The 72,089-nt window shown below is 41.8% G+C and overlaps 2 protein-coding genes across 6 annotated transcripts in view; both read right to left on the bottom strand.

Moving 5' to 3' along the window:
- hck (HCK proto-oncogene, Src family tyrosine kinase) overlaps positions 1 to 17,937 on the bottom strand; it is a 20,942-nt gene extending 3,005 nt beyond the window's left edge. The window contains exons 1-12 of the mRNA XM_004573430.3: positions 17,747 to 17,937; positions 7,757 to 7,896; positions 5,656 to 5,689; positions 5,034 to 5,127; positions 4,780 to 4,875; positions 4,405 to 4,508; positions 3,763 to 3,912; positions 3,236 to 3,388; positions 2,939 to 3,121; positions 2,553 to 2,629; positions 542 to 695; positions 117 to 248 (exon numbers count right to left, since the gene is read on the bottom strand). Coding sequence (XP_004573487.1) covers positions 117 to 248; positions 542 to 695; positions 2,553 to 2,629; positions 2,939 to 3,121; positions 3,236 to 3,388; positions 3,763 to 3,912; positions 4,405 to 4,508; positions 4,780 to 4,875; positions 5,034 to 5,127; positions 5,656 to 5,689; positions 7,757 to 7,888 — 1,309 coding nt within the window. The 5' untranslated portion in view covers positions 7,889 to 7,896; positions 17,747 to 17,937. The remainder of the gene's footprint in view (positions 1 to 116; positions 249 to 541; positions 696 to 2,552; positions 2,630 to 2,938; positions 3,122 to 3,235; positions 3,389 to 3,762; positions 3,913 to 4,404; positions 4,509 to 4,779; positions 4,876 to 5,033; positions 5,128 to 5,655; positions 5,690 to 7,756; positions 7,897 to 17,746) is intronic.
- A 10,788-nt stretch (positions 17,938 to 28,725) lies between these two features.
- rbbp8l (retinoblastoma binding protein 8-like) lies at positions 28,726 to 51,710 on the bottom strand. Of its 5 annotated transcripts, none has more exons than XM_012925364.2 (15): positions 51,556 to 51,710; positions 46,259 to 46,334; positions 46,106 to 46,148; positions 39,379 to 39,474; positions 38,730 to 38,842; positions 38,462 to 38,537; positions 38,096 to 38,280; positions 37,972 to 38,015; positions 35,805 to 35,881; positions 34,112 to 34,838; positions 33,917 to 34,013; positions 33,734 to 33,801; positions 33,417 to 33,564; positions 30,949 to 31,029; positions 28,726 to 29,054 (listed from the first exon to the last, which is right to left on the bottom strand). In XM_012925364.2, the coding sequence occupies exons 2-14, from the start codon at positions 46,317 to 46,319 to the stop codon at positions 30,974 to 30,976; spliced, it is 1,791 nt and encodes a 596-aa protein (XP_012780818.1). In that variant the 5' UTR covers positions 46,320 to 46,334; positions 51,556 to 51,710; the 3' UTR covers positions 28,726 to 29,054; positions 30,949 to 30,973. The 5 variants fall into 5 exon arrangements, with proteins under 5 accessions (XP_012780818.1, XP_012780817.1, XP_012780816.1 ...); XM_012925363.2 differs by having other exon boundaries at positions 28,726 to 29,549; positions 51,556 to 51,709; XM_012925362.2 differs by having other exon boundaries at positions 28,726 to 31,029.
- Positions 51,711 to 72,089: the final 20,379 nt, after the last annotated feature.

Genomic DNA, 72,089 nt, shown 5'->3' with positions numbered 1-72,089 from the left:
TTTATTGTCTTAGTAGGCCACTTTTAACCAAGTAAGCTTCTCCTGTTTACCAACTATTTGTGCAAATGTCCTGCTTTTCATGGGATTTGTGTCAAACTCTTGTGTTTTCCACTTACCAGGGTATGGTGTACGCCCATAGCTGATAATCTCAGTCAGCAAGATGCCAAAGGACCAGACATCAGATTTGATTGTGAAAGAACCGTAGTTTATGGCCTCAGGGGCTGTCCATTTAATGGGGAACTTAGCACCTGGTTGGAAATAATTGAAAACCCAGTTAGAATAGGAACTAATGTTGACAGTGAGACATCACTTGTCACCTAATGATACGGATCTCCTGGTGACATGTTTACAATGTGCAAACCATGAGGTAAGTCGCTCTTATCGTCATTCTCTGCTTGTTTTGTCATTTGGGTCGTAATCTGATATTTCACTGACACAAAGTCATTTCCCTTTGATTGATGAAACTGTGACTGCTGCTATTCCATCTGTTCTGGGACGATACTTGCCCGGATCTTTTGTAATAGGAAACATTGCGCTGTACCTTCCCTGGCTGTGTACTCGTTGTCTTCAATGATACGAGCCAGGCCAAAGTCGGCAATCTTGCACACCAAAGCCTTATTGACCAGGATGTTGGCAGCTCTCAAGTCTCTGTGGATGTAGTTCCTCTGCTCAATGTAGGCCATCCCCTCGGCAATCTAGAAACAAAAATGACAGAGGACAAAAAGTTGTTGCCAAAAATTAATATCACTGGCAAGGAAACACTGTTCCCTTTTTTCTTTCAGTTCATTTTACTGCTGGTAATAATAGCAACAGATATTTTGCTATAATATGCATGAGGATTCACATGGGTACTCTTTCCCTTTAGCACCTTTGTGTTACTGCTTGATAAGATCAGCCTCTCTTGCTATCTGATCAATAAACTTGAAAAAATCAGTCATGGTATGATTTAATCAAAGTAGGTGACCTTTTTCCCTTCCCCTTCTCTCTCTGTTCTTTGTATTTAATAGGAACCACCTCAACAGCAACAGCAACAAATATGCATGCACCCCCACGGATTAACTGCAAAAACCTGGATGTCTCACTCTCTTTGAAGGTGGTATAGTTGTTAGATGGGCTATTTCAGAAACTGCTGATCTCCTGGGGGTTTCCCACGTTACCCTCTCTAGTGCAGAAGAGAAAATATCAGTTCCCTGAGCAAAAATCGCTTGCCTATGTCAAGTTAGAAGTCAGAGAAGGATGGCCAGACTGCTCTGAACTGATATGAAGTTTAACAACTTTAACCACTGTTTACAAAATGGTAAGCAGAAGAACATCTCTGAACACACAGATATTGAACCAGATGGGCTACTGTAGCAAAAACCACTTCATACTATATGCCACAGCTGTCAGCTAAAAACAGGAAACAGGCTGCAGGTCATGCAGGAGTTTTTTAGTACTAACTAAGCACTGTTTAACCACCACTGCTTATCTAATTAAAATGTTGTTGCTAAGCATGGTAAATGGCCTGTATTTGTATAACGCTTTACTAGTCCCTAAGGACCCCAAAGCGCTTTACACATCCAGTCATCCACCCATTCACACACACATTCATACACTCATGACCATGCCTTTATGACTATAGTGTGTGTATCTTCTCATATCTGCTTGCAGATAATCTCAAACTGCTTTTTACAATATCAGTTCACTCTAGGCTACTCAAAAGGCCTCAAAGTGATCAGAACTTAATCAAATAGAGCACTTCTGGCATGTGGTGAAACTGGAGATTTTGATCATAGATCCACTGCTTAACTGGATGAAGCTGTCATGTCAATATAGATCTAAATCTGTGAGGAATGTGTCCAGTACCTTGTTGAATCTATGCCACAAATAATTAAGGCAGCATTCGGAGCTGCCTTAATTACTCAATCAAGTACTAGCAAGGCGTAACTAAAGAAGCTGCTGGTGAGTGTGTTTGTTTTGTGTTTACTGCGAAAGACTGTTAGCACAAACTGGTGATATGTAGGTAAAACTAAATAGGATTTAAGTGGAATGGTAATTACAGTAAACTAGCCAGTTAGGGTAAAATAAGCACATATTCTCAAGGCACACTAGCTTCAAAGAAATGGTAGCTGCTTGAAAATTTGAATTTAGCCTGTTGATGTGTAACAGAAAATGTCTGTTTTTGAAGATTTACATTCATTCTTAAAATATTCAGCACAATAGCACAATGTAACCTGTAGTTCTTCTTTCATTGTTCCTCTTTGTAGTTAATATTTCCTTTTTTTCATTGACTAAACATGGTTGGAACATTTTGTTCGGTGTTACTGATAGGCCAGCACCATTACATTATCCTTCAGGGAGTTTTAATCATTTTACTTTGCTCAGTTTTACAGTTAGAATTTCTCACAGAGAACATCAACACAAGAGCTGAACTTTGAAAATGATTTTAATATTGGGACGTGTGCTTTGCACTGCATACAAACACAAGTTTCATTTACAGCCAGAAAACCAGGGAAACAGGTGGGACAAGCTTGCAAAAGCACCAGTACTGAATGTGACCAATATATTCTCACCTGAGCAGAGAAGTCAATGAGCTTTGGAAGCTGGACTCGGTTGCCCTCATCACTCTTTAAGAAGTCCAATAAACTACCTGTAGGCACACAAATGCAAAAGTATTAACAAACAGATGGCATTAGTTATTAAACTGATAATTATTATTATCACCCATTTTAACTATAGCCACTGCTTGTATTAGCTATGATCAGTTCATCTTTTTCAAATGTTCTTTTACCTCACAGCAAAGAGCATCTCCCTTCATTTTTAGTGTAACGTAGTGTAAACATTTTGAACGTAAATGTCATGGGAAAACACTTTTCAAAGATGTTGCAGCAATCGCTGACATCAATAGCCCATGTGGACATGTACAAATACACACTCAGGCACACACACACACACACACCTTTCTCCATGAACTCAGTGATAATATAGATTGGCTCCTCTTTGCTGACGACAGCATGAAGTCGAACCAGTTTGTCATGTTGTAGAGTCTTCATGAGGTTGGCCTCCATCATGAATGCTTCCACTGACATGCTGCCAGGCTTCATGGTCTTCACTGCTACCTTTGTGTGTTTGTTGTATGTGGCTTAAAACAAACAAACAAACAAACAAACAAACAAAAAATTACGTTTAGGAAATGGATTTCTATCTAACATCACAATAAACAAATGGATTCTACAATGATGAAGATCTATCTCACCCATCCACACTTCTCCAAACTGGCCAGCACCGAGCCTCTTATCCAGTTTGAGTGAAGATCTTGGGATTTCCCATGCATCCTTCTCCCACGGCTTTTCAGGTTTTGGACTCAGGCATGGGTTAGTCAGGGACTGGCAGAGACCATCTCCTTGCTCTGTATGTAGCAGAATGAATATTTAGCAATTTGATTTTGTACCTCTGTGGTAGAAAAGTATAAAATAAGAAATAATGCTATTGAGAAATCATGATAGTAGTACTCGTCACAGAGCAATGCAATGTTCCACAAAGGCTGCCATATTAAAGTTGGCCAGCAGAGTGTGCTCTGCACTACTATAAGAATAATGTTCAGTGGAATGCAAACTAAGCTGGAGCTGCTTGGCCGCCCCCAAGAAGTCCCAACGTCAGCAATTCAATGCAAACAGAAGATAACCTAACTGTGCTATTAAAACACTGTGAGCACAGCTGTGAAAAGTTTGAATGAGTCAGCACTGGACTAGAGCGTGAGATTGGTTGATAGCTAGAACTCACTCTTGTAATGGCTGACCAGTTCCTGCAGGGTGCTGAAAGTGATGCGGGGAGAGATATAAAATCCTCCATTATCCAGTGTACGAATCTTATAATGCTTCACTGTGTCACCGGACTGAGGATCACTGTCCCTGACAGACAGAGAGTAGCTGCCTGTGGAAAAGGAGAAACAGCATCTTATCCACAGGGACTGTTCAAAGCAAATTAAAGCAACACACAAGAGGTCTAGCTTGAACTGGAGTGTCTTTTCTCTTGTTTTTGCTTCATTTAGGGAAACAGAAAAAGCTGTGAGCATCACATGGACATTCCATCACAATTTTAATTTCATTCACGCTAGTGTTAACAGGAAGTCATATGTCTAGTTTTCAGACACTTTGGAAACATAGCATTCATTTTCAAATGAAATATAAGTCTGCTAAAGTATCCTTTTATCACTTCTATAGTTATGACTCTAAATGCTAATATTAAAACTAACTAAAACTAACTATTAACATTAACAAGTAATTAGCCCATGTATATACTGTCCTTTGTTACAAAGAAATATTAATATTATTATTTTAATGTACGATTTGGTCCATGTTTCAACTTTCTTCTCTTAGCCAACAAAAGAACAAAGAGTGTCTTTCTCAAATATACATCACTTACCTTTGGTAGTCTCACTGTCTCGGATCATGAAGGATCCAATTTTGTTCCCAGGGGCCAGCAACTGCCTCTCAGCATCTTTCCTGCTTACGCCCTTAAAGAACCACCTTAACAGTAGGAAACAGATAAGTCAGTACTGAAACCTTGTAGCGGCTATTTTGTATATGCCCTCATTTTACCTTCATATTGTTTTCTGTGTTACCAAGTTCATTTTCAGTTTAAAAATGTGACATCTAAATATGTTTAAATATGTTTAGCTTACATAATGCTCATTTCCCTATTATCAGTAATAACACTATGTCATGTTATTCGTTTTACTAGTATGGTACACAAGTGTGTGTGCATGTGTGTTTTTGTGTTCAGAGTGAGTCTGCTTACTCCTCTGCCTCCAGAGTATCTTTGGCTACATAGTTACTGGGGATGTAGCCTTCCTGACTTGTACTGATTAACATAGCTCTCCACCACTCGCCTGATCTGCAGAGAGAGTAAAAGACAGCATCTGTGAAGACTTAACAGAAACATGGCAAGTCAGAAGTGTCACAAGTCCCCAAACTAAATTTGGAACACGGAACAACCTGATAACTCTTCAAACCGCAAATAATATAAACCATCTTTTTTGTGGTTGAACTTACTCCTCTAAGATTTTCAGCTTATCTCCCTTCTTGAAGCCAAGGTCTCCCTCATGAATGGCCTCATAGTCGTACAGTGCCATGGCAATACTCTCCCCTAAAGCAGAAAAAAGAAAGCAGAGGAAGGCCTCATGCACTGTTGCTGTCATGTGCAGACTAAAACTTTTTTTCATTTCATTTTTTCATTGTCACCTTAAATTATGTGCATGAGGTTTTTGGCCAGTACTCCTAATATGTGAGAGCGACTGATTGTTCTGTTTGTTTCAGCACTAGGTTCACCGTTTTCTGGCTACAAGACTGACTTCTTTGTATGCTTGATAATAATAGCAATAGGGTTAGTTTTGAAGGCCTGCGTGGTGAGGCAGTGTGAGGGGTTATCGCTCTGCACACACACGCTGAGTCTTCTTCCTCTTTCTGGCATAAAAGACATAGCTTTCTGCATCTAACCAACACTGACCTACATCTTGGTTTTTTAAATGTGACATATCTATTCTCATATATCTGTGACATGTATTTGTGATGGCAAGGAAAACACCTGTAACTGGCTAAACGTGCTACTGTAATAAAAGATGTGGAATGAAGTCCCGACATGTTAGTGTTGCTGTACGTATAGAGTGAGACTCACCATCTGCAATGTTTGCATTGGAAGGCATTTTGGCCTGTGGAAAGACAGATAGAAAAAAAAGTAAGTTCTTTCAAATAATCATTTCAAAATCTACAAGAAAATTGTTTAAAGCTGTAGTAATTATTACAAATCCTGCACAAAACACTAGTGCAGGATTGGACAACAAGTCCAATTTTTAGTTAAAAATTGGACTTGTTGTCCACCCACTTCCTGGTGGTATTATGATGTCACATCATGGTAGTTATTCTCTTCAAATTCAATAACAATAAACTACTGTACAATTTGAATGAAATCAAAGTTATCTGAAATCCATAAAATTGGGTTATGAATTGAATGTGTGTGATGACATAGCTTAAGTGCTGTCACATGCCTCATGGCCATTAGGTTCGAGCACATTAATGTGCTTCAATAAAATAACTGGTTCTTATTCTACATGGGTTTTTTTAAACTCCATGCTGGAGGCATGTTACTGAAAACACACATTTCGAAGGAAGGAAGGACTTTATCATATCAAATCTAGAAATCTAAATGTGGTACAGAGTAAATTTTGTTTGAGGTTTCTGACATGTAAGTCGGCTCTTCGTGTCACACAGTTTTTGACACAAAGTGTTTATTTTTTTTACAATGATAAAAATAAACAGAGTTATGTAGAAACCAGGCGTGTAGATGTAACATCTGTATATTTAGACATCTGTAAAAGAATACTATGTGCAAGTCGAGAGCTGTCTTATCCCTTTTCATTCTACATCTCCTAGCTGACTGCTGTGCTCTGCTTCTTCTTCTGTTACTTCCTCTTTCTTGACTAAGGGTGAAAGAGATGTTATAGTCAGTACACAGGAAACAGTAGCCGGAAGAACCGCACTTACCGACCGCAGCACTGCTGCTTACCCGTGCCACAGATCAAAGTCTGGCCGGTATGCAAACTCACAACAAGTCACAGGCTAGTTAAGAGTGTGTGTTGTCACGCATATATCCTTTTTGAGTAGCACAAGAGAAGTGACTCCTATCACTTCTGAATCAGTGAAATGTGTTCTTACTCTTCTGTATCATTAAAGTAAAGTAGTACTTGTAATATGTTATGAATAATAATTATTTGTCTTTTAAAGCCAAAAATCTGTCTGCCCCTTTTATTTGGACCAAAACAAAAAATGGAAAGTACTTTCTGTTTATTTACTACAAATATATTTCAGTTTGATTCTACTTCCGAGCTACTGCACTTATTTGCCAGCTGTTGTTTATTTTAAGACGTCAAACATTAAAGAAAAAGAGGTACATTTATCAAGCGCTTCTCTAAAAAAAATTACATTATGTGGAAAACGGAATGTACATATGAAAAATAATGGTATGTTATCATTTTCCATTTGTGGCCAACCATTAAGTTAAAAGCCACTGGGTTAAAGTGTCCAGTAGCATTAAGTAGCTACAACAGTCACTCGCTAGGGGAAGTTGCGTATTCCTTAACTGGTTGGTGAGTGTCTGCTGCCTCTCACTGGTCACAAAGAGGGTGCTACAGCGTGCATGCAGACAACCTGCTATTGTTACCTTTGGGTGACTAAGGCGATCGCCTGGTGACCAAAGCAGGATTTTTTTTTGGTGCAGCACACCAATCAATCACTTGTCAGCTTTTTTTTATGGTGGTTACAATAGGGTTACTGAGCTGTATTGATGCTTTCATAATGACTGCCTTCAACCACTTGCATATTGGTTGGAAAAGGCCCTTTGAAAAAGGCCTGTGTGACTGGGGTCTAACCTAAGACTAAGGTAAATAATGATCAAAAATTGGTGGTATGAGTGAATGTGAACATAAATGGCTGTCTGTCTCTGTCTCTGTGATGGACTGGCCACCTGTCAGAGGTGTACCCTGTGCCTTGTCCTATGAGAGCTGGGATAGACTCCAGCCCAAGTTCAGTCAACAATTATGGTAAAATTATATTGCTAATACTGTTGCGAGTTAGACCAGTAAATACTTTTACAGTACATTTAACATTATTTAAGTGTGTCATCTAGTAGAACCTAACATATAGCCAGTGGAGGCAATAGAGGCTAATTGCAGGCTAACAATATGAAACACTTTATGCTGTGACATAAATTGACTACTTACAGCTTTATTCCCAGAGTTTCCTGTGGTTGGGTCTTTGACATAGTGGGCAGTCTGTGCTCGGTTCTGCAGATCATCATTACCCGTTCCTTTGCTGTGAGGCTCCTGCTCCTTTTTTGAGCCCACACAACCCATGGTGCCTTCTGCAAGATAACAACAAGAGGAGAAACAGCAAGATGTGAAAGTGTGGACATCAGCAGCATTTTTCAGGGTATTTGCCCCCTAAACTTAATAACTAGTTGTGCAACCTTTGGCAGAAAAACAGCAATCAAGCATTTGTGATAACTGTGGAGGACTTTTGGCCAGTTCTTCTTTGCAGAATTGTTTTAATTTAACCACACTGGAGGGTTTTTGAGCATGAATGGCCAGTTTAGGGACAGTTACTTTTACACAGCATTGTATTGGTTTTATTCAGAGGAGAGTGGAGTGTGCAAAATAAATTAATATAGTTTAAGAATTGTGGAATTTTAGTATCAAAAACGGCAACAAACAATATGATTCTAGCTTTTCGTACACAGAAGGAGTTAGGATGTTTAAAAAGCACAAGATTCATAATAAATGTGTAAATCAGTGGTTCCCAAACTTTTTTCGCTGGCCCCCGCTTTGTTTTACAGAAAAATGTTCGCCCCACACACACATCCATATTTTGCTCAATTGAGGTTAATTACACACCTCAAACATTTAGTAAACAATTAAGCAAATACAAGTAAACTGCAGGTAGTAATAAAATAAACTACTAACTCTTTTACGCTACGTCCACACCTACACGGGTATTTTTGAAAACGCAGCTGTTTCGTCCACACGTAAACGGCGTTTCGAATCACTGAAAAATGAAAACTCATTTTTTGCGTTTACGTGTGGACGAGGAATACAGAGTTCGTCATGCAACGTTAAAGGTATGTGCCTTTTTTCACCTCACGCTGTGCGCCACGTTATTGTTTACATGAGAGGAATTACAGAATGGCAGATAGTCAGATTAACAGTATTTTGTCTCTATCTTCAGGTTTTACACGCTTACATATAAACACACAGTTTCTGTCCCTCTATTTAGAAAGGCAGAGGCGTCACGGTTTGATTATTTTACATGTAGTTGTTTTTTTCCTGTGTAATAATGTTCAACATTGCTATCAATAAATTTTTCAAAAAAATGCCTCTCTGTGCAAAATGAGTTTAAAAACATAAACAGCTGTGGGATACTGTTTGTCCTGATTTAGACAGGGGGAACAAACTGGCAGGATCAGCCTGATGTTATTTATATCCCACTGTAACTTTACTGTATAAAGAGCAAACATCTCCAAAATGTCAGGAGTAGTTAGTCATTACAACAAGTGTTTGTGAACTAAAAATCAAGAATGTGGAATACTGTTTGTCCATGATTTGAAGAGCCCAGGTGTGCTCCCGACGAAGGAAAGACCAATTCTGCAGGGGAGACCAAAGGGAAGATATGCTTCTCCATATTTTCTAGTCTTTGGCTTAAAATAAAGTTGGTTTGGAAACATATTCAGCTATGCTTCATCTCCTGCTTTGCGTTTGTGTTGGCTCCCCGTGCTAGCAGTGTCCAAGCCTTGTTTTAAAAAAAAAAAAAAATTCCCTTTTCATGCAGCGCCCCCCCTGCAATGGCTCTGCGCCCCCCCTAGGGGGCGGGCCCCACACTTTGGGAAGGTCTGGTGTAAAGAATTAGCTAGCTTCTCTTACACATATAAGCTTAATAAATTATTTCTCAAATGACCTTTGAAAGAACTGCAGAGGATTCTTCGCTTAGTTAAAGTAAATCCAGATCCTTCCTTGTAAATATAAGCCGAATATTAATTTGATTACAATCATTAATTTTTGGTTTTTACTGCCGAATAGGGTTGTCCACACAGGAAACAACTAAAATCAACCAATACCTTATCACAGCTCACAATTAAACTTCATGTATCATGTTTTTGCTATGTGGATAAAAGAAAAGAGAAGTAACTCAGGGGGGTGGCTGAGGTGAATGGATGGGCCAATGTTACTTTGAACACGGGAGGCTGGACTCCAAACCAAAACTCAGCATTAGACATTATCTCAACCCAACTGCTCTTACTGTAAATGTACTGAGAAAATTCTCTCATTTTGGGTGTGTAACGTGGGAAAACAGCATGTGAAGATATATGTGTCGCCACAGACGGTAGACTGAGAAGAGAAAGATGCCTTAAAACTCAGATGACCATGAGTAAATGTTTTTGACACACTGCAGGCTTCTGCGAACTCCACACTACTGCTGTTTATTCTGAATAATTCATATGTTCTCACACATGTTCGTGACTCACTTGATGATGTTTGCAGTTTTGGTAAGTAAGTCTTTCTGTGTCATGTGCCAACAAAATAATTTCCACACAAGTCTCTGTTATTCATCTGTAACATCTAGGGAATGCATCCTTGTATCACACTGTTTCAGCGCATTTATGTCTGTATATGTAAATGTGCATGCAGATAAATGGAACAAAGTTTTACAGGAACAAGAACAAAGAGAGAGTCTGTGATAGGAGATGGACACTGTGTTTGATAGCACATGCACAGATAGAGAGGACACAAGAGAGACAGCTGTTCATGTCTGATCTCCCGCCACCTCAGAGAGGCAGATTATCGCCCTGAGCAAAGGAAGCCTAAACAGAAAAGCCACAAAGCAGCAAAAAACATCAGCGGTTACAGAATTTTTCATGTTTTCTCCAACTGGCTGTTGATCTGTTCTGGAAGCTGCAGATTATTATGGCCAGCAATAATTACCATACTGTCAATTATGCACAGTGGCGAGCAATGGAAAATGTTTAGACACAGGAAGTGGTGTTACTGAGGTCAAAATTGGTGGCGTTAACATATTTACTTCCCCTTTTCTCTGCTCCAAACCTTGTTCCTCTTCAGATGTCTACTTGAGGCCTCTTTGACTTCTTTAATAAAACTCTCAGTACAATACCTCTAGATAATGAACAGTCATGGTGCCGCAGTTTTACTAATGCAAAATTAAAATTAGCGAAACAGTAAAAGAGAGCTTTTTACTCTGTGAAAATGCAACTGTCAGTGTCTTGCCCACGTGTGACGCACCTACAAGACACTTCAAAGACAAACCAACTCGTCCACACAGCCTGAATCAAAAGTGCCAGCAAAAGTGGAAAAAAACCTCAGTTCTCAGGCTGGGATGTTGGTGCATGAAGTCCTGACAGCGCTTCACATTGCAGCATAATTTTAATATCACTGTATCCAGTGATAATATCCTAAATATGTCTCATCGCCAGTACGTGCAGAATCTTTACAAGAGCATAATATCAGTCTGATTGTGTGGGTGCCCAGTTGTTGCTGTGCCCTTGCTACCAGTAGGTGAGAGCTGACAAGCATCACAGTGACTTTAACTTTAAAAGCTGCTTATCCTATTCAAAGTATTATGAACACAGAAACGACTTTTTCAATTACATCTCTGTAACACTAAATATGCAATAAAAAGAACAGCAAAACATTTTTCTCCAAGAGTTATCTACTGCAATTAAGCTCTAAAGTTAAAGACAAGATCTGTTTTGCAGATAATTCAAACTGATCAATTTGCTAAGAGTAGCTTATTGCAGATATAGTGAATGGTTTACAGGATTTTTTTTCACTAAAAAAAATAAAAGATTAAATGTGAAGCATAAATGCATGAATTTGGTCTAATGGCCTTTAGAATACAAAAAGTCAGATTGTGCAGAAGTGTATGGGAAAGCAGATCTCTGTAAACACTTTCACGAGGGGTGACTCATTTGGATAATTTAAAGTCTGCCTAAAAAAACAAACCCTTGATGCTTTTAATTTTTTTTTCATGAAGTAAGGTCCCATTAGAGTCAGAAAGACAGATAAAGCTGTGCATTGTTTAGAGCGGGCCTTATTTTGTGACACGTAGCTACCGCAGTGTTCCAGGGTTTCTCATTCAGATCTAGCCCTTCGCTTGTCATGTCTGGTTTCAAAACGGCAAGATGGTGACAGTTAAAATGCCCTGCTAGGGCCTCACAATGGGGCCACTTTACAGCTGTGCGCAACATTTTTAGATCTAAACAAACTTAAAGGCAGCTTTATAAACCCGATTTATCTCATAAATACTCTTTGTGGTAGCAGATGATTCAACTTGCTGTTAATCCCAGTGCTTATATTCTGCCCGTACATTACAGATACATGGATGCTACTCTTCACTGGAACACCTTGGAAAACAAATCCACTAATGACTTTACTGTAGCTTCTATTTGGAGCTTTCTGTCAATGAACAACAGCAAAACTGTGTTAATCCTAATGGACTGTGCCTCCAGGTTATGAAAGCTGGGAGTGTGAGGATTATCAGTTCTGCAATAGAAAGACCTTGGATTCTTAAGGGCCTGGATGTTGTATTTTGTTAGAAAGAAAAATAAATTTCCCAAAAAAGCTAACCCTTCTCAAATAACGAGGTTGTTGAATGTAACTGCGGTAAAAATTGCGTGCTCATCCACTCCATCATTATGGATTAGAGGGGATGACGACTCCTCACATCAGAGAATTTCTCCTTTTTTCATGTGTTTTCTGAGAATTCTGAAAATTAACATAAATATTAAACATACTGATTAGAACACACTTGTTTCTTTGAAGAGTATAAGAGAAAAAATGACAATGCAGTCATTGTCATTTTTTCTTAACATGAAGCCAACTGAGTTTAACCAGCAAAAAGAAAGTATTTCTAAAGACTACTAATTAACATATATTGCTTTGACAGTACTTAGGAAATACAAATATAACGGTAAATGATAGCACAACCAAAGTGCGTGAAGTCATTGAAAAAAACAAAACACAAAAGTCTGAACTGATGAACTTCAGATATGCTGTTAGGCCTCCCACATACATTTATAAATAGTTGCCATTTCTGGATCTGGATCCATTTTGCTAAGGGGCTGTTGACTTGGGCTGCTAACCCATCTCTACCTAATAAAAACTTAATGTTATGTTACCATCTTTAGTGCTATGCTAAGTGAAATAATAATATATTTTCTAACTAAATTAAGAGAAAGATGTTGACTAGTCCAAAATAAACTATACATAAAGAAATGATCAAACCACTTTACAACAATGTAATTTCATTGTGTCCTGACAATCTTGAAAGACCTCTAACCACAGACACGTGGTGCCACTCCCCTAAACAATATGGCAAGTATACTGAGATACTGTTCTTATAAATAGTAGAGGCCAAAGATATCTCTCTCTCTCTCTCTCTCTCTCTCTCTCTCTCTCTCTCTCTCTCTCTCTCTCTCTCTCTCTATATATATATATATATATATATATATATATATATATATATATATTTATGGGCTTCCCCAGATTTAACACTTCATGCTGAGGCAACTGATAGTCATTACACAAGTCATGTCTGCATAAGTCTTTAATCAATATTGCGCTATTAATCCACTAAATGTTAAACTATTGATTTTAGATTCTAAGAATGGTCTTCATAACAACAAGGTAGCAATACAGTCTAAGTAAAACAGAAAATAAATAAAAAATTGTGTATAAAGTAGGCTAGCAAAACAAAACCACAACCGTCTCGTCTGTTATGATTCTCACACCTACAAATGTTTACACTAAATGTGAAGCACAGACCAGAATGGAAACATAACTACATCTGTAGTAGTTGTGAATGGCTCACCAGTCACCACCTATAATTCATCTACTTCTGCAGCAGACAAGGAATGAAGCCCCTAATTAGTGATTCATCTCATCAAAGTATACAAAAATAAGTGGTAAATGAACATGGATCCTGTGTAAATGTGAACGTGTATCAGTTTCTGTTGTGTAAAAAATAAAAAAACTTGGTTAAAAAAATGCTTTTATGGCAATTTTGTTTTCCCCTTTTATTGGGGATACAAAAGACAAATTCATGGGAAAATTCTTATGCTTTGACTACGCCATCAGTTTCAGTTCTGTGCCTATGCTGTTCTCTTATTGTTTTTTCTCCTCAGCTTGTGGCCGAGACCACATCAACCTTCAAAAAAGCACTATCTGGAACAATGGCTTTGTTAAACCTGTAAAGTCACCTTGTTTCTTTAACAGTAAAATCTTAAAAAACACATGGCGTCTAATGATAGAAATCCCAAATCTATATCTAGTTATCAATCTCCACCCATGAAAAACATGATTTTAATCACAGCAACAAAAGATAAAGTGTGGAGTTTGACACAAGGTTATGTCCCAAAATACTTTTTGGGAAGTAAACTTACTTTCTTGTAAAGAGTTAGCAGGGAGTTTTACCACTCCTATGTGCTCAAGTTAAAAAGAGGCTATGGCGAGGAACCTGTAACCTTAGCATCACGACTGGAAATTGGCTTAAACAAATAGCATAACTCTGAGTCGTCATGTATATATACATAAATATACATAAATATAGGTTACATTAAGATAAAGATAAACAGCCAGTGATGACTGAATCACCGTATGTTGTACGTTACATTTCAGTTCAAAACATCACAAATTGGTGCGCTGTGGTAAAACTATCGTGACTTTATGAACTCATGTAAATGCCCCACTGTAATCACAGCCAGTATTTTTTTCATTATCTTTTCTTTTAAATAAATTAACTGTATTTTTAAAAAATGTTCTTTCTGTTTGTTTTTTGCTGCATAAAAAAAATTATATGGGCACTGATGGTTTGACAGAAGAGACTTTTCTTCATCATGTATTTAATTTAAACACCACGGCGGCCCTAATAAACAGTCATTAAAAAACTTTAAAGGCAGACTGCACATGTGCTAAAGGAGACTTGAAGACGACGCATGATAGCATGATGAATCTGACTTTATCATCTGAGATCAGCTTGGCTCATCTACTTTAAAGACACCACTGACTGTCAGCATTTTTGACCAGACCAAGTAAGGCTGCCATGGCAAAAACCCTGTACTGACTTAACCAGTGGTAGGATTTCTTTTTGTCTTTTTGCTTATGAATTCACTTTTTTTATTAGAAGGAGGAACTTATAATTTCTTCTTTCATAAATGATGCGGTAAAACTCTATAATAAGCACTTTGTTTTTCAATAGCAACGTCTATAATATGACATCACTTTTGGAAAACATGCACCGTGTCTTTCAGAAGAGAAATGCTGCCTTTCAAATTATGCATTTTTGATCTGAGATAAGAAAACATATAGGCTCCCTAGCAAGTGATTTACTTTGATAATACCAACTTCTGAAAGCATATAAGTGAGGGTTAACCTTATGATTACGAGCTCTGATTGCAACTTTAAAGAATTTGTAATGAACAATTAAACTAAGATACTTATTCAGTAATATCATATATGGATGTTGACAGTATAACACCACTGTGTCTTCTAACCGACTCAATCTCTATGGCTGGCAGTGTAAAGGCCCAGCTCAGAATTAGCAACTGATATACTATGCAAATGAGTACCACTCCTAACACTAGGCTGTGTATTCATAAATATATGTATCCATTTTATAGACCCTATTGCAGACTTGTATTTGGAGGCTATCTGCTTCCTTTACCTGTCTGAGAGGTGACAGGTAAACAGGTGAGCAGGTATCAGGCTGCTTTAATGCTCATGGCTTTAAGGAAGTATCTCATTTATTATCCTACATTTAAACTAGTCTGCTACAGCAACAAACATGAGCAAAAACTCTCTCAAGGGACAGAGGAGTGGAATTATTCATGTGTGCCTTGTTGGGCGGCCTTTCTTTTTTATGAAAAAGCTGCCAAGCTGTGTTTGTAGCTGTTTAGGACTGCCTCAGGCCATAACAACATCACCTGCCAGCCTGGCAAGGGACCAACAGAAAGAAAGAAAGAAAGAAAGAAAGAAAGAAAGAAAGAAAGAAAGAAAGAAAGAAAGAAAGAAAGAAAGAAAGAAAGAAAGAAAGAAAGTTGACATCGTGTCAGCCTGGTGGGTTACTCCTGTGCATCTGTGTATACTGCTGGCACTCAATAACACCTAATAAATTTGGCTGATAGACACATGGCAATCGAAATGTGATAAAACAAAATAAAAACATATACTTTCTATATGAACAAACAATTTTATTTATGGTTTGATTCTTATTTTATTATTATGTCACACAAGTATGACAGGTTTGGGTAACAAAGTTATAATCAGTGTAAGGTTGCACTTATTAACTTGCACGCTTGAAAATAATATCTAGTTTAGGTGGTTTAATGTTATCTGTCATTAATTTCTGAGTTCTCAGAGAAGTCCAATGTGTCTGCTCAAATTTGAACATTAAAAAAAAATTAATTTTTCATTTGCCAAATAGATAACTAGAGAGATGTTTTCTGTTTGTTTGTACAGTATTAAACAAGTTCAACAGATTTCTAAAATATTTGTGTTTTATTGCTTTTATGACCTGTCGTCCAGTAAATCTTGAAGTAAGAGAGGATTGTCTTCTAATAACTGATCTTTCATAGATCAAATGACTGTAGTCAAGTGTACAGCATTTTAAGAGGACCTTTTCTTATTGACTGTCATGCTGTACAATTCTACTGGTCGATGTTTATTTTACAGAATTCCAAAGTTTCATAAAAAGACCCCACCGCTCAGGCTTCAGACTGCTTCAAATACTTAAAAAAGCTGAACCGTGAATCACAAAGATGAGCAAGGGGAGGTACTCTCACTTAAATGATGATAATTATATAAACCGGTTAGTCATCTTATTTGAGAAACTAAAATCAGTTAGCAGAATATTGTAAACCATGTTCAATAAATGTTACACATTAAGTTCAGTTGAAAAAAACAATAAAAAATTTGCATTTTTTTCCACTTCACGGAGTCACTTCTTCATTTACAGCAGTGGCTTCTGGGGACATTTTGTACCCGATAATTCTGCACCCAGCGACTTTATAGGGTACTGACTGATTCTCAGTTTTCATCTTTATCAAACAACAAACAACGAAGACTTAACATACATTAATGTTAACACATTTAAAGCATATACACCAGCTTTCCATCATGAGGGTTTAGTCATTAGTCAGTCTCAGAATTGTGTTTCCTTCCAAACTAAACTAACAAACTAACTCATATAAATGTCATGTCAGGATAAATCGTGATTATGTGAAATGACGTGTTTGGAAAAGATGTAAAACTCAGTATGCTATATACATAACATACGTAACAGATCGATTCCACTTCGACTGTGTAATACATAAATTTGAATACAAATTAACTACAAAATTATTGTTTCATGTTTTGTAATGTAATTAAAACAACTGGGTTGCAATAACCCTTTAATTTTCCGTTTAGGACATTTTCGAAAAATGACGCTGAAGTGACTTCAGGCCTATTAATGCAAGACAAGACGAGGTATTCAGCTCTACTAAGTACTGTGATGTAATATCGGCATTTCTGCGGTGTGTCTAACACCTCCGGACTTTCTTTTAGTGCAAGTCTGTGGGGTAAGAGCAGGAAAATACAAACAATTGTCTTCCCCACACTGCAATCATATCCGTCGTCTTCCTTTAGGGGCTTTGATTCTAAACCCATTCAACGTTTAAATTGAAAGCTGGTGTATAAATAGAGAACAGAAGTGAAACTAGTCTTGTTTCTGGTTTAGTCTAGATGGACATTCTAAAAATAACTCCCATGCACCCACTCACACGCACTGTCACAAACACGGTAAAGGACTTCAGACCCTCGTTTTAAAAGATTTTCACATTTAGAAAGTGACGCGGGACACTCTGATAAAGGTGCTTTACTGCTGTACATCCCGGTAACACGGCCCACCGGCTCATCATCGCAGTTTATGCACCGTGACTTCTGCAGGCGGTGGCTGTCAAGCACCGCGAACTTCCTCTTTTTGGAAGTGAGCATCGCCTTTATAAAACTAAAAACTTGTCGATGATCAAACACCCACTTTCCAAGTCTTAAAAAATATTTTATTGTAACCTTTTTACTTCCTACCGTTATCTTTTTTGTGTGTTTTTGTTAAAATTTGTACATTATACCCTCTCACTCACAACACAAGCGAACACATAACAGGACACTTACCGCGCTTTAGTCAGTCGCTTCGACTAGTATCTCTTTGGTTATAAATGATCTTCTAAATTTGGATGAGCGGGTGTCGAATATTCCTCATTTCTTTTAAGTGAGTTCCATCCCTTCCTAACTCGTGTGGGTCATTCCGGACACGTTGACAGGGCGGCGGAGCGCAGCGCACTGGACTTGCAGGAGGAAGTTTAAGCTGTACGCATCTGAGGTGGGGGAAAGAGGAACAAGCGCACACCAATCGTGCTCTTAGTTTCACTGGCTGAAACAGCCGCTGGTGCCTTTGATACTTTGATGGACTCCAGAGCAGAGAGCTACCAAACGCAGGAAGTTGCATCAAGTTTCTTAACTACTGAGAGTTTGTATTTCCAGTTCAGTTTACATACTTGATAACATCTCCTGCATTTTTGCCATATTTGGATTAAAAACCTAATCCAGGTCAGATGGAAAAGGGTGGCTGTGCACAGGGAAGAGTGGATGGATTGGTTCACAGATGCGAGAGGAACATTTGCATGATGTGCGGGATGGCTCGAACAGGTATTCAAATAGTAGTTTGACAGCTATCGTGCTCAGCAGGTCGTTCTGGGGCTGGAGGCAGGCCAGGCAGCAGAGGGAGGAGGGGTAGGCGGTTCAGCCCCGGGGTAACAGCAGCGGCTCAGCATTAACACATGAGAGAACGCTCCCAGCTATAATCCTTAATCAAGAGTCAGGATTAGATTAGAAACGAAGTTCCCTCTGTCTCTCCACCTCCCGAGCAGAGACGGGAGGTGGAGGAGGGGAATCAGGATAAGAATAAAAGGGATAACATTAGTAAAATAAACAGAGAAAGGTACAATCGGGGCTTAGGATCGAATGAAGATGATCCTAGATAAAAACAGGGATGAAGGATTAAAGAGGCAGCTGCGGATGACCTGACTTTGTGACTGCAGATGTAGTGAGCCTTTTCTATTCTAAGGTACAGGCTTCACTTTGTGACTCTCATTAACTTCAGTGAGAAAAGTTCCTCATTTAGCCTGTGAAAAGCCAATGTTAAATTATTAACCCAGACACAGTCAGAGTAAACTGATGGGTAATTTGTTAAAGTGTTGTGGAGTTTTAATATCTTTATTGGGCCTTTCCATAAGGAAAAAAACAACAACAACAACAACAAAATAAGCCAGAGTGAGCTTTATCTAATAACACCAAGCTTGCACACCCTGATAGATCCAAATGAACCCTTTAGGCAGAAATGACTACTACCACAACCAAATTTCAATCGACAACTTCTTATCTTTGCGAAACCTTTTACTTGTCATTGCTCCTTTTTCTGATTGCATCGAAATTTTGATGGCCTAGCATGAATTCATTTCATTCAATTCTGTGTATTTATTTATTGAAACAAAAGTCACGTCAAAGTATTTATATTATATTATATTATATTATATTATATTATTTTATATTTTTATATTTTTATATAAATACTCAATAAATATAAAAAATAAATATATAATTATAAAATATAAATATCAAGACATATTTTGAGGCCTGTCCAGGCTGTGCTTTGCCTACTCTTGGGACACTAAGTTGGATAAAGAATTAAGAAAACGAATCAGTGGATTCCCTACATGCAGGTGCTGGGCAACAGTACTTGAGCCCCAAGTATAAAGCTTACCAAAAAGGAAAGTTTGAAGCCTAAAATTAAAAGTAGAGTCCTAAACCCAAAGTGGGAATTGGTTCTACAGGAGAGTCTTCTGATAGTTGAAGGCTCTGTCTCCCATTCTATAGTTGGAAACTGGGAACCACAAGTAAGCCTGAACCCTAAGAGAAAAATGCTCCATTGGGATAATAGAAAAACACACAATAGAACATTATGAGAAATGGATGGGGCTCCCGATAGAGCACGATTTCAATATTATTGAAACTGTGAGGTATCGTCTTGAGAGAGAACAGAACAAAATACAGTGTCCACTGAAGAGCTTTGAAATGTTCTTCACAAAGATTGGAGAACTATTCACGCAGACTACTTAAAGAAATTACAAGACAGCTTGCCTAAAAGAGGTGATCAGAGCAAATGTTAACTTTCAAGATAATTATAATTGTAAATTGCCTCATTTACTGTATTTTCACATGTCCTTACACATATTTCAATAAATGGCTACACCTATTTCCTCCTATCATAGCAAAACATAAAGAAATAAAGTGTGCCTCTAGTCTTTTGCACAGCATTGTATATTTCACAAATTGAATGGATCGATTTATTTTAACTATGTATATTTTCTGTGACCAGTTTCGGAGTCCCTGCAGATGTTCTCTTCTTGTTATAACACAGTTCTTCATTCCCATTCCATTTTGCATAATTGTAATTTCCCTGTTCTTTGATCTTTATAGATTTCCTCCTTATGCTGGTTATTTTTACATGTGTTTTGAAATAACATTAAACAATAGTTTCAATTTATTCAAACCCATCTTGTACCCACACATGTGCACTCAGAATGGCTGCAGGTTACAGGTTGTCACTCTGTGGTGATGAGAGGTTTGGGGTAGGGGGAGGAAGAAATATTGCAAAAATATTGCTTTTACTAGACCCCTACCACTTGCAAATAGAGTACAGAAGCTACTCGATGGTTACTTGATGATGTAACATACTCTTGCAATATACACTTATTTACTTACTGTGAATAATACTGTATCAGTTAAATAGAACACAAAAATAAAATTTTAGTCATGTCTGACCATGCCGAAGATGGGGAATGGGAATGATGATACCGATAACATATGTTTTAACCAATCCTGAACAGAAATTGCCATTAATTTGAAAAATTTGTTTATTCTAAGTATAAAAAAAATAATAAAAATAAATAAAAAGTCATCCAATAGGTCCTTACTGCTTTATTTACTAAGAGTGCAGTGTGACAGTCAGATCCACCCCTCACTTGTCACATCTGGTTTCAAAAAAGCAAAGTGGTGAAAACATTCAGGTCAAGGCTTCAGCAAGGGACTTCACAAACAATGAATGATGCCACAGTGACTAACCCTAGTTCTCTTAAGTCTAGCAGTGTTAGCAGTTTCAGCAGCAATATTGAGAGTTAAAAAACTCTCAAAACTGTCTAAATTCTTTCATCTTTAATAAAATGATCAGTAGGGCTAGCTCTACCAGGTGTAAGAATTAAGTTTAACTTCCAAGCATCCAAGAAAAACATAATTTCTGAAGTTTAATGGAGTTAGAAGTTAGCAAGGAGTTAGCTTGCTAGTTTCCATCTAAAGATGATATGCAATGTCTGAGTGAGGGAATTCTGAAAAACTAAAACGTACAACTCTGCTATCACTTCGGACATAAGTGAAGTGAAAACTAAAAAGCAGATGTTTGTATGATAACTGAAGTTGGGCTAGCTGGTATTTAATGGTGTGCTATGTGGTGGCTAGATACAGAGCTATGGTTAGGATAATATAAACACATTAGCACAGTGAAGCTGAACTTTTATCCCCACAATAAAAGTCAGCATAAGAGTTCCCAATGGGCAGAGACAAATGCAACTGGATGGCAGGAAAAAAAAATCTGAAAACCATCCAAACTTCAGTCAAGAGATCACTTGAGATGATCCATCCCCAGCATGAGGTTAGTCATTATTGATATTCTGCTGTTTAGTCGCTGTTGAAAATTCCTGATCCTCAGCTTAATTCACCCATTCAAATCTTTCTTAGCCTCAGAGTGATTCTTTTCTGACCTATCAAATGTAATTACGTCAGGTATAATTACATACTGTCATGGTCCTGGTTCGGTGACCCAGCGCTTTAAGTTTATTATTATCATTTTCTAGTTTATTATTATGATGATTATTATTGTTTCAGTTCTCTTCGGTCTGCCTCTGAGTCTGCGTCTGTATCTCTGTCTGTCTATGGTGTCACCCCGTCTGTTTGTGAATCTGTCTGTTCAGTTCAGCGTCTTGTCTGGTTCCCTGTGTCTGAGTTTCCTGTTTTATTGTGATGGTCTGTGTCTTATGTGAGTGTGCTCAGTTTACTACTCCCTTGCCTCGTCAGTTCTGATTTCTCCCAGCTGTGCTCTCCTTCTGTGTCTCATTCCCCTTGTTACTTCCCATTGTATTTAAACCCTGTGTTTCTCTGAGTCAGTGTCGCGTTGTCCCTCATGCTGTGTCTCACTGTGAGTTTTAGTTTGTTGTTTCCCAGTTTAGTTTAGTTTGTATGTTTTTCCTGCCAGCCAATAAAGCTGTGACTTTGAGTTAACACCTTGAGTCTGAGCGCCTGTATTTTGGGTCCACATCTCCTGCCTGGCACACAGCGGTTCATGACACATACAGGTGTAATTATTGTAATTATTCAGATCAAAAACCCAGACAGGCCAATTGTTGTCATGGTCCTGGGCCATGTTGGCCCAGTGTTCTTAGTTTTCTTGTATGTTTGTATTTTGTTCCTTATTTAGGCCATGTTTTCTGAGTTGCCCTGTTGTGTTGTTCCCTAAGTGTTTTCCCTTCATGGCTTTTACCCCCTGTGTGCCCCTCTGTGTATCTGTGAGCCCTCGTCTCTCCTTATGTTTTATTCCATGTTTCCCCTGCCCATTATGTCCAAGTTCTCCCCGTGCTCTCTCTCCCCCCCCTGTGTGCCCTGTGTATTTATGAGCCCTCGTCTCCCCTTGTGGTTGTTTCATGTTTCCCCAGCCCGTTATGTCTGTGTTTTCCCCGTGCTCTCTCTCCTCCTGTCTGAACCTCTGTGCACTTCCTGTTTACTTTGTGACTCTCACGCCCGTACATGTCATGTTCAGTTCACCCCGCCCTGTCTCGTTATGATTATCAGTGTCACCTGTGTTCCCCGTGTGTTCCCACTTTCCTCGTTAACCCTCTGTGTATTTCTGTCTGCGTCTCCCTCTGTTCGGCTTGACGTCGCCCCTCATGCTGTGTGTGGATCTCCCTGTGTCTCGCTGTGAGTTCTTAGTTTGTGGCTTCCCAGTTTAGTTTAGTTTGTATGTTTGTTCTACCGGCAAATAAAGCTGTGTTTTGAGTTCATTCCCTCGAGTCTGTGAGTCCTGCATTTTGGGTCCAACTCCCGCCTGCCGCACAGCGATTCATGACAGTACGACGTCACCAGACATGGACCCAGCAGGCTCCTCCCGGGAAAGCGATTTGGCCCGCATCTTCAGCCTGTGGGAGCGAGTTTCCCATGCCTCGGACATTAAAGCAATGTCCATTGGGATAAACGCCATCGAGGCAATTCTCAAGGGGAATCCCCATCTTCACGAGCTCTCAGGATTTTCGGGCCTACTGTCCAATCTGCAGAAAGCCAAGGAGACAGTACAAGCTCGCGAGCTCGTCATACCGCAACAGCGACCGCCACAATCAGGAAACGTTTCCACGCCGCTGCCACTGGACTCCTCTCCATCCACCCTCCACTCTGACTGTCACTCACCCGCTGCTTTTCTCGCAGCAATGTGGTCGGAGGATGAGGAGCCGGCCGTGATCTCTCCGTCGTTGCCAGTTTCCTCCATCACCGCACCTCCGGCTTCCCGAAGAAAACGGCATTCACGCCGCCGACACCCACCGCCACAGCCAGACCCCGAGACGTCTGAGTTGCCAGCTGTGGTGAGTGGAAGGGACAATCAAGAGTTTCCTGACTTTGGGACTGTTTATTCCGGGGCTGTGTTTTTTCACTTAGCTGCCCAGCCAGAAGCGCTAGCTCCATCTCCTGTGTCCCCGCTAGCACAGCCATTAACTCCACCACACGCTCCATTTTCACCTCTACCATCGCTTCAGTCATCAGTTCGGTCTGCCACTCAGTCGCCCTTAGTTCCGTCATCCACACTACCACCTGTTTCCCTTCCACCACCACCATCACTACACCCAGCCATTCAGGCTGCTACTCAGTCAGACATTCAACCCATAGCCCTGCCGTTAATATGCTCTATAGCTGAGCCACTAGCCGCCCGACCCGCAGCCACTTCAGCCACTCCTCCACCCGTCACACCTCCACTACAACCATCACTGCTTTCCCCAGTGCAGTCTCCAGTGTCCCCAGTGCAGTCTCCAGTGTCCCCAGTGCAGTCTCCAGTGTCCCCAGTGCAGCCTCCTTTAGCACAGTCACCCACTCAACCACCAGCACCACAACCGTCACTACCTCTAGTTCATTCCCCTGTGAAGTCATTAACTCCACCACCTACTCCACTCTCACCACCACCGTTACTACAGACATCAGTTCAGTCCCCTGTGCAGTCATTTACTTCTCCACCGTTAGCAGCTCAGGTCCCCGTGTGTCCAGCAGCTCAGGTCCCCGTGTGTCCAGCAGCTCAGGTCCCCGTGTGTCCAGCAGCTCAGCTCGCACCTGAACCTTTGGCCCAGTTCCCCGTAGCAGTGCAGTTTTCTAGCCAGCTTAACGTTGAGCCCGGGGTCCCAATTCTCTCTGGCTCTACATCGGCTCCTGCTGGAAGCTCGGATGAGCTCATCCAGCACTCCGCGGCTCCCGTGTCGCCATCTACCTCGTCCGCTGGGGGTTCCAGTGAGCCCAGCCAGCACCTCCTCGTCTCCGCTGGAGGGTCCGAGGGGCCCGTTCAGCCGCCCGTCTCCGCTGGAGGGTCCGAGGGGCCCGTTCAGCCACCTGTCTCCGCTGGAGGGTCCGAGGGGCCCGTTCAGCCTCCTGTCTCCGCTGGAGGGTCCGAGGGGCCCGTCCAGCCTCACGCCTCGTCAGCTGGAGGGTCCGAGGGGCCCGTTCAGCCTCCTGTCTCCGCTGGAGGGTCCGAGGGGCCCGTTCAGCCTCCTGTCTCCGCTGGAGGGTCCGAGGGGCCTGTCCAGCCTCTCGCCTCGTCAGCTGGAGGGTCCGAGGGGCCCGTTCAGCCTCCTGTCTCCGCTGGAGGGTCCGAGGGGCCCGTTCAGCCTCCTGTCTCCGCTGGAGGGTCCGAGGGGCCCGTTCAGCCTCACGCCGCATCAACTGGAGGGCCCGAGGAGCCTGTCCAGCCGCCACCTGCGACCGCCTCGTCGTCGCCTGGTCCGGCTGCATCCGCCTGTGCTTCTGCTACGCCTGGTCCAGCCTCTGCCTGTGCTTCTGTTACGCCTGGGCCAGCCTCTGCCTGTGCTTCTGCTACGCCTGGGCCAGCCTCTGCCTGTGCTTCTGCTACGCCTGGGCCAGTCTCAGCCTCTGCAGTTCCGCCTGGTCCAGCCTCAGCCTCTGCAGCTCCGCCTGGTCCAGCCTCAGCCTCTGCAACCTCGTCTGGTCCGGCCTCCGAGTCTTCGTCCTCGTCTGGTCCGGCCTCCGAGTCTTCGTCCTCGTCTGGTCCGGCCTCCGAGTCTTCGTCCTCGTCTGGTCCAGCCTCAGCCTGTGCTTCGCCTGGTCCGGCCCCCGCATCGCCACCATCTGGTCCTGCCCCGTCTGGTCCTGCCCCGTCTGGTCCTGCCTCGTCTGGTCCTGCCTCGACTGGTCCTGTGCCCACCAGGCCATGGCCAGAATGCCTGAGACTGGAGGGCCGCCGCTGCCTTCCGCGCGGTCGGCCCCCTGACCTGCTCCGTCGTCTCCTTCGCCGCCGCCGCTGCCTTCCGCACGGCCGGCCTCCGGACCAGCTCTGTCACCTGTGCCACCCGCCTGGTCGGCCCCCCGACCGTGTGGCCCGTGAACTCTTGTGCCTGTGGGCTCTGGGTCGGCCCCCTGAACCTTATTTGGACTATAGTCATGTGCTCCTGTGTTTTCTGTTGTTTGTTTTTGTTTCCCGTTCTGGTCCCTCCGTCCTGGTCCCCCGCCTCCCGCCCTGGGTGGGTTGTTTTCTGTTTTTGTTTTTTCGGGTTTGGGCTGTCGGGAGCCAGCCCTTGAGGGGGGGGTACTGTCATGGTCCTGGGCCATGTTGGCCCAGTGTTCTTAGTTTTCTTGTATGTTTGTATTTTGTTCCTTATTTAGGCCATGTTTTCTGAGTTGCCCTGTTGTGTTGTTCCCTAAGTGTTTTCCCTTCATGGCTTTTACCCCCTGTGTGCCCCTCTGTGTATCTGTGAGCCCTCGTCTCTCCTTATGTTTTATTCCATGTTTCCCCTGCCCATTATGTCCAAGTTCTCCCCGTGCTCTCTCTCCCCCCCCCTGTGTGCCCTGTGTATTTATGAGCCCTCGTCTCCCCTTGTGGTTGTTTCATGTTTCCCCAGCCCGTTATGTCTGTGTTTTCCCCGTGCTCTCTCTCCTCCTGTCTGAACCTCTGTGCACTTCCTGTTTACTTTGTGACTCTCACGCCCGTACATGTCATGTTCAGTTCACCCCGCCCTGTCTCGTTATGATTATCAGTGTCACCTGTGTTCCCCGTGTGTTCCCACTTTCCTCGTTAACCCTCTGTGTATTTCTGTCTGCGTCTCCCTCTGTTCGGCGTGACGTCGCCCCTCATGCTGTGTGTGGATCTCCCTGTGTCTCGCTGTGAGTTCTTAGTTTGTGGCTTCCCAGTTTAGTTTAGTTTGTATGTTTGTTCTACCGGCAAATAAAGCTGTGTTTTGAGTTCATTCCCTCGAGTCTGTGAGTCCTGCATTTTGGGTCCAACTCCCGCCTGCCGCACAGCGATTCATGACAATTGTGATCATTGAGTATTTTAGTACCTTGTTCAGATTAAATAGAACAAGATGAAAAGCATTAACACACATTAAAAAGACAACCTTAATGACCTTAACACAGTGTAGTTTGGACCTGGAAGCAGGCTTTATATGTCATAACTTGACACCTGATGGTTGTGAACAAAGAATTTCAGGAGAATCAGGTTTGCATGTATCTATGTATCTATGGAGAGAGAGATGCCATGAGTGAATGACATATCATTTCACTGATCCACACAACCTGGATATACAGCAACGGCTGTTATTCTGACAGGAGAAGTGTAGTCGGATCATAACAAAGAGAGGGAAGGTAGTTAGTCAGAATTGAGGGGATCGAACTACCAGAAGGCAACATTGCAGACACAGAGGACAGCTACAAGTACCTGGGGATCCCACAGGCAAATGGGAACCATGAAGAGGCCGCTAGGAAAGCTGCAACCACCAAGTACCTGCAAAGGGTCAGGCAAGTCCCGAGGAGTCAGCTGAATGGTAAGAACAACATTTTGGCTATCAACACCTACGCCCAGCCCGTGATCAGGTACTCTGCTGGGATAATAAGCTGGCCAAAGGAGGAGATAGAAGCCACAGACATCAAGACCAGGAAGTTCCTGGGCATGCCATCGGTTGTGGCCATCTTCTTGATGTACTTGTGGATGTTCGTTGTCTCATCCTGGACCATGGTACTGACACTCACTAGTCCCCGGCCTCCTTCTTTCTGCTTAGCGTACCCCCTCAGGGTGTTGGACATGGGCGACCGCATGCTCAGTGAATACCTCAGGCAGCAGAAACCCAAGAAAGAGGCCCCCCTGGACAGTATGCACCACCAGCAGATGGAAGTGGCTGATATCCAGAAATCCTACCAGTGGCTGGACAAAGCTGGACTGAAAGACAGCTCAGAGGCACTAATCATGGCAGCACAAGAACAAGCTTTGAGCACAAGATCCATAGAGGTTGAGCTCTATCACACCAGACAAGACCCCAGGTGCGGGCTGCATAAAGATGCCCCTGAGACATTCTAGCACATAACAGCAGGGTGCAAGATGCTGGCGGGCAGGGCATACATGGAACGCCATAACCAAGTGGCCGGCATAGTAGGAACAGGAACATCTGTCCTGAATATGGCCTGGAAGTCCTGAAGTCAAAATGGGAGACAATGGGAGGTTGAGAATGACCGAGCTAAAATTCTGTGGGACTTAGAGATATAGAAATACAGAATAGTGGTGGCTAACCAAACGGACATGGTAGTTGTAGACAAGCAGAAGAAGACAGCCGTTGTGATAGATGTAGTGTTGCAGAATGACAGCAACATCAGGAAGAAGAAACAGAAGAAGCTGCAGAAGTTCCAAGGGCTCAGAGAAGAGAAGATGTCGAGGGTGAAGGTAACAGTGGCCCCAGTGATAATGGTGCAGTGACTCCCAAGCTAGGCGAGTGGCTCCAGCAGATCTCAGGAACAACATTGGAGATCTCTGTCCAGAAGAGCGCAGTCCTAGGAACAGCAAAGATGCTGCGCAGGACCCTCAAGCTCCCAGGCCTCTGGTAGAGGACCCAAGCTCAGCTCACGGAGTGCAGTCAGGGCTCTGAACTAGGAAGCTCACAGGCTAAGGAACGACTAATCTGTTGTGACTCTGTCAGATAGTGTTGGGGTTGTGCTTCCAAAAGTGTGTGTTAATGTGTAATGTGTTATACATTATTCATTAGTCAAGGTTAAGATTAGTGAAGCCAGAAAATCAAAACATATTCTGGGCATCTTGAATTCGTTTAATCGGGAGTACAGCCCCTTGATGTGGGTCTCAGGTTCTTTACACTAAGTATCTATTTTTAATGTAGGACTTTCCTATGCTAAATAGTTATTCTTTAATTGGAGCTTTATTTTTATTTGGAACTTGTTTTTTTTAAATTAGTAGTTAGCTCCTGGGCTCTCTTGTCCAAATGATGTCTCTGTGTTGAAACCAGAATTAGCCTGAGCAGCGAAACTAAAACTTCAGCATTTAATGTTTGTTTCTGGTCTTAAAATACAACGTCTCAGTTCACATTAAAATGAGGGTTACTGCCAAAAAGAAAAGGGAAGCATAATCTCACACTGAAATAGTGTAAATTTCCATCCATCACTTCCTGTTGGGGAAATGTGACCATTAAACCAGTTTCGCCTGAGCAGCTAGAACAAATCTAAAATTTCTTGAGCAGTCTTGAAATGATCAGCTGTATTGCACTTCTTTCTTGTTTAGATGGGTTTACATGATACCATAACTACTATCTGACAGTAAGTTAAGGTTCATCAATGAGGTCGATCAATGGAGCACAGCCCTTTTCCATAACGTCCCTAAGAAAACCAAACATTAGATGTAATGCTCTATTTGACTTCTATTACATATTCTATTTCCTGTTATTTGTCCTGTGGTGATTACTAAATTTATTATGGTGCTAAAATATAATTAATCAAACCGGACCAACATTTAAGAATGGAAATTTATTTCAACATCAGTAACAGTACATTCATTAAAAGGTTTCTAACAGTGTAGTATTGTAAAAAAAATACTCTCAACAGCACATCGTCTAGCTTGACAGTTTAAAAGTCAGAACATAGCAGTACACTTACAGTAGGATAGTCAATCACATTTTTTTTAACCAAGAGATGCAAATGGCAGGGAAAGACCACTGACCATTGATAAAATACCATACTTAATGGACTATAATGGCATCAGACACACATAACAGAAACAGGAGAAATCAATATGACAGCATTAGGACTGCAAATCTGGGTTCATACACAGGGACATCTAAAAAATGAAATGAAGGAAAAATAAGTAGATTTGAGATTAGTTGACTCTGCCAGTCCATCCATTTTTATATCAATACAAAATGGACTCAGTAGCTTCACAGTGCTTTATCACAAGAGTTTCTTTAGCTGTCTCTCTGCTTTTAACACTTCCCATCTATCACCCAGCTAAGCAAAGGTTGTTGTCACAGCTGTTAGTGGAAAGTTCATACTTGCAAAATATGTGCTGTCTGAAAATGAGAAAAGAGGAAGAGGAACTTCTTTTACTCTTCGGACTTTCTTTCTTATATTCTTCTAAGTTAGCCACATAAGAGGATTTACGTTTTTTTTTTTGTTTTTTTAGCCAAGCAGTGACGGGCATGCCAGGACATTTAGACTGAAGTTCTTTAAGCATTAGCAGCGCAGACCGTGTTTTGTTTTGCTCGAAGATGAGGAACAAAAGAGAATTCTGCAGATTTTAGTCTCTTCAGCTGGTCATACACGAGGGTGTTTGGCACTGTGAAAATGGGTTGGTAGATGTTAGAAAATGTTAGAAAATGGTTGACTTTCTAAGCCTGACTGTCAGGCTGGACAGTTTTCCACCCAGTTGCTAATAGCTGCGATATACCCTGTGCTTACATTAAAATTTCCACTCAGACCACAGCAAATATGAAGATTTTAGCTCCATGGTGACATGTGGAAAAGACTTATTCTGATAAAGAATGTCACATGTTTGTACTATTTGTATTTATTCTTTGTGCACAAATCTTTTTCATCATTTTAGACTTAATACCCTGGTGAAAATGAAACCTTTGTGGTTTACTAACCAAAACCAACAGCCACTTATATAATACTCTGCTAAACATTAAACTTCATATATAACAGCTGGTGAAAAGGGAAGTTGTAGAGCTTTACAGCCCACTGCTCTAAGAAGGAAACATGGCCTGAAAAACCTGAACTAGTTATGACCACAGGGATGTTAAAAATATAACGCGGCAGAAAATGGTGGAGTTTGGGTGAGAAAGTTGCAAATACAAAAGACTGCTACAGTGTGTAGCTCTTTTGAAAAGCACACCTTCTGTCAGAAAGGATGTTTGGTACCAGGTGCCACTTCAGCTTGCTTGACCCAATCTTAACATTAGCCAGTGTCCTATGGAAGTTGGCATACTGCTGCATCCTCACTGTCAGTCAGGGCTTTTGTCATGCTTAGTTAAACCCCACTCTCTGGAAACTAATGGAATGAATTCCCTTTGACAGAAGTTTTACTGTGTCTGCTGGATGTTCACAATGCCTATGTTCCTTAGGGGCAGTTGCTGCCCCCAAGTGGACAAAAACTTTAATTTACAGCTGATAAAAACAAAACAAAACAAAAGAATTTTGGCAGAAAAATTCAGTTTAATCAGCAGAAGCCCATTACCAAATAGTCTTTGACGACTGGATCACATGACTACTTGGATGCCTACAGTTGCTTACTGCAGATAATAATAACCCGATGGTGTAGATTCTGTTACTGTAGCAATCTGGAGTTTTTGTTAGAATTTAGCAAGTAAAATATTCATTTTACGGCTCACAACTGCACTGAAAATACAGTTTTGATTTGCCATTCTTATCAGTTTAATATTTAGCCACAGCAGAGAGCTGTTCTAAGGAAATGAAGATCTATACCCACAATGTACTTCCTACCACGCAGAAAGCTGTCTGTGAAAGTAACAGAGAGTTTAGCAGCTAAAGAGTCAGATATTTCCCTTAGCAATATGTGGAGAACCAGAACTAAATCAAAAACTATCCGGCTAGACTCAGAATCAGATTGGCTGATGATGGCTGCACTCTGTTTCTCCCCTCTGTAAATTATACCTGTACTGGCTTGTTGTACTTTTTACTCTGAAATGGTTAATGAAGAGTTCTTGCAAAATTACCAAGTCAGTGTGACATCCTCTTTATCTAGGGCTTTTCCTCTGATCTCATTGTGATTTTGAGCTTCCTCTCCCGATGGTTGTCTGGGGGGAACAAAAACAGAAAGCATTTCAGAGTGCTTTTTTTGTGTGAATGACAAATAACAGAATTAGAACTCAACAGAAAGTAGTAGTTCATGAGAAGGTAATAGGTTTTTAACTTAAAGAGAGGTCGGATCCTAAATCATCAAAAAAACAATCTGGATATGTTGGAAAAAATCTGCTTGTCAGACACAAGTGCAATTGAGACATGAATGTGAAACAACTGGTTGTATTTATGCCATACTCCAACAGGGCGAAAGACAAAGAAAGTAATCATTCTAACTGACATGGTGTCACAGCGGGGTGCGCCGGTGTGTTTTTTGAAACAGGACCCAAAAGCAGATGTGGACGAGGAGTTGCAGGTTTAAACAGAAAGCGATCCTTTATTTGGATGATAGCAGGAGTTAAACATGGAACCCTAAACAAACTAAAAAAAACACTAAGAAACAAATACTATTAAGTTCTATGACAATGACTAAGCCAATGGTGGAGATAACAGACAACCTGACCACGACATTCAGAAAACAGAGGACTTAAATACACACATGAGGCGATCAGGGGAAGTAGAGACACATGAGAGCACAGCTGACTCAAATGAAACATAATGACAATACAGGGGAGAGTAACACTAACTACAATGAACAAAGAACACCAGACTCTTACAAAATAAAACAGGAAACACTGAGACATAGACATGGAGATAAAACATGACATGAACTTAACCACATAGACATGAAACATAGACGCAGGAACCAGGAAGACTGGGTACAAGGGGAGATGACAGAAATAACTAAGAAATAAGGTCTGAACAGCAACCTAGAAATTAACTAGATTGAAAATGAATACAAAAATACATAAAACTCAAACACTGGGTCACACGACCTAGTACCGTGACACATGGATTAAAAACTATCAACATTTTTTTCAGAAAAGTACTTTTTCTACGTTTTTTACAAAAAAAGTACATTTTTTGTTTGAAACATAGGGTTAAGCTTAAGAGCTGGGGTTGGGGCTATGCCAGGTAACGACTAAAGCAGAAGTTGTACTCTCTGGAAAGTGATAAAATGGTAGCTTACTACCACAGTCTGTTGATCTTTATGATCAAACAGGCTGCATAGTGCAGTAAACACTTATTTCAGCCACTACTACCATATTTGCCTGAGTATGTCTGCACAATTATAAAGACCAACTCTTGGACCATCGCTTTGTACCAAGCTGACCAAAGTATAAAGTTTTCCACTCAATGCCGTAGTAGTGTCTCTTTTTCTTTGTGACAGTTTTCATCACATCTCATCAAAACCCGCATAACATTTGTGGTTTGGCTTTATTCCTGATTTTTCAGGTATGATGACGCATCGGCACACTCTGTAACTGGTTAACTTGCGCTTGAATCCAAATGCGTATAGTTTAACTCACTTAAATGGTGCATCTAGGGAAACAGCCTTCCCTGCTTTTTTCACAGACACTGCGTCAGATTTGATTTAGATTTTAGAAAACTGAACTGTCAATTCAGTATTGACTTTTCAGAACTACAGAGCTAAAATACCAGAAAAAAAGAGACATAAATGCTCTGCAATCCCTTAGACAGCAGGCGATCTGTTCGCCCTACTCTGACCAAAGTGTACTCTAGTGAAACATCCCTGTTAGATCTCTGGAGAGCTATTTCTAAGAAACCTTTGAAAAAAAGAGAAAAGTATGGCGTAGTGATTAGTATGGAGCCTTATACTGAAGGTGATACAATTTACTATCCACATTGTCTTTTTGTTGTTGTTTGGTCATGCATCCATCCATGGCCAATTTAGAATAACTAATTAAACTTTTAATTGATGTATCAATTAAAACTTCCTCCCATAGTTCAAAGATGTGGACTATGGAAAACAACCCACACAGGTACTGAGAGAACATGCAAAATGTATGTACGTCTGTATGGTGTAAGGCAGCACATACAAAACTTATGCACAGGCTGACAGACATAAAACTCTAAAAATATTTAGAAATGCAAAATGTAAACAATGACAAACAACAGCAACAATAATAAAAAAAATAATTCTGTCAATTTATTTAATATAAATTGCCAAGCCAAAGATATGGTGTAAAAAAGGCCGAAAGAACTACATTGATGATGACCTAAACTTAAACCTATCATTTTAGTTCTTTTTGACGTTACTCTCCCATTTTTTCCTAATTATCAAATGTCTTTTCATTATCAAAAGTACTTTTTCTCTGAAATGTAGGGTTAGAATTGGGGCGAGGGGCACAGAAGTCAAAATGTATGTAGACCTCATGAGGTAAAAAAAAGAAAAAAAGAAATCTGCTTAAAGCCCACACTCAAGACAGAGATAACAAAACTGAAGAAAGGAAAAAATATCTGAAAATAAACAGGTGATTACTGCTGTCTGTGTTGGAATCTCTGTCTGCATCTGTCTCCACAGATGCCCTTTTCCTTTTGGAGCCCTGATTGCTTTTGTGTCCTGACCGGTTGGCTTCCTCGTCCTGCTCATCAGAGCTGGTTTCTGGCTCATCTGTCGCCGAAGATGTCTGTTAAAAAGAAAAGGATGCACAATTGTTCACAAAAGAAAGAAGTGTATATAAACTAAAGTCAGCTGTTTTTGGTTGTTGTTGTATTTTTTCAATAAAAATTGTAATACAAAATGAGTTAATGTGCTAACAAAACCTTCACGTTCTCTGTTTTGTTTGGGCGAATTACCTTGCCATTTGATGATAAGGAATCTTGCTTTTGTAGAGCTGGGTTCAGAGTCTCCAACACCACTACTGCTACAAAAACATAATAAAAACTATTCACTTGTGCATTGTCAATTTTTAGTAACCTTGGTTTAAAAGCAATATTTGACTGAATTTCAGGAAAAATCACAGAGACATCCTACTTTACCTGGCCGTAATGATAGAGTGAGGATAGGCACCTTCTTCCCCTTGCTTTCATCTGTCTTTCCATTCACCTCCTCTTTCTGATCCTGCTCTCTGACTACCTGCAGGTAGAACATCCCCACACCATGAATTTAATTTGCCCCCTCTTTACTTCAGCCTCTTCTAATTTTATTGTAAGAAGTAGAAGACCTTAAATTACCTTGTGGTTAGGATCCTTGTCAGGTGCTTGCTCTTCTGTCGTTGCACACGATGATGAAGGAATGACAATAGATGAAGATGATGATTCTGCTATGTCTGCAGAAGAATTTGTGTTTACCTCCAATTCAGGGCTCTTTTGAACTCTTGTTCCATCTTGTAAGGCTGAGGATGAATCACTTTTTGGCACTTGACTGGATATGGACTTCCCCCGATCAGATAAGTCCAAAGGCCCATCATTTAACTCTTTTAACCCTTCTTCAGACACCCTCTCAACCTTGGGTAGCAGGTTTTCCTTTTTCTCTGTTTTCTCTGTGGGCTTTGTTTGAATCTCCACATATTCTGGCAGATTTGTCAATCGGAAAACCACAGTTGGCTCTCTGGCAGGGGGCTGAACGCTGCTCTGCTTAGGAAACGGAGGACTAAAAACCTGCCTTCTGGGGCTGGCCTGTTGCCTCATTGGGTTCAAGCTGTGAAAATGTTGTGAGTGTGGATTGGGTGAAGTTTGCACTACTGGATTGGTGCCGGCAGTAATCCAATCAGATGATTCAGATAGAGACCAGCGAAGAGAAGCAGAGTTGCTGTTGATTGCTTGTGGATGTCGGGCGACAGGAGCATGGACAACATGTCTGCCGGGTCGCACATCTCCAGCAGCTGGGACAGAAGATCTCCTAAGCAGAGAATTAGTAGGCATGGAGGAACACTGGTCGAGTCCTTCAACATTTTGAATTCTAAGGTATGAGAAAGAAAGTCAAGTCTGTAGGAAAATCTTTTGGCAGTTAAGGTTTAATTGGTAATGTGATGCAGTACTTATTTTTCTTCAGTAATGATTAGAGCAGAAGCTGCCTCTTGCCTTGTTATAGCTATAATTACTGTAAAAATGGATGAATGGATGGATGGATGGTTGGATGAGGACAGTGGTTCCTAAATGGTTTGGTGTATGAGGCTATGAGGCCGTAACATGTTGCAACAGGTGCACATCATGAATAAAATAACTAATGTGTTAAGGAGCTCCTGTAAAATGAAACCCAACTTCATTTTCACAGTTCTCAGATGGTAAGAATTAGGTTTGTGTGACACATCAATAGCCCCGACTGGGAGCACAAGTATACTGTCCCAAGCCCAAATGTGTTATCTGAGGGAAGATGTTTGCTCAGGCCAGGAAAACTAAAGAGGCCCAAATCTTGGACAACTAAAGTCCCGAATCTTAAGCAGAAGTGGAAAGATTATTTGTTGGATTGGTTGAAAGTGTCAGATAAGGCAGTGGTGGGAGGTTGGGAGGGGGGAGGTTCTATTGCAAAGTAGAATAAACCTTATAAAACAGCAGCAAGACTCTTGTTATTAAAATAAGAAAGGAAAATAAATTGAGCTTAAATTACCCCATACAGATGTTGGCATAATGACTCAATACAAGAACAAAATTGTAGTGGAGTGAATGAGGGAATGTCTGAAAGGTGATGTAGTTGTTCATTTTTGGCAAGTAAAGCATGCAAACTGTAAGTTTTGTGTTCTCCTTAACCTTTATGGATCAATACTGGTGCAGAAATGTGGGAAAGTGTAATATTCAGACTCTATATGTAGAAAAAAGTATTGACTTTGGAGCACATAATCACTAATTTGATGAATCTGCTGTTACTCACAGTACATATCCTCATACAGTGGCAGATTAGCCCATTTCGTGATTTCCTATGTCTTACCTCTTCTCTCCAGCATGAGTCACAAAGTGTTCTTTCTTCCATGACGGCAATGTGAGGGCTGACAATGGAAGAGCATCCTGTTTGAGCAGAGAAGGGCATGCAGCAAAAGAAGTCACCATATTACATTAACCAATGTTTTGTCAGTTCAGAGAACAATTTGAATTATCCTCAAACATTTTTGGTTTATCTAATTTGTAAATGCAAAATCTGTAGCTAGTTAGCTTAGCATAAAGAAAAAAGAAAGAAAGAAAATAAACTAAGCTACCTAGGTAGCTGTCTTTGTACCCATCACAGAATAAATAGAATAAGACAAAATATGTTAATATTTAAGGTTGAGGAGAGCTAGGATTTCACTATTTTCAGTCTTTAGCTTACTGTGTGCACTACCTAAAGCAACATTTTGGCTCGATTTTGAGAATAATGCTTTACAGAGGAGACCAGAAAATATAATGTAATCAGTCTGATTCATAGTATTTCATGTGCTAAGCTTGTACAAGTTGCAGGTAAAAGGCAATGGGAACTTCCAGAAAGAAAGGGAACAATCATAAATCTATGATATGAGACTCAATGACGGAGTGTTGTAAAGAAGCAGTGTACATGTGTATAGGCAGCTTCTTATTTAAAGTGTCATTGTTAGTGTGAAAATGGACTAATGGACTTTTCTGTATTTGCTTTTTCATTACTGAGCTGCGTCACCAAGTACAACCTTATATTATCATAATAACCAGCCTATTGCCAAAATGTCCTTTGGAACCTGTAACTAAAATGTTAGCTAAGCTTAAGAAAAACTCCACATAGAGGGGTTAGGTACAACACAGTCTTACAAGTTCCTTCATACAGTATAATGATGGTGATATGAAAGCAACACATTTTTTGACATGTGGCTCTATCAACATCTGTAGCTCAAATGATTTGGAAAATCCACTGAAAACAGACTAATACTGACGGATAAAAAGAAACATAGCTGATCTTTCCCCTCACTCAGTCAGAGCAGATGGCTGACCAAGTGTCTGCTGAATGTCTCTTTTCATTAAAAGGGGGTTCTTCCTCCCCACTACTGCCAAGTGCTCTTTAGTATTGTAGGGGTTTTAATTTGTAATATAAAAGGCTTGAGAAAAATGTTGATGTTAACTGGTGCAGAGGAAAAAAACTAATTACCAATATAAATATAAATAATGATAAATTTAAGCATTCATCTTAATGAAAAAATAATTAAGGTGAACAATACATCTTCTTGTAGGGTTTTATATGTTCAGTGAGAGACTGAAAAGCACCACTGAACGACACAGGAAATCATTCCTGCCTGTGGCCATCTCCCTGTACAACATATCCACTTAACACACTGTTTATGGCAACAGCTACACCTTTTTTTTGCACATGTTCTTCCTTTTTCAGCTATTTATTAATAAGTGACCTTTATGTATATATATGCCTGTATATATTGTGCTATTCTTAGTTAGTGTATTGTCTGTCTTTGTTAATGGCTGTTTATAATGGAGCACTGTAACGAAAAAGAATTTCCCCTAGGGATCAATAAAGTATTCTGATTCTGATTCTGATTATAACCCATTCATGGTTGGTCAATGGTAAGATGAGGGATGTTTGGCAGTTCTACATCTCTTATTTATCCATCATGTATGCATAGAATCATAGATACAATAATAACACTTGAAAGCTTTTTAAGACATCTTAGAGCTAATGTTCCATCACTGGTTACTGGGTAAGTTGTTGTCACTAACAGTGTAATTGTACAAAAAACAACTTAAACATGTGTGTCTTGATTTTAGCAGAAATACATTTTGCTTCTTTTGAGCTCAAATATCATTAAATTCCGTAGAAAAACACAACAAGTTTTAGGTTGTGCCACATGCTTCTCTCATGTAATTCAAATGGCATCACTGTCCCTTAAGATGATGGAAAATAAGCATACATATTTTTCTGGTGGTAATTGTTTCCCATTTGTTCTCTTCACTTTAATATTATTTTAGATCTTATATCTTATTCTTTCATACCTATCTGCAAATTTGGATTATTTACACTTGGTGCTACAAGTTGTGATCTGAATCGTTTTGCTTAATAGAATAGTGCAACTAGCAATTAATTGAATACTGAAATTGATTATTATTCAAAACAAATGTATGATAAAAATATGAAAAAACAAACTTACAAACTGGCTTCGGTTGGTTCCTCTTAACTGTCTGCCTTCAGTTTCTGTTTGATCAAAGCCAGAAACTGCATGTATTTATTAAGTAAGATGACAGAATATAATCACCACTATTGTTCATTTTTACCTTCAGTTTTCAGTTCGACATCAGGCTTTACTGAAATGTTGCCATCTGCTGGCTTGTTGCTTGGCCTGCTGGTTGTTGTATTGATAAGGGACAGGATTCCAGATGCGGGTGAAAGGGCAGGGGAAGAGTTGGGCTTGACCTCTGTGGTGGTGCTACTATTAGAAGAGTTGTCACTGTGACCTTTGCTACACAAACACACACACAGGCACAGAATGACGACGGTTTTAAATTTTGTCGTGCATCAAAAAATACAAATATGCCTAAAACAATGTTCCTCATAAACAGAAAATACTAATATAAGATGTATCAGCATTAGTTTTAAATTAAAGATTAGAACAACCATATCGTTAAATAGCATCTACTCACTCAAGTGCTGCTTTTAAGTTTCTGTTTTCATCTTTAAGTTTCTTGTTCTCTTTTTTCAGGTTGTTCATCTCTCCAGCTGCAACACAAGCAAACGACATGATCAGAGTACACATCAATAGAATTGTCCTTAAACAGCATTTTTAGTAGAAAATAAACTGGGGAAACATTAATGGTGTCAAAGGTTAAAGAACAGACAGGAAATTCACTGTAAAGGAGTTTCGTAGAGATGCAAGATGGATAGATGGATTATTGAGTAAGAACAGAATACCAAGTAGAGAGATGTGCTGGAGACTCTGAATCTGGGAGGCTTCAAATTCCTGTTGTCTTCTCTTGGCTACCTCTTGAGTGACCGTACATCTGTCACACAGCCCAGCCCTAAGCCTGCGCAGGCAGGAAGAAGTCACTTAGTAGCACACCTAATAACTAGGCTGATGTGACAGTAGCTCACATTATGCAACAATTGAAATGAGTTTTTTTTCTTTGACAAAACTAAAAACAGCTGTAATTAGTCATTAGTTGGGTTAGTTGGTTTTTGAATTGCCAGTTAACCTAACCTCAAGCATGTCTTTGGATTATGGAAGTAAGCCAGCAGAAGGCACCCCTGTGGAGTGCTGGTTAGGACTGCAGCTTCATAGCAAAATGGTCATGAGTCTAAATCCAGCATGTTGCCTTTCTGTATTAATCAGTCTATATTAATCAATTTACACAAAAACTAGAGAGAACAATTTTATATAACTTACAGTTACAGGTAATTAATAAGTACCTGTTGAATTTTGATGCTAATTTTATGTTATATGCGATCTCTTTCCAATAAAAAGAAATTACCATAAACATTAGATCACTTTTTGTTAGTGAGCAAACCACTTTATTTCTAGTGTTTTATACAAGAAAAGAAAAATGCAATGTAACATTGATACCTGTTTTCCAGAACCTTAATGTTTTCGGTGAGTAATCTGTGTTGTTCTTTCATCTGTTGGTTTCTGGTAAAAAGTTCTTCCATTCTTTTTGTGTCACTATTGACGCAAAAGAACACAAGGTGGTTAGGCTTTAATACTAAAAAAATGTGTTTCAGAAAGATTGTATTTCCTCATAGTTTAAATATTATCGTAAGCTTGTATTTACATATGTACATAATGTTCCTCTTTCCAAGTGAAAGGTAGTTATGTTATAAATGTAAGTTGTATATGCATCATATAGGTTATTATGGAGGTGGATGAAACAATGGTCTTTCATTATGTTACATCTCTCTTTACTTGTGTTCCAGTCACTGAAGCAGTGTAGGTAGTTCATAAGAGAGGTCTGTATCTTCATTCTAAATATTTGACATTCAAGGGCGAGTAGTACTATAGGCAGAAACATGGATGTGCCATGGGGAAACATTGCAGAGCGACTGGTTCAGGATACTACCAAATAAGAAAGAGATTGTGATACAGAAATTGGATCCTTTATCATCTAGTGTAAGTGCCACCACATGGTTATGTTTTTTTTTTGAAACTGCTGTTTTTTATAAATGATGCAGACCAAAATTGCCATTAGATTGGCTAATTTGGAGGTCCCCAAAGTGGGGGGCAGGTCCCTTTGTGGGCAGAGCCATTGCCGGGGGGGGGGGGGGGGGGGGGGGGGGGTTTGCAAATATGTTTCCAAACCAACTTCCTTCCAAGCCAAAGACTACAAAATATGATGAAGCATATCTTGCCTTTGGCTTCATCTGCACAAGTGCCAAGGTAGTGATCCCCGGCAGAATTGGTTTCCCTGTGTCAGGAGCACACGCTGGGCTCTCCAAATCACAGACAAACAGTATCCCACAGTTGTTTATGTTTCTGAACCCAGTTTTTCACAGAGGGGCTTCTTTGAGGAAAAAGTATTGATGGCAATCTTGAATATTATTACACAGGAAAAAAAACAGCTACACATAAACTAATTACACCATGACGCCTCTGTCTTTCTAAATGGAGGGACAGTAATTGAGTGTGTATATGTAAGCGTGTAAAAACTGCAGAGAGTAGAATTAACAGTAACAGTATTTTGTATATCCGCCGTTCTAGAAATTCATCTCATGTAAACAATAATGTGGAGCACAGCTGATGTGAAAAAAGCACACACCTTTGACATTGCATGACGAACTCCGCATTCATTGTCCACACGTAAACGCAAAAAAGAAATTTTTGAAAATCTCCAACCTGGCAGGAGTTTGAAAAAAATATATCAGTTTTCGGTGATTCGCAACGCTGGTTATGTGTGTTATGTGCGTTTTCAAAAATCTGTAATTTATTGCAGTTTATATATGGGTGTGTGTGGTTGGAGAATGTGGGGAAGACCACTGGGCTAATTGATCAATAATGATGCTCACATTAAAACTAAGCAGCTGTCTTTTTAAATACTGCAGTCATATCAATACAATTTGCTGTTTCATTACATGAAGGAACCTTTCAAATACAAGCGCACTCATGCTCACAGGTGTACACGCGGGTGCTCACAGACACAAACTACACCCTTTTTGGCTCCTACCTCAAAGCACACTGTGCGCTGTCAATCCTGCATGCTGCACAATAATATTCAATATTTAGTATTTACTGTTATATTCACACAGATCATCGCGATGATGTTGTTTATTATATTGCTCTGTTTTTTTTTGCTTGTTTTCTCTTTTTTCTTTCTCAACAGGTGATCCAGGTGATTGATAAATGTATTTTTTGTCTGTTTATTTTGTTGGTTTTTGTTTTTTGCCCTTTATCACCATTTCTCTTCCCCGCTGTTTTTCTTTCCCTCTTTCTCCCTTTTCTTTCCCCCAGTCATGTCTGTCCCGTGTGCAGCAAGTGAAAAAAACAAACAAAAAAAACAAACAATAAAAGCAAAGGTGAATCAAATAGACCAATACGGCAAGGCTGGGATGGTCCATTTGGTAAAGTAAATCCGTTTGGCATCTTTCTTTGCCTTTAGACAATAATTCTGATGGCAAAAGAACCAAACGAGACAGGTGAAAAAAGTACATAAATAAATAAACAAATAAAGTGGAAAGTGTTAGGCAGGGCCTTGAGTTTTTCATAATTCTGAATTTCTTTTTGTGATGCTGCATATTTAGCAATGTATTTATTAATTTGTGCAAGAAAATAACAAAAATACTTCACAGAAAAGTACATAAAGTACAGTCACATACATAGTGACATAAATTATTTTGCACATCCTGAAATAAAATGATTGCTGCACCTATCTAGAATACTGAAGGAAATCCATCTTATACAGTGTCATTGTCATGGTCTCCGCTCCTCGACAGCTGACAGCTGTCAGGTGCTTTGTTTTTGTTTCCCTTTCTCTCTCGCCCTCTTCCATTCTCTCTTTCTCCTGCCGGGGCGGAGCTCAGTATGGGCTCCTGCCCCTGGCCTACACACCTGGAGGTGATCAGCACATCTGTTGCTGATCATAAGAGATTGGAACCCTTCTTAAGAGGGCGAGTCTGCTCTACTCGTCGCTGGATCGTTGAGCCATCAGCGTCAGTCGTCCTGTATTTTGTAAAGTCAGTTTGTGAGCCTGTCTGAACCAGGAAACTAATGTTTTTTTTCTGCCTGTGTATAGATCGCCTCTGGACCTGTTCTTTCCCTGTGCATGGTGACTGAACGGAAGCAAGAGAGATAAAGGAAAGGAGAGGAGATGTGCGAGGGCTGAATGAAAACCTTCCCTTCCTGGACTCCTGCCTCTTTCACTCCTGGACCCTGGAACCCCGGCCCCTTTTCCCCTTGACATCACTATATGTATATATGAATTCCACTGTAGAGGAACACTGTAAATAAAGGCACCTTTTGAAGACACGAGTGGTCTGCGCGTGAGTCCGATCTACAAAACTTGACAGTCATGTTATGATTTTCAATGACTTAAACATCAGTATGCATTGAAAGAACATTGGAAGAAGAAATAGAGGTAAACTATGATGGCTTAACTTCAAATGAGAATAAGGAGCAGAATGGAGCTAAGTAATAAACTATTTCAATACCGGTCATATTAGTGAAAGATCAGGAGATGTTTACCAAGTTAGCAGGATTGTTTAGGTTCACCACATGAAAAATCAAATTCAATAAAATTAGTGCTCTAATGTTGCACATGTTAGTTATGGCTGGGTTATACCCCCAAGCAGTCAATGCATTGATGCCAGTGCTATGTTTTTGTTATCTATAACATTTTGCAGTGTGGACCTTTCTACTTATGTTTTAGCTAACTAGAACCCTCAGCAGCTTACCAGCCACATGGAAACATTTCTTGTTTTCTTTAAATTTAACGCCTGTGTGTTTTAATGCAAAGAAACTGCAGAAACATAATTGTTCCTTGTTAATATTTGTCGTCATGTAATAACGTAGATATAGTGTTGTTTTGTGTTGCACCATGTGTTGATAGAGTACTGATTTAACATTAATAGTGTGTTGTATTTTCACTGACTGGCTCAAAAAATATATTTGAATTCTATTAAATATTCCACATGTGCACTGCATCCAACATGATCATTATTTGAAAGCCTTTGTTGGAAGACACAGTTTTGTCAACTGTGCTAATTGTGAGCTAAAATCCACAAATATTAATGATTTCTGTTTCTTTTTATTAAACGAGTCATTGTCTTTACTTTTGTTTAATGTTACTATTTACAGCTTCAGAAATGTAAGGTTGAACATTACAAAAATGTTGTATAATTTTTTTTTTAATGTTGATGTGAATTTATATTTACAAACTCTTTTTATTAAGTAACCTAATGTAGATATAAGAAAATAAGAAATCCATGTGAGGCAATTCCTCCAACGCCTACTGGAAAGTAGGCTATATGTGAAGGGGGAGAAGTGTGAATTTCATGTGGACTTGGTGGCCTTTCTGGGGTACTGTCAAGGCCCAGCGGCACGAGGGAACAGAGATGGACACAGGTGCAGAAACCAACCCGGAAGCGAGACGATAAGGGAACAAAGGATTTATTTCCGCCCACAGGCAAACACAAGCAAGAAAACTACGTGCCACTAGTGTGGTGGCGTAGGATAATCTAAGATAACGGAGGGTGACCTAGACACCTCTAGGAGACGGCTGAACAGCAGAGGCAGCGGGGAGGTGGAAACAGGACTAGGTAGGGGCCGGGGCATTGGTTTCAGGGGGAGGTGACAGGTGGGGCGGAAGGCCCGGAAGCGGTCGAGGCGTGGGGAGGCAGGCAAGTGAGTGGTGGGCCGCCAGGCCACGTCGTATCAGCAGCAAGCGGCCCAGGTCCAGGAAGGCGGGAGTGAGGGAGACAAGACCTCCACTCCAGATGCTACCTATGGGGATAGCAGATACTCAGGCGATGAATGGTTGAGAGCGCAGGTCTGATATACTGCCGGAATAATTGCTCACAGGTGGTCAGCCAGGGAGGAGCAACCGAACTCCGCCTAAAGGAGGAGGGGCCGCTGTTGGAGACCTGCAGGTACCCACCCAGACCATGACAGGTATATTATTGAGCAGGGGAACCTGAATCCTGACGCAGTAAAGATACAAGCTGTGCTTGAATGGCCCGAATCCACTAACTGCCGACAGCTCCAGCGTTTTTTCTCGTTTGCCAATTTTTGTCGCTGGTTTATAAGGGACTCTAGCAAAATCGCTCTACTAGATTCTAGTATACTTCTCCCAAAGTTTCCTTTCAGTGGGTTCAGCCTGTTCGAAAAGCCTTCTCCCATCTCAAGGAGTGGTTTCCCATGGCTCCCATTGTACGACAGCCAGATCTCAGTCCTCAAGTCATGAACTAGGTGGATGCATCAGACTGTTACAATAGAGAAACGGTAAGCTCCACCCATGGGATTTTTACGCTCATCATCTCTCCCCAGCAAGCAATTATGACATCAGAGATGGGGAGTTTCTTGCCATTAAGCTCGCCCTGGAGGAATGGAGACATTGGCTTGAAGGCACTGCACAGCCATTTAGCGTTTGAACTAACCACAAAAACATGGAGTACCAAAAGGTTTAACTCTCGACAGGCCAGGTGGGCACTGTTCTTTACCTGCTTTAATTTTTCTATCACTTACAGATCTGGCTCGTGGAACGTGAAACTGGATGCCTCCGCAGGATCTGATCCCTGATCCTGAAGCCGCCTCTTGCTCGGTTGGAGCAGTAACTTGGGAGATCGAGTCAATTATGTGGGAGGCACAAGAAACTAACCCCAACCCTGGGTCTGGCCCACACAGCACATTTTACCTGCCACCCTGGGGTCCAGCGCTACTTCTGGTAGCCCACACTGGCAAAGGACACCAGGGAATATGTGACCGCCTGCATCACCTGTGCTCCAAACAAACTTTCCAAGCAGTCTCCGTCCGGATTACTTCAGCCTCTTCCCAAGCCTGGCTGACCGTGGTCCCACATCTCTCTCGATTTCATCACTGGGCTGCCACCCTCCGCAGGTAACACCACTATTCTGACAATAATCGACTGGTTTTCCAAAGCTGCCCACTTTGTCGCCCTCCCAAAGCTCTCCACAGCCATAGAAATGGCTCAGCTGCTCACCACACACGTGTTCAGCTCCATGGCATTCCAGAGGACATCGTCTCAGACCGAGGACCCCAATTTAACTCTCGGGTATGGAGGGAGTTCTGCTCCACCCTGGGCGCAAAGGTCAGTCTATCTTCTGGTTGTCACCCCCAGAGGAGACAGAGTGGACCAATCAAGAAATGGAGGCTGCTCTATCGTCGTTTCTCAAAACCAAGCCGCCTAGAGTGAACAACTGCCGTGGCTCTTGTATGAACACAATAGCCTCCCATCTGCCACGGGGATGTCGCCCTTTGAAGCATTCCTGGGGGTCCAACCTCCCCCTGTTCTCGGAAATAGGAGCACAGGGTCACCTCTGTGCAGCATAACCTCTGCCGGTGCCGCTGCGCTTGGTGAGCCACTTGGGCCGCCTTGCTCCAGAGCAGATTCCCTGGAACCGGCCTGTAACCCCTGTTTCCCTGGATGCCTGAACGTGAGTGTGACAGTCTGGCAAAACGTGTCAGTACAGAGGGGAGAGGATCTCAGGAGCACAGTGAGTGAGCAGAAAGCAGAGTGAGAGGAATGAAGCGAGTGGAACACCTTTTTCCCTGTCTACCCATGGACCCCTGGAACTATTCCCCCCACCTTGTATATATTGCACGTGGTGTTGAAAAATAAAGAACTCAGTGTGTGCCTGAGAATGATCTGCCAGTTAACAAAAATGTATGTATGAACATTATATATTTATATGTTAAAGTGTCTCAAGACAAGTAGATAGAGCATTTTAAGGGGGGAAAAAAAAGAATAAAAGTCACATTTTTGAATATATCACCACACAATCAGCCATACTTTTGAAAAATCACAAAAATAAACAAATAAACTGCATAAACAAATACATATACGAATATTTTGTTTTTTTTAAAAGAAAAAGTTCTCTTTACTTACTTTTCCACAGAAATTAAGCAAATATTATGTGAGTCATTATCTCACAGAATAACTTGTTGCAACATGAGCTTCCTTCCAAGTTTGTGAAATGTGATGTTTGCGGGGGGCATAGGACCAGCATGCCTACCTGTCTGATTACCTGCCTGTCTAGTCAACAAAGACTTGAGGCCTACTCTGGATGAACCTTTTTATACATATTTTCAGCACTGTCTAAATGTGATTGCCCATATCACAATGACTCACCAGCCTTTCTTGTTGGACAGCTCTTGAACTTTCACCTGCCATCCTTGAAGAAAAAAATATAAAAGACCTTTTAAGGAGCACATGTGTTGGAATTATCTTATGGAACTCTTGGATACCCATTGCAATCATTTAATTTTTTTTTATTCCACTTACCTTCTAGTTCTCGCTCGTGGACCTCCTTCAGTTTGTGGAGGAGGTCATTGAAACACTCCATTTCTACAGCAATCACCTTTGCACAGAACATGCAAGATTTTAGTTAGTTAGAGTTGTTAATTTTAGCTATTTTTTATGAATAACATAACACATTCTAAATCGAATGTTTTTAACTAAAACTTTACTAAAACAGTAAAACAAGTCAGTTGAAGTGCACAGGCGTTATAGCCGGAGGACTTTCTGTGCATGTGAGAACTGAGCATAGGACACTTTGTTGTTATTCACATGTGGGAGCAAATTCTTACTTATTTCAGGTCTGATTAAAACTAGTTCAACCGGTCCTGCGAGGCATGGGATTTAGTTCTGCAGTATGTGTTTCTAGTATATGAAAAACAGCCTTGAAACTTTTGAGTGCTCATGTACTTGCAATAACTTACAGTTTTACCATTGTAAATACTTTGTAAACAACAAGTGATACTAATACATATTGCTTTTTTGGGGAACTTAATTCTTCATCATTAGGTTTTTGTAGACGTTATACCATTTCGTCTTGGTTCAGTTCTGGTTCCTGAAATGCACCAAACTAAAGAAGTATGACCTCAATGACAGAGAGACTACACAAAAATATATTCCATGATTGGAAAAGAGTAGGGAAGGTCATAAACCTACATAGCTATGCCAATGAATACGCTGAATTTGTCTGTTGAGTTTACTGAGTAATCAAAGACCTATTATTAATGTAGTTCAAATACGTATGCCTCCATTTTTATGTATACTTAACTACTCACACTATAGTGTGACACTAGTGCGACATACTTTGACATAGTGTCACACTACTCACACTATAACAGTTTTGGGGTGGTGTATTTGACCCTCCTTTAATCAGAGCCATACCCTTTTTCTTTTATCATGACTATTGTGAAGGCGCATGGTAATATATACACTTGGCCTTTGAGGGTTTATCTGTAGTAAGTGTATGCTGTCAGTCCACTGTTTACCTCAGCTGTCAGTATGTGTCCACATCTATTTAGTCTTCAGGAAGCTGTAAAACTTTGTGAAAGGAGTCATTGAAGCTCACTTCTGTTCCGTGACAGTGATACTGATATTTGTTGTTTAGGACCTTCTCTTGGTAAGCACTGCTTTTCCACTGTTAGCTGCTGGTATCCAGTGTTAGTGGTGCTTTCTATGAGTGGATCAAACATAGGTGGACTTGGACACTTAATGAATAAACTCGTATATGAAGCCATTCAGCCTGAGCTGTCCCTCTGATATACTCGTTTCTAGTACTGTCCATCCTGGTTACTACCACATGAAAACCTTAAAAAACCTTCAAGTCTGCCGCATCCAGCTCTGCTTCCTATTTTTCTTTTGTCAGTGCCAGCGTCTCTAAACCATACATCAGAGCATGACTCAGCAGTGTCTTATAAACGTTCCCTTTCACTCTCACTCCTGCGCTTCTATTGCAAATCAACACCTCTCCAGACTCTGCTCTCACCACAGATCACAATGCCATCTGCAAATATCATAGACCCCAGAAAACTCTTTCTGCCATATTGCTGCTCACTGATTGTCACCAATTTTCCTAACATAGCTTCAACAACTGTGCCCCATGGCTTCATTTCATTTAAATTTTCATGGTGCAATGTAATTTTAGCATTAGTAGCATTAGCATACTAGACTTCTCTGGAGTAGCTGTAGATTAACTTTTGTGTGAAGAATTTCGTAGTTTATAAAACTACCAAGTAATTTCCCCAACACATGAACTCAGAGATTTCTTACCTTACACATTCACTTTATATTATGAACAGTATGTGAATTATTAGATGTTAGCACTGGTTATCTCTGGTTATATTTTTGTGATAGGTTACAAAAGTTAGCTTAGCTAGATATTTAGCTTTTTATGAAACATGATAGGGAGGTCATTGTAAAAGGTTCTGAAAAAAAAAACTGACCAAGAAAAGTTACTCGGGTGGTGGGTCATAGCCTCTGTGTTTGAAGAGCATTTTTTTAATGGCCAGCAAGAATCGATGTCTTTAGTACAAAAACAGATGTCGATTATGTATTAAATTAGATTGTGATCTCAGTTACCTATTTTAAGTCTTCTTTAATATAACGTAGTATTGATTTTTGTACATGATGCTCCTATTAAGAGTATGAAACATAATAAAGCAGTTTGTGTATGCTTTAGTGCGTGGCTATGGTGGCTGTAGATCGGGAGCAGGTCATCTACTGATCGAAATGTTAGTGGTTCAATTCCTGGCTCCCCCAGTCTGCATGCCAAGTGTCCTTGGGGAAGATACTAACCCCAAGTTGCTCTCTAATGCATTAATCAGAGTATGAACGTTGCTTTTTGTACGGCTATTTCCGTCATTTCCTTGCCTAAAAATGGCGGTCTTGATTTTTGTGAAGGAATCGCTCTCATGACTCACTGAGTGAAGTCACTGCCAATTGGTGGCATGCAGTCTGTGGATGTGACTTTTTCGGATGGTCTCCGACTATTTGGAGCTGAATAGGTACTCAAAAAGTACCTTGTACCAGGTGCCACCACTTTAAAAACCAAGTCGAGCTGAGCCAAGTAGGTGGAAATGGGCTCAACTTCTTAGATTTGCTGGGTTAAAGTCAAGTTTTCTGTATCATCAAAGCTGGTTCCTTTTTTACCTGGCTAAATCACCCTGGTTTCTAATGCTGAACGCATGAACTGGTCAAAAGCTGGTTATGTTCTAAGTTTCAGTTTAAAATTGTCTGGAACTGCCATGTTTTAATTAATTATTTTTTTGTGCAGCATGTCTGAAGTTTGATTTAGTTATAGATTCCCTGCTGTAGGAGCACTTTTTAAAAATGCAACTTGATAAGCCGTACCTGATTAAAATGAGGTAAATGAAGCTCAGCTGTAATGTTACAGCTGCATACAGGAGTTTGTATGCAGTCTGTTGGTGATGCATAAAATATATAAATGATTTTAAAGTTGCAGAGGTCTAATGTACAACAACCACATTGGAAATAAATATGCAGCGTTAAAAAGTTTACAGTTTTTTATTGCTCTGTGCTCTAAATCCCAAGATAAACACATCGCTGCAACATTACTTTCTTATTTGTCAAAGTGTTGCAATTAACTATTATGTTTGTTCTTTTTATCATCATTTAATTACCATCTGATTGGCGTAGGCAGCACTTATAGGGATCATGTTGTGCAGAAGCTCTTTTTGATGTGACAGTGCCTGAAGCAAAAAGCTGAACAGTGAAACCAACAACTATGACTGCAATACCCGTTACCTCTGACTAGAGTTTTAGGTTTTGTCAAGTCATGTTATGAAAGTCAGATAAGAAAGCCTGACTATGTAAATTTACTTTGTAGTAAATTTACTCAGGTCACCACTAACCTGTCTATCATAGGGTTAGGGTTAGGTAAATGTACACATCTTTTTATAGAATATTTGCCCCTTTGACCACATAAATGGAATGAAAGCTATTAACTGACAAAATGAGATGCTCATCTTTTGGCTGAAACAAAAGTCAGACTTAAACTTGAAAGGACAGAAGAGATAGCTACCTATACATACTTGTCTAGGTGGCTATCTCTTCTGTCCTTTCAAAAAAGTTTCCTGATATTTTTGATGGAATTCAAAGCTGACATGCTGCAAACTAAGTTTAAAAACAAATTTCCTTTTGCCATCAATCTGCATATCCCAACATTTTCATATAATCTTTTTATTTCCAGTATAGCACAGTTCCTTGAGGCCTAGGGCATCATTAGCAATGACCCCAATTCAAACTCCATCGGCTATTTAAATATGACATTTTCTTTCAAAAAGAAGTTCTCCTGAGTCTTGGCAACCAAGAAACAAAGAAAGCAGTCATGGCAAGTGACATAGATCAAAATCCATTTACATTAAAAAACAAACAAACAAAAATCAAACCTTTAGCTTGAGTCTAAGATCTTAAAGCATTAAAACAAAAACAAATACGTCGGTTTGGTTATCCTTGATTTGATGAAGAGTCTGTTGGTATCTTCTTCCAGTTCCTTGTAAAAATTTGGTTTGCTTTCCTCGGTTGTCTGATGATTTATAACGGATGCATTTAAAGGACTCTGTTGTCCAGCAGACATTCGGCTCTCCCTCTGCTTATTCATTTAATAATACAAAAACCCTAGCCTTAGACCTGGGACCTTAACAAAAACCCTATTATCAAACCCATTTTTCATACCACAATTTACCTCACTGCATTTTACTGGCACAGTGAGTGTGAAAAGATTTAACATGAATCATACAAGTTTGCATATTTATGCAGATGCATAGACATGATCGCTAACAGCACAAATACTGTGATTTAGCATTTTGATCGGCGTGGATTCGGCTCTCTCAACGTGTCAGGATATGTTAGGCAACTGGCTGTTCACATCACCTCAGCAGAGCAAGAAAAGACCTGTCTGCTTTTATGTTCCTGCTCTGCTATCGGTAGATCATTATTCACTCTTACACATACACACACACACACACACACACCCCTACATGCACACACCTACGCATGCATGTAAACACACACACACACACACACAAATTATTATTTATGAAATTACACTGAATTTCCAGGCTACTAGCTCTGACGAGCTAACTGCATCACACGTTTCTGACTGTTGACAGAAGCATTAGCACGTTATGTGCAAACACGTAGTTCTAGATGGCACACACCTTAAGAGAGAGATAAAGAGCACACTGGAGGCACATTTCACTACTGCAGCTTTAACACAGGGATTAAAAACACCTCCCATCAGCACAGGACATTTTCTGTTCAAAACCAGAGGTGAGCTGTGTGTGTGTGTGTGAGAGAGACAGGAAGTTTTGTGGTTCAGTCCTCAGTCACTGCTGTCGCACAATGTCAGCTGATGCTGTTCGAAACAAATAAGAGCAGGCAGGGTTTCTGCTTGCTAAGCTAGCTTTAACCGTGCATGTAATAAGACCATATACTTAGATTGAACTAATTCTGAATGATTACAGAGACATTTTAATTCAAGACCACAAAGCTTCTAAATACATATCTTTTCTCTGAACTCCTAAAATAAACCCTAGAGGTGTCCTTATGAAAGAACCCTGTGCCTTTGTATTTATTTATATTTATGGGTTGTAAATGAATACATTGTGTAACACAATGTGAAGTAAATGTGTAATTGCCCCCAAAGTAAGGTCATGATTGTTTCCTGTTCTCTGTGTTGGCTCAATCCCTGCCAAAGCTGCTCACTTGTCAGCAAGTCTATCCTCGTCCTCAGGCAACAACTCAGAGCCAAATCAATTCCCACTTACCAAAACAGCCAGTGACTGCCTCTCTCTCAGCCGCTTCTACCTTAGCCAACGCTTCTTTTCCACAGCTGGACGTAGTGAAATGCAGGCGGCGGGAGACCAAGTGTGATAAAGAAAAGAATGAGAATAGAATGAGTTGAAGGAGAACGCCCCACATACACCCTCCTCCTCTTCACACTCTGCCTCTATCTCTTCTCTCCACCCCAGAAAACCGGTCAGGGCGGTCGTCCCCTTGAGGAGCAGAAACAGAGAGGCCTGGGCAAGTTCTCCCTTGATATTCCTGTTCTGCTGAAATCCCACATAACCGGCTAAACCGGTCCCCTAAAGCCCTGTGGTAATAGAGGGACAACTAACTCGAGAACAGAAATGTCCAATGCAGACACCTGCGGTTGTATATTTAAAGCAGAAGTCAGAGACTTGAGAGTTTTTATACAAATAAACAGGAAAAAAAAGGCATGGTTCGTAAGCATAGCATAGCAGGTTGTTAGTATAGCAGAACCTGTAAATGAACTTCTTAACAGCTGTATGGAAGTTTGATCAGTCTGCAGTGTCCATTGTTCTAACTTCGATGTTGAATGGTGCCTTTGTGAATGACACATGGGCAGCTGTGTGTGTGAAGTGAGCAGCAGGGTGTGGTGGACTCATTGACAGTGGTACTGGTATGTAAATTCGATGGCAAACAACAGACAATAGTGAAGGCCCATGTGTCGTCTCGGAAACTAGATGCGATGCCACTTCCTGATTCCCAAACCAGATTCCTTATGACTGGCCTGACTGGGTTACGATGGATATCTTCATCAACGTCGTCATCATTGTCAAGTTTCTCTTCCTACAAGCTGCCACTCCTGCAGCCCCAGGTACCATAAATATCAACATGTAACACTTAACACTGATTTCTGTTGTCCGTTTTCAATAATATACACTGCAGCCACATGTGGTGGTGCCTTTAAAACTCTTGATTTTTAATCATTTCAGTGAAAGTTTTCTGGAGAAAACCACAATGCAAACCTAAATTTTAATTAAGGCCTGTAAACTTGGATGACTAATGCTGACATTTAGCTCATTCATACTCATACTGAAAACGTAACCCATCTGCATGCAGAGCAGTGTTGTCATGCTTGGTAACTGACAGAAACATTCATACTCACTGTTGTTCCATTTTTATCAAACATCAGCATGTACATCCATTCAAATCAACAGTTGGCCCAGAAGAAGGTACAAAAAGCTATCCTCAAATCTAGAGAGTCAGATAAAGAACAGCAATCTGAATGTAAAAAAAAAAAACAATGAATGAAGAATATAATTCTAGGAAGCAGTTGAGCAACCTCCCGGTATTGCCATCAAGTTTGGAACTGAGCCACATGAGCTCCTCCCATTCTGAAGAAAGATCGCACAGAAGAAAAACATGTGGAGAGAGGGAGAAGAGGCATACCAATTCTGATGTGATTATGGCTGTTATACACCAAACACAGGGTGAGTGCAGAGTTTTTATACTTTTCTTCAGACGCTAACCTAACCAAGGGACCAAACGAGTTGGTGGCTCAAGTCCTGAACCTCTCAACACTGTTGTTGATAAGTCATTCAAATAATGATTAAAAGGTTCAAACAGAAAAACAAACAAACAAAAAAAACCCCCCAACCAAACAAAGGGAAAAACTAAACAAAGATAAACAAAACTGCCACAGGGAGGGCCAATATTAGACAAACCATCTACAATGAAATGCAAATTACACACTGATGCAAAATCAGTCCAAACGTGGTCATTGTGCACCATAGTAGGTGCACAATGACCACGAAACACACAAAATAACCATAAAGAGACACAAAACTTTCAGGAAGAGATACAAAATCACAACATGATTAATTAATAATGAAGTAACACTACTTATATAAACAAAAACTGAAACCTGCTGTGGAAACCACCGTGTTGGCTGATGATTACCCTTTGACATATGGGTGTGATTATTGGCATTTGGTGCCTAAGAAGACCAGAATGGGGAAAAAGGTTTTGGACAGGAATTTTCACGTGGTAGATTTTCAGGTGAGAAATGCAGGAGATCAGACAAGGTTTATAGTCTGTGCTGAGAGTTTCACTTTAAAGCCTAAAGCAAAGAATTGTTCGGGAAGTCTGAAGTTGGCAATGTGTGTGGGGTAACCATGTAACCATGGCAACCGTAACGCTGCCGCCTGAAACAACAGAACATAGCTGTCAAACAAAACTCAAACAGTCCTGACCCGCGACAATATGAAACAGGGAAGTACCGCCGTGTAATCCATTTATTTCAACAAAGTAACTGTATTCTAAATACCACCTTTTTAAACGGTAACTGTAACGGAATACAGTTACTCATATTTTGTATTTTAAATACGTAACGGCGGTACATGTATTCCGTTACTCCCCAACACTGGATATTTGCACTCTCAACTTTTCCCAACTGAAAAGTTGGCTTATAAACAGAAAACATGGACTCAATATCAGAGCAGGCAGAAAACACTTGTCCTTAAGGTCAACATTAATAAAACCTTTAGTATCAGTAATGGCTGAGCTGGAAACACAGGAAACAGCAGCTGGCTTAAAAACCTCTGACACCACTTCATTACACAGTCTTAATAACCTGAGCGATTTCATTTTAAGTTTTCTCAGAAATGCAGAATTGTTTAATTGCAAATGGCTCTGAAACATTGCACAACCCTTCTTCATGAATGGCAGATGCAAGAGCAAATCATTGTCTTTGCTTGATTAAGCTCAGGAATGAATGTCACGAATACTGACTCTTTTAAAACAGTGTTAACAGAAAGGATCTTACTCATGTGTCTGGCCAGACAGCGGGATGTCTGGGGTGCAGAATGGCAGTGGCGAGGCTGGAGAGCCGAGCGGTGATGGAGAGAAAGTAGAAGGAGAGAATCTTTCTTTCTGGCTGAGGATGGAGAGGTCTGGGAAGGCTCCTCTCTGACTTGCCAGAAAGAGAGCTGGGCCAGGAGGAGGGGAAACAGTCAGCTTGGGTAGAGACTCTTGGGAAAGAGGGTGTTGTGATGAGGAGCTACTGAAGGAATGAAGCAACTCTAGGGCTTGTAACCTCTCTCCAGCTGAAACCTAAATGAGCATACATTTTGGCAATTATTGGAAACCACCATCATCCCTCCTGATGATAGCATCCATGGCTGCCAAACCAACTGACAGTCTTTAGGTCCATAGACCCCTAATTCAGTCTCTCCATCTCCTCACTGAGCTCCATGAAAGCATCCACTTGGTCCATTCAGATCAAAGCATTAAGTCAGAGTATGCAAGGTGTGCATGCAGATGCTGGGAGGCAGGAAGAAGATAATAAACGGCCCACCTTCAGTTAAGGCTGATTGTGAAATAATACAAAAAAAAAAACCCAACCCAAAATTGAACAGGGAACTATAAAAGAAAACGTAAGCCCATTTGACAAAGGCACCTTTGCTTTGGCAAACAGCTGGGAACACAGCAGGAACAATTTTGACAAAACAGGACAGGGGGAAGCAAAACTAAACATAATGAACATGGACTACCAAAATAAAATAGTAGCATGAACACTGAGAGTCAAAAAGGACACACAAGCTTGACACTGAGACTGTGAAAAACACAACAGCCTGGGAGACAAAGGACGAAATACAGAAGAATATGGGTACTGCTGGAAGCCAGAACGGAAGTGGACCCAAGAGCAGATGTGAACGAAAGTTTTATTTACAATACATGAAACAAATACTAGGAATGAGAACATGAACTAGAGGTATGGACATTGTTGAGACAACACCGGTCTCTGCGATTCTTTTGGTCCTGGTAGAGATCATGCTCAGATGTTTCCATGTTTTACACAATCCTTTTATTACCCATTATTCTTACAGATGCATCTGGAGATCAGCACACTGCATTCCTATGCAGTCCTATGTTAAAGGCTGATCTAAAGAACTCCACACAACAGTTACAGTTATAACCTCTGGTCTCCTCCCCCCTACAGTAAACACCCCCACAATGGAAATACACTAGTACAGTGGCCAAGGGTGCTCACACCCTGACCCCCATCTCCTTTTATGGTAGTGCCCGTTTGCCCTTTTGTTACGTCCCCACATGACAACTAGGTGAAGGGAGTGGGGGATAGTAACAGTTGGATCCGGGTTGAAATGAAAAGGACGCCAGGCAGAGGAGTGTAACACAAAATAAATCTTTATTATAATTAATTAACCCAATAATCATATAAGCAGTAACAACAAAAAGAGACAGCAACGCTGCTTTAATGATAACTTAGACAGGCCAACCCAAAAAGATGGTGGCCGCTTCAACTAAGAAAACAACAAGGATTCAACAGAAAAAGACAGCAACGCTGCTATTAGCAATAACCAGGCAGGCCAAACCAAGAAATGGAGGCCGCCGTCACTTAAGCAAAACCACTGCCCAGTTGAGCTATTCACCACAGTGGGGCTGGTCACACGCACAGTGGGGCTGGTCTCGCACGCGCGCACGCGCGCGCACACACGCACACACACACACACACACACACACACACACACACACACACACACACACACACACACAGCAGGCCTTTTCAACACCTAGACCAGACTCACACACAGACCAGCACAGAGGAAATCCACCAGAAGCTTCTCCCACCTCCACACTGCTCTCCTCCAGGTTAAATTCACCTCTGAGGGTAATTGGTGGTAAACGAGGGCAGATGAGCAGCAGGTGTGTCCTAAAAGGAGACGGCAGGGGCAGAGAGAGACAGGGGAGGGGCAATAAAGAAGGAGGAGGAGAGGGAGAGGACAACACAATGCCCACACACTCCCACACACTCCCACAGCCTCACAGGATGTAACAGCCTTACATTCACACTATACAAAACACAGAACAAACGCATCATTATGCGCTGTGCGAGAGTGGAACAGCCACCAGATTCTCAGTCCCTTTCTTGTGTTGGATAACCAGATCATAATCCTGCACCAGCAATGCCCAGCGCATTAGTCGCTGGTTGTGGTTGTATATACGTTGGAGGAAAGTAAGGGGATTGTGATCTGTATACACCGTTACTGGAAAGGAGCTAGAGCCCACATACACAGTGAAGTGCTGCAAGGCCATCAGCAGCGCTGGAGCTTCTTTCTCTATGGTGGAATAGTTTAGCTGATGGCGCTTGAACTTTACAGAATAGTAGCAGACTGGGTGACACACACCCTCTGCGTCGTCCTGTAACAGCACCGCACCAGCTCCGGTGGCACTGGCATCAACTTCCAGTTTGAAGGGCTGAGAGAAGTTGGGGGCTGCCAGAACTGGGGCACTGCAACGGAGAGATTTTGCAGACTCAAATGCGTGCTGGCATTCCCCTGACCACTCAAAAGGGATTTTGGGGCTACATAGCTTTGTCAAAGGGGCCACAACTACCGCAAAGTTCCTACAAAAACAGCGATAGTATCCAGTCATGCCCAGGAACCGCTTTAGCTCCCGGCTAGTGGTTGGGGCCGGGTAGCTGAGGACAGCCTCGACTTTTGCCTCCACCGGGCGAACCTGCCCAAAACCCACCTGCTTTCCCAGGTAGGTGACTGTTGCTTTGGCAAACTCGCACTTAGCAAGATTGAAAGTTAACGAGGCTTCAGCCAATCGCTGAAACACTGGTTGTAGAATGGCCACATGCTCTTCCCACGTGTCTGTGTGGGAAGACAACATCATCCAAGTACACATTACACCGAGGCACACCCCCCAACACCAGCTGCATTAAACGCTGAAATGTGGCCGGAGCATTTTTCATGCCAAACGCCATCACGGTGTACTGTATGAAATGGTCGGGTGTGACAAATGCAGAAATGTCAGAGGCTCTGGGGGTCAAAGGCAGGTGCCGATACCCTTTAAGAAGGTCCAGTTTGGAAATGAATTTGACAGGACCTATATTGTCAATGCAATCCTCCATACGAGGAAGTGGAAAAGAATCAGAGATGCATTTACCTTCCGGTAGTCGGTGCAGAAACGTGGGGTGCCATCAGACTTGGGCGTAAGCAAACACGGGGAGCTCCAAGGGCTGTGGCTGGGTCGTGCCAAACCGTTCTCTACTAGATAGCTGACTTCCTTCTTCATCACCTCGCGCTTTCCCATGGGACAGCGGTACGCATGCTGTTTGATTGGGGTTGCATCACCAACACTGATATCATGTTCACAGACACTAGTACGCGAGGGCACATCACCAAAGAGAGAAGTGTAAGAGTGCAGTAGGCTAAGCACATCTTCGCATTGTGAAGGGAACAGATGAGACAAGTGAGACAAGCTTACTTAGCCGTTACCTCGGCTAAGTAAGCTGAATTCGCCAACCGCCCACACTGTTGTCCCTCAGAAAGCATATGCAGATTGTCGTCAGCACTGGCCTATACGCTAGGGTTGCCAACTCCCTGAAAAATAAATAAGGGACACCTCGTGGCCAGGGCCGGGCGACCCAGTTGTCTTCACCCTTCCCAGTGTGGTGAATTTTCTAGCTCTTTTTTTGTGTGTGAAATTATTTTTTTAACCATTTGACTTGAAGTTGATTTAAGTACATGCATATTCTATTCTTTGTGATATGAACACATGTGAAACAAATGATCATTTAGCCATTTATTTTTAGCTCAAAATGACAACATTAACACAGTAAAACAGGTCTCTTTCTTAAACAGAAGCCTGTCATGCTTAACTTTTGAGAATATAAGTAAATCTTTCTTTAAAAGAACTCTGTCCTGCTTAACTTAAAATAATAGAAAACAATAGAAAGAAAAATATTCTTGTAACAGTGCACATATAGTGCATTTAGTACAATTGGCTTCAGTTGAGGTATTATTTCAGCTTTTCTAATGCTAATCAGCTGCTCCTGTTTGTAAACCCGCTTGTTCCCATGATTACGCATCTTAACTCATCATCATTATTCATCTATGTATTACTTTTATGTATTAGTCATCTATTTGTTGTAATCATCTATCCTTGCAGTTGTTTATTACACAAAATAAATTATATTATCACACTTCTGGCCACATAGCGCTGATATTCACTGCACATGCCCATATTAACTTTTTCCAGCCAGGTGTTTTCCTTTTCCCATTCTTCCCTTTCTCTGAGGGGAACAAACATTGCTGCTCTAATGCTGGGCTTACACTGTGCGGTTTTTGGCCCATTTTGAGCCGATTTTTGAGTGATCGGACCGATTTTGGCCTTCATCGTGCGTCGTGTAGTATATGTGGGGTAACGAGAAGTGATTAACACCTCACGACCAGCTCCCGATCATCAATCGCTCGTGAAGGTGTCACCACAGGCGCTCACACTGCTCACGCGCAAACACGTAAACGTCGGTGAAAAAGACGGAGCAGCACAGCAGTGCAGCGTGTGATCTGGACACAAGCGATGGAGGCACTACTTGTAGAACTTCGAAAAGGCTCGGATGAGCTTTCCAATGTGGCCTCACAAAATGATCACGACCACAACAACTGTGAAAATAGTTGGATTTACATTGCTGCTCAATCACAGCTGCCTGATCAATGTTTTTCATTAGCAATTTAGCAAAGTTGATGGTGGTGGTGGCGTGTCTGTGTGAGTGAAAGACAGAGAGGGAGAGGGAGAGCGACAGATTTTCTGTTATAACCTTCATTTTATGGAGGCACAGTGTGAGCACTCAGGTCGCATCAGAGCACCGGGCGGTATAGTGTGAGACCTGCATCGTGACCTACCAACTTCTAACCCCTGCGAGTCAATCGTGCAGTTTGAGCAGGAGCTGAATAACGTGACTGAAAAAATCGCACAGTGTCTGCCCAGCTTTAGGTGTACTGTCGTCCGAGACTTGCACCGCAGTGTCAGCGTTTGTTTCCCTGTTGGCCATGCTTGTTGTTGTGGTCATCTGTTGTCTTCCGGTATTTTCTCCGTAAGCGACCTTTCCTCGACCAATGAGATGAGCGATAATCTGAATTGTCATACTCGAATTGTCATAAGTGTGGTGTCAGCTCATTGGTCACAAAGCAGGAGAGGGGCTGGGAATTATGTTTTCAAACAAAGCGTTAATTCCATTAACATTTATAGACTACTTTTGATTCTCACTGTATTACGGGACAAAGTGCGTCCCTTATTAGCTCAATACGGGACGTGTACTTTTGTTTCGAAATACGGGACGATTCCGTATTTTAATACGCTCAGCACGATGGCAGAGACAGAACTGGGGGTTGCTGCGCTGGCAACAGTCTCATGGGTTTCCCTATCATGGTAGGGTTTCAACACGTTAATGTGGCACAAGGCGAGTTTTCCTCCTGCGTTCTGGGGTACTGAGGACATAATCTGTTTCAGACACCTTCCTTACTATAACATATGGTTCCGCAACATGGGCCGAAAGAGCAGAACCGGGCAACGGTAGCAACACTAGGACTTTGTCTCCAGCCTGAAAAGGTCTTTTCACAGCCTTTCTGTCATACAAATTCTTCATGCTTGCCTGGGAGGTGGCGCTGTCACTTGGTGTTCGCTCGCTCTGCGGTAGAGTATCACTTCCTGTTCCTGCTCAAACACAGTGGTGTTTCTGAGTAGCTTATTTGCTTAGCAATTTAATTAACAACTTTTAAATACATTCTTCTTTCATAGTATAATTTTCACGTGCTTCATCCGAAGCACACTTTCTGTGTACTCACTACCTAATTTATAGCCAAAGTATTCACTCACTGTCTCTGTACTGTTTCGCTAGCTTAGCTTAGCTCGTAGCCGACTCGTTACCACCATGGCTACTTCACCTGTCCCTCCTGCACTTTCTTGCTCATTGTGTCAGATGTTTAGTTACTCCTCGGCCTCCTTTAGCAGTAATGATATCTGTAACAAATGTAGCATATTTGCAGCTCTGGAGGCCAGGATTACTGAATTGGAGACTCGGCTTCGCACCCTTCATTCACCTGTAGCTAGCCAGGCCCCTGTAGCTGGTGCAGCCGAAGATAGCATAGGCCCCGCTAGCTGTTCCCCGGCAGACCCCAAGCAGCTGGGGAAAGAGGGCGGCTGGGTCACGGTGAGGAGGAAGCATAGTCCTAAACAGAAGCCCCAGGTACACCACCAACCCGTTTATGTGTCTAACCGTTTTTCCCCACTCGGCGACACACCCGCCGGGGGTCAAACTCTGGTAATTGGTGATTCTGTTCTCAGACATGTGAAGCTAGAGACACCGGCAACCATAGTCAATTGTCTTCCAGGGGCCAGAGCAGGTGACATTGAAGGAAATTTAAAACTGCTGGCTAAGGGTAAACGTAAATTCAGTAAAATCATAATTCACGTCGGCAGTAATGACACCCGGTTACGCCAATCGGAGGTCACTAAAATCAATATTGAATCGGTGTGCAACTTTGCTAAAACAATGTCGGACTCTGTAGTTTTCTCTGGTCCCCTCCCCAATCAGACCAGGAGTGACATGTTTAGCCGCATGTTCTCCTTAAATTGCTGGCTGTCTGAGTGGTGTCCCAGAAACGATGTGGGCTTCATAGATAATTGGCAAACCTTCTGGAGGAAACCTGGTCTTGTTAGGAGAGACGGCATCCATCCCACTTTGGATGGAGCAGCTCTCATTTCTAGAAATATGGACAAATTTATTAAACCCCCCAAAATATGACTATCCAGAGTTGGGACCAGGAAGCAGAGTTGCAGTCTTACACGCCTCTCTGCAGCTTCTCTCCTCCTGCTACCCCCCCAAAAACCCATCTCCATAGAGACTGTGTCAGCTCCCAAACAGACAAAAAACAAATTAAAAACCAGCAACAAACGACTTAAACATAAACAATTACAAAGAAAGAACAATACAGTATCCACATCTGAACCAAAGAGTAAAACAGTGAAATGTGGATTATTAAATATTAGGTCTCTCTCCTCCAAGTCTCTGTTAGTACATGACTTAATAATTGATCAACAAATTGATTTACTCTGCCTTACAGAAACCTGGTTGCAGCAGGATGATTATGTTAGTTTAAATGAATCAACACCCCCGAGTCATTCTAACTACCAGAAAGCTCGAAGCACAGGCCGAGGGGGCGGTGTGGCAGCAATTTTTCACACCAGCCTATTAATTAATGAAAGACCAAGACAGACTTTTAATTCATTTGAAAGCCTGATGCTTAACATTGTCCACCCCAGCTGTGAAACTCAGAAACCAGTCTTACTTGTTATCATCTATCGTCCACCTGGGCCTTACACAGAGTTTCTGTCTGATTTCTCAGAGTTTATATCTAATTTAGTTCTGAGCTCAGATAAAATAATTATTGTGGGTGATTTTAACATCCATGTAGATGCTAAAAATGACAGCCTCAACATGGCATTTAATCTGTTATTAGACTCAATTGGTTTCTCTCAAAATGTAAAAGAACCCACCCACCACTTTAATCACACTCTAGATCTTGTTTTAACATATGGCATAGAAGCTGAACATTTAATAGTGTTTCCTGAAAACCCTCTCCTGTCTGATCATTTCCTGATAACATTTACATTTACAATAATTGATTACACAGCGGTGGAAAGTAGACTTTATCAAAGTAGATGTCTTTCTGAAAGCGCTGTAACTAAGTTTAAGAATATAATCCACCCACTGTTATCATCTTCAATGCCCTGTACCAACACAGAGCAGAGCAGCTATCTGAACGCTACCCCAACAGAGGTCGATTATCTTGTTAATAATTTCACCTCCTCACTACGTACGACTCTGGATACTGTAGCTCCAGTGAAAACTAAGGTCTCTAATCAGAAGTATTTGACTCCATGGTATAATTCTCAAACACGTAGCCTAAAGCAGATGACTCGTAATCTGGAGAGGAAATGGCGTGTCACAAATTTAGAGGATCATCATTTAGCCTGGAGAAATAGTTTGCTGCTTTATAAGAAAGCCCTCCGCAAAGCCAGAACATCTTACTATTCATCACTGATTGAAGAAAATAAGAACAACCCCAGGTTTCTCTTCAGCACTGTAGCCAGGCTGACAAAAAGTCAGAGCTCTTTTGAGTCAACCATCCCTTTAACGTTAACTAGTAATGACTTCATGAACTTCTTCACAAATAAAATTTTTATCATTAGAGAAAAAATTACCAGTAATCATCCCACAGATGTAATATTATCTACAGCTACTCTTAGTACCATTGATGTTAAGTTAGACTCTTTTTCTCCAATTGATCTTTCTGAGTTAACTTCAATAATTACTTCCTCCAAACCTTCAACGTGTCTTTTAGACCCCATTCCTACAAAACTGCTCAAAGAAGTCCTGCCATTAATTAATTCTTCGATCTTAAATATGATCAACCTATCTCTAATAATCGGCTATGTACCACAGGCCTTCAAGCTGGCTGTAGTTAAACCTTTACTCAAAAAGCCATCTCTAGACCCAGCAGTCTTAGCTAATTATAGGCCAATCTCCAACCTTCCTTTCATATCAAAAATCCTTGAAAGAGTAGTTGTCAAACAGCTAACAGATCATCTGCAGAGGAATGGTTTATTTGAAGAGTTTCAGTCAGGTTTCAGAGCTCATCAGAGCACAGAAACAGCTTTAGTGAAGGTTACAAATGATCTTCTTATGGCCTCTGACAGTGGACTCATCTCTGTGCTTGTCCATCTAGACCTTAGTGCAGCATTCGATACTGTTGACCATAATATCCTATTAGAGCGATTAGAACATGCTTGTAGGTATTACAGGTACTGCACTGCAGTGGTTTGTATCATATCTATCTAATAGACTCCAATTTGTGCATGTAAATGGAGAGTCCTCTTCACACACTGAGGTTAATTATGGAGTTCCACAGGGTTCAGTGCTAGGACCAATTCTGTTTACATTATACATGCTTCCCTTAGGCAGCATCATTAGAAGACATAGCATACATTTTCACTGCTATGCCGATGACACCCAGCTCTATCTGTCCATGAAGCCAGATAACACACACCAATTAGTTAAACTGCAGGAATGTCTTAAAGACATAAAGACCTGGATGGCCGCTAACTTTTTGCTTCTTAATTCAGATAAAACTGAGGTTATTGTACTCGGCCCTGAAAATCTTAGAAATATGGTATCTAACCAGATTCTTACTCTGGATGGCATTACCTTGGCCTCCAGTAACACTGTGAGGAACCTTGGAGTCATTTTTGACCAGGACATGTCCTTCAAAGCACATATTAAACAAATATGTAAGACTGCTTTCTTCCATTTGTGCAACATCTCTAAAATTAGAAATATCCTGTCTCAGAGTGACGCTGAAAAACTAGTTCATGCATTTATTACTTCCAGGCTGGACTACTGTAATTCATTATTATCAGGATGTCCAAAAAACTCACTGAAAAGCCTTCAGCTAATCCAAAATGCTGCAGCAAGAGTACTGACAGGGACTAGAAAGAGAGAGCATATTTCTCCTGTTTTGGCTTCCCTTCATTGGCTTCCTGTTAAATCCAGAATTGAATTCAAAATCCTGCTCCTCACATACAAGGTCTTAAATAATCAGGCCCCATCTTATCTTAATGACCTTGTAGTACCATATCACCCTATTAGAGCACTTCGCTCTCGCTCTGCAGGCCTACTTGTTGTTCCTAGAGTATTTAAAAGTAGAATGGGAGGCAGAGCCTTCAGTTTTCAGGCCCCTCTTCTGTGGAACCAGCTTCCAGTTTGGATTCGGGAGACAGACACTATCTCTACTTTCAAGATTAGGCTTAAAACTTTCCTTTTTGCTAAAGCATATAGTTAGGGCTGGACCAGGTGATCCTGAATCCTCCCTTAGTTATGCTGCAATAGACGTAGGCTGCCGGGGGATTCCCATGATGCATTGAGTTTTTCCTTTCCAGTCACCTTTCTCACTCACTATGTATTAATAGACCTCTCTGCATTGAATCATATCTGTTATTAACCTCTGTCTCTCTTCCACAGCATGTCTTTTATCCTGTCTTCCTTCTCTCACCCCAACCGGTCGCAGCAGATGGCCGCCCCTCCCTGAGCCTGGTTCTGCCGGAGGTTTCTTCCTGTTAAAAGGGAGTTTTTCCTTCCCACTGTCGCCAAAGTGCTTGCTCATAGGGGGTCATATGATTGTTGGGTTTTTCTCTGTATCTATGAAGCGCCTTGAGGCGACTTTTGTTGTGATTTGGCGTTATATAAATAAAATTGAATTGAATTGAATTGAATTGGGATGCACACAGGGCCTCTTTTGATAATGAGGTAGCATGTTGCCAGCGATCCCTACACGTCTTCACAAAATCTGCCACGTTAGTTTTTGGAACACCACCGCTAAGGAACCCCTCTTTCAACAACTTTAGTGGGCCCCACACATCACGGCCAAACACAAGGGTAGCTGGGCTGAACCCCACGGACTCCTGCTTAGCATCGCGTATCGCAAACAGCACAAAGGGGACACCCTCATCCCAACTCCTGCCCGTGTCATGGCAGCACTTTTTCAGCATCGCCTTAAGCGTCTGGTGCCAACGCTCAAGTGCACCCTGCGACTCTGGGTGGTAAGCACTGGGCACAGAGCGAGAAATGCCAAGGGAGTGTAAAGTCTATTTAAATGCTCGGGATAAGAAGTTAGTTCCCTGGTCCGTTTGCACTGTTTTTGGGAGACCAAAGGTGGTAAAAAATTTGATTAGCGCCTTAGTAATGTTTGCAGTGGTGATCCTCCGCAGAGGAATTGCTTCGGGGAATCTCGTGGACAAACACATTATGGTCAATAAAAACTGATTATCTGCCCGTGTTCTTGGCAATGGACCAACACAATCCACCAAAACGTGTTCAAATGGCTCACCAACAGCAGGTATTGGACATAGTGGGGCGGGGGGCACAGTTTGGTTTGGTTTGCCCACTAGTTGACACGTGTTACAGGTATTACAATACCTTGCAACATCTGCCTTCATTGCCGGCGAGAATAAGTGCTGCAGAATACGGTCATACGTTTTAGTTATCCCCAAATGTCCTGACCAGGAATGATCATGGGCTAATTGTAGCACATGCTGACGGAGACTAGCCGGGACCACTATCGGTTGGACTACACTTCAGTCCTCCCCTGGCTTTGAGGTCCACCTGCGCATTAACAATCCATCACAAACAAAAAAATGTCTGCTTCCTGTCTCCTGTCGGACCATCACTCTCATCTATGGCGGCAAAACATTTGGCTAATGACGGGTCCTCTTTCTGAGCATCATAAGGGCCCCCCGTGTGAGGAGGGGGAGGGGGGGGGCTGCGGGTTCAGGAGCAGGCTCAGCTACCTCTTGAGCCAGTTCCTTGGCATCAGGACCCACCTCCTCCTCGGAGGGCATCATATCCTTTTCCAAAATAGAGCCAGTCACCGACTCTGACAAGTCAACCACTTCTCCCTGCCGATGGGCGTGTGACCGGGTAAGAACACCTACAGGAAATACATCCGGGTGCTGCCGGCTTAAAGCATCTGACAAAGGCCTTGGGTCAGGAGTCTTCGTGACCTCTGGGGTAGGATAAACCTTCCCGCCTGCTATGTCATTGCCCATTATGAAATCCACGCCATCAATTGAGAAGCAAGGACACACAGCCACAGGAAAAATACCACTTACTAGGTCACTCCGCACCCAAATTCGATTGAGGGGGGCAGGCACATAAGTCATCCCGACGCCTCTCACAATAACGTCAGTGCCACTGGCAGTCTTTTCATCAAAGGCAAGTGCACTGGCCAGCATGAGGGACTGTGAGCCACCTGTGTCACGTGAGATGGTCACAGTACGCTCATCTTCAGGCTCACCAGAGAGCGACACCGCTCCTTTAAAAATGAAGGGTTTAAAACATTCATCAGGAGTCTCAGTGCTAAGGGGTCTGTTAACAGGAGGAGCGATTTTAATCAGCCCCATCCCTTTTGGCTTACGTGGTGTTGAGGCTGGCTGTCTTCGCCTGTAGGCCTCGCAGTCCGCTATTAAATGGCCAGATTTAAAACAGTAAAAACATTTCCGGTCTGACCTGGGACGAGGCACAGGTACCTCTCCCCTTGTGTCTGGCTCACCACTAGCACCACTAGCCTTCGCTAGGGTGTCGCGTCGCTCATGCATAACGACACTGGCTTTATGGACGAGTGCGAACTCGTCCATAAAGCGGCCTGCTGCAACGTGGAAACCTTCTGTTCGTTCAGATATACTGTCATCCGCTCGGAGAATCAACTCCCGTACTGAAACTAGGTCTGCGGCTTTATAGGCCATACACATATACATATAAGTGTGACCTCTGTGTAGTGTCTTCTCTGGTCTGCATTCACAACAAAAAGGCAATGGTTAGAATGCTCTCTTTTTAATTTCGTGGGCAATCAGCACAAAATCTCGCAGGAATCCTCCATTATTCTGAGGATTACATTTCCACTTGCAGTGTGATCGTATAGTGGTAAATTTATACAACCAAAATAGAAAAACTTCAACACCATTAACATTGCATGTTAAATTTCCCAAATGAAAGGAATATAGAAATATATTTTAAAGCTGTGTTACAGAGTATAGCATGGTGGAAAAGGATGGAGAGAATCCCCCACTAAGCTTTTGGGTTGGCATTTCTTTAGATTTTGTTTTGTATTAATTGCATGCTTTGGTGTTTGTTTGTGTTTGATGTGAGGTGTGGGCGACACCCATGTGGGAGTGGAGATTCTACTTTAGTCCAGCTGCCAGCTATTTGGAGTTGAATACAGGGAGCAGCTGATAGGGGAGGATTGGAGCCCTTCTCTATAAAGGGGAGAGGAAACAGGAAGTAGGGGTTGTCGTTGTTTTTTTAGTAGGACACTGGTGAAGCAGGGAAGCCTCGAAGATCCAGGATGAAGTGTGCACATTTTAATGGAAAAGATTTTTAACCTGGCCTGGTTTTGCTTTTAAAATAAACTGAGGATGTTGGGATGTGAGTGGATGTGCTGGAAGGCAGGAAAACAAACACTGGACTGGAGACTCTCTGTGCCCCTGACAAGGAAACTGGACAAGTTTTGGGGAAGTTCCAGCTCCCAGGATGTGATGTGGAGACCCAGCCTCGAACGAAGTCAGGCCTGAAAAGGTGGGTGGCAAGCCTTTTTGAGGAAGCTGCAGGATTGATACGTTTTGGCTGCTTGTTCTTCCAAGTGACCACCTTTCCCCTGTTTGTAACCAGGCTAACAACCCTGACCGTGGTGGTTTTGGGCCTTGGATTCCTGGCCAGAGTTGTGTCTTCAGCCAGTAGTTTTACCCGGAGAAAGAACAAATAAATCTTGTGTAACCCATTACAGTGTGCGTGTGGTGGTTCGTTACTGGTCAATATTAGAGCTACTACTTTCTTGTACGGAGGCCATTTTGGGCCTTACGTAACATTTGGCGTTTGTCGACAGGATTTGTGACCAGTATACAAACCCACCTGCCTTAGACTGATTAATATGGCGGATGAGCTATCTGAAACCATTAATATGGTGTCACCATTCTTTATTGGTGCGCCCTGGGTACCAAAATTTTGTGGGCTTAACACGAATTATGAAGATTGGGCGAGCCAAATTAGTGCAATGCTCCGTGCTCAAAAGTGGTCGATAGAACAGCAGTGTGATTTTGTACTGAGTGCATTAGGAGGAGAACCACGACGTGAAATTCTTATTTTGGAGCAAGTGGAGCGGGATACGCCAGATAAGATCTTTCTTCAACTTAAAGAACTGTATGGGGATAAAACAGCTGTGGGTACCTTGCGTGCCATGTTTTATGAGTGCAGACAAAGGGCAGAAGAGCCTATTAGAAAGTTCACTTTACGTTTAAGGGAGATAGGCCATCGCCTGCAAACAAAAGAGCCACAAGACCCTCGGCGTGCCGACCTGCACATGCGTGATCAGTTTGTCTTGGGCGTCAGGGAGGGTGAGATACAGCACGATCTACGGCGTCTGTTAAGGCATGACCCTAATCTCTCATTTGAACAGGTGCGTAAAGAGGCTTTGCAATTGGAAGCAGATGCGCTGCATAGTTTATATGAAGACTCCGCTTGTGCCGTAGTAAAAGGGGATCTAAAGTGGCAGGATACCTTGAATTGGAAATAAGTCTTCAAGTAACTTAAAGAAGTCCAGACGCTTTTCTTTGCAAGCTCCTTTGACCTTGAATTGGAAAGATAAATTTAAAGTGGAGATTCTCGCAGAAATGAAGGAGCAAATTATGGATCTCAAGAATACTCTTCAGGAGGAGCTGAGGGAATTTGTTCGACCAGCACCAATGCCACAGACGTGTTCAGCTCCCAGAGGTGAGAGAGAAAGGCGGAACTTTAGTTCCTCTCAGTATAGGAGATGTGCTGAAGTGTCTGAGCCACCCCCAGCGACAAAGCAAATCTCACGGTAGGTGGAACGACCACGGCATAAGTGGGATGAACAAGGGCAGCCCATCTGTAGTAAGTGTGGAGCCAGTGGACACATGGTAAGAGAGTGTCGGGGCACTCCATCTCAGATGGCTTTAAATGAGTAAATCCAGTCACTATGGGCCAGGTGACTGGAAAGGATGACAGTGGTCCAGCCCAGTTAAATCACTCTCAATTTCTAGGGACATGCCGTCAAGTAGAGGTATTCGTTGATGGTAAGGAAGTGACATTTTTGCTATATACTGGGTCTAATGTAACATTAATGGCATAAGCCTGTTTTAGGAGATTGTTTGGTGAGTAGGAGCCAGGAAAAGAAAGCGATCTCAATTGGTTAAAGCTGAAGGCAGCGAATGGATTGGCTATTCCTTATGTGGGCTATGTGCTAGCTGAAGTACAGGTGGGAGGCATTACTTTGAAGGATATGGGAATTGTGATTTCAAAGGATGATCCCAATAATCCTAATGCATTACCTATCTTAGGTATGAATATCATCGTTCCATGCTGGGATATGCTTTTCTCGAAACCTCAGATACAGACCCAGACCTGGCCTGTTGGCTCAACTGTAGACACTCAACAAGCGTGGGCATCCGCTTTTCAGGACTGTCAGAGAATTCAGGCAGCTGCCCCTGTACAACAGGTAGGGACCCTTCGACCAGCTTATCGCCATCCGGTGATGGTCCCTGAGCACAGCGAGCAGGTGATTTGGGCCAGAGCCCCACAGACACTGAGGAAAGGACAATGTATTTTGGTGGAGCCACTGGAAGGGCCTAGTACAGTTGCTGTTGCTCGATCCCTAGGAATTGTCTGTAGAGGCTGAGTCCCCATCAAAGTAAGGAACCTCAACCCTTTTCCTATCACGTTATGACGTTACGAGGCCCTTGCTACATTCTCCACGGAAAATGTTGACATTCAGGAGCCTTTTGAAGTTACTTTTGAGCAAACCAGGCCAGGTATTGTTGAAGTTGGTGTACACCAAGTGAGCTCGGAACCACCTGGTAAAGCTCCTCATATTGAAGTTATGACACAAGGGAAGTCAAACCTATCCATAGAGGAGCAAGAAAAGTTAAATGGTCTCTTGAGGAAATGGGGCGATGTGTTTGCTGCCGACGAAGAGGATTATGGCCACACAGATGTAATCACGCACTCTATCCCGACAGGTATGGCACCTCCCATTAGAGAGCGGTACAGGCCAATTCCCCCTAAAATGTATCAGGAAGTGCGAGAGTTGCTGAATAATATGATTCGATCAGGGGTGGTGAGGGAGAGTACAAGTCCCTGGGCAGCACCCATTGTCCTGGTACGGGAAAAAAATGGGGAATTGAGATTTTGTGTGGATTACCGCAAGTTAAATGCAGTGACACATAAAGATGCCCATCCACTACCTAGAATTGAAGAGACCTTGACGATGCTGACTAAATCAAAATACTACTCCACTCTTGATCTAGCAAGTGGGTATTGGCAAGTGAAAGTTTCCGAAGCTGACAGAGAAAAGACTGCATTTTGTACTCCTTTTGGCTTGTATGAATTTGAAAGAATGCCTTTTGGTTTGTGTAATGCCCCAGCAACATTCTAAAGGTTGACGCAAAGTTGCTTGGGAAGTCAAATCACAGAGTCTGCTTTTGTATATCTGGATGATGTGATAGTATACTCACCGGATTTCAACAGCCATCTAGAGCATCTGCAAGCAGTGTTTACAAGATTGAAGAGCTATGGGCTGAAGTTGTGACCTGATAAATGTGTTCTTTTCCAGCAGCAGGTGAAGTTCCTGGGTCACCTGGTGAACAGTGAGGGTGTGGCTCCGGACCCTGATAAGATTGCCGCTGTACAGAAGTGGCCGGCCCCGCAGACTATTCATCAGGTGCGTTCCTTTTTGGGCTTTGCCGGTTACTATCGGCGGTTCATTGCAGGATTTGCAAGTGTTGCTAGGCCTCTTAACTCATTGCTGGTGGGAGTACCTAAGAATAAAAAACAGAATATTCCCATAAACTGGGATGAGAATTGTCAACAGTCCTTTGATCTTCTGAAGCAGAAACTGCTAGAGGCGCCTATTTTAGCTTTTGCTGATTTCAGATTACCCTTTCGGCTCTACACGGATGCCAGTAAAGTGGGCCTTGGTGCAGTACTTTCTCAAGTACAAGATGGGAAAGAATGTGTGATAGCCTATGCTAGCAGAAGCTTAGCACCCACAGAAAGAGATGATGCAAACTATAGCTCCTTTAAATTGGAGCTGCTCGCTCTGAAATGGGCGGTGACTGAGAAATTTAAAGACTATCTATGGGGGTCTCTGTTTACAGTTTATACTGACAATAATCCATTGGTCCATTTATCGACTGCAAAAGTGGGCGCAGTGGAGCAACGGTGGGTAGCGCAACTTGCAAATTATCAATTTGATATCAAGTACCGGCCCGGCCAGGAAAATGTGAATGCTGATGTTCTGTCTAGAATGCCATTACAGGTGCAACCCCAAGATCTGGTGTCCCCACAGAGGGTGGGTGAAGGAGCACGGGTTCAGGCTGTGAACATTGATTGGGATCCAGGACACTGGAAAAGCTTACAGGAGCAGGACCCCACGTTGTATAGAGTGAGACATTATATGGCCCAAGGAAGGACACCATCGGGGGAGGAGAGACGTCAGGAGTCTACTGCAGTCTTAAATTACATGAGACAATGGTCACGGCTGGAGCTGTTGGAGGGTGTGTTGGTCCGCAGGGGAGTGGATTCCAACACATATGAGGCTTATTATCAAATCCTTGTTCCTTTGCAGGAACAGCAATTAACATGGAAGGCTTTCCATGAAAGGAATGGTCATCTGGGGGTGGCAAAGACACTCTCAATGTTGCGCCGTAGTTTTTACTGGCTTCAAATGGAGAAGAGAGTGCGTGACTGGACAGCATCCTGTGAACGGTGTGTACGTCATAAAGGCCGTGGTGACGGTAAGGCCCCGCTTATTCCTGTTTTGACACACGCACCTCTCCAAATTGTGGCGGTTGATTTCCTTACACTAAGTAGACCGGCAGACTCATACCAGTACATTTTGGTTGCTACTGATGTGTTTACAAAGTACGCTTGGGCAATACCTACCAGGGATCAGACTGCTTCAACCACAGCTAAGATGTTGTTGAAACACATTATTCAGCCAATTGGATGTCCAGAACAACTGCACTCGGACCAAGGCACCAACTTTGAGTCCGCCCTCATAAAAGAACTCTGCCAGTATTATAATTGCCAGAAAAGTCGAACCACTGCCTATCACCC

Source organism: Maylandia zebra, linkage group LG20 (assembly GCF_041146795.1).
Source record: "Maylandia zebra isolate NMK-2024a linkage group LG20, Mzebra_GT3a, whole genome shotgun sequence".
Lineage (NCBI taxonomy): Eukaryota > Metazoa > Chordata > Actinopteri > Cichliformes > Cichlidae > Maylandia > Maylandia zebra.
The sequence above is the reverse complement of the archived record's forward strand: the minus strand, read 5'-3'. Positions and strand labels throughout refer to the sequence as shown.

Bases quoted from the DNA above. Each gene is read 5' to 3' on its own strand.
- rbbp8l (XM_012925362.2), bottom strand. From the start codon at position 46,319: ATGGAGTGTTTCAATGACCTCCTCCACAAACTGAAGGAGGTCCACGAG. The intron at 38,281-38,461 runs GTGAGTAGATGC...GTGTTTGTGTAG, and splicing joins AACTTAAAAGCAGCACTTGA to CAAAGGTCACAGTGACAACT. The intron at 31,030-33,416 runs GTAATCACCTGT...TGTTCCCCCCAG, and splicing joins AGATTCCAACACAGACAGCA to ACAACCATCGGGAGAGGAAG.